Source organism: Populus euphratica, unplaced genomic scaffold, assembly GCF_000495115.2.
Source record: "Populus euphratica unplaced genomic scaffold, PopEup_1.0 scaffold2.1, whole genome shotgun sequence".
NCBI classification, from domain to species: Eukaryota; Viridiplantae; Streptophyta; class Magnoliopsida; order Malpighiales; family Salicaceae; genus Populus; species Populus euphratica.
Genome location: NW_011499846.1, coordinates 1,914,021 through 1,984,761, shown reverse-complemented (window position 1 = coordinate 1,984,761; position 70,741 = coordinate 1,914,021). Strand labels below are relative to the sequence as shown.

Genomic DNA, 70,741 nt, shown 5'->3' with positions numbered 1-70,741 from the left:
AAATTGTGACATATTACTACTATTGATGAAATCTATTATCATACTAAAAGCCCAGATCCAGAGATAATTCTTTCACGTACCGTCAGATTATTATTGACTCGTCAAATAGTGATCGGATAAACCGAGGTAAAATCACAAAATTCCTTAGCAATTACATATAGATCTCTGAAGTACATGGACAAGATGAACAAAGTACCTAGAAGGTGCAAAATATTTCCACGGATGGTTTTCACTTTCATTGACAAAATGGAGAGTTTGAACTAGTCCTTGAAAATCCAATACCATGAATAGTTGTTAGTGGTAAATGCTCTAATTGCGTGTCAATGAGCAGTCAGCAGAGTAGCTTCTGGGCCGCCTATCAAGATGGTAGAATCACGTGCGGGTAATTTTATTGAATTCTACTAACATGGTATAGGTTTTGGTCAATTGACTCAATTTACAAGTTATGTGTTATTTTCAGGATATTGTTTTCCCTAGTTTCTCCAAGTTGCCTGAATTGTCAACCTATCTTATTGAAAACTAAATTGACTAACTTTTAAGGTCTGCTCCATGGTACTTTTATTCACAGACCCACTTTATATGTCTTTTCACGATGAAGAATGGGGAGTTCCAGTTCATGATGACAGGAAGCTGTTTGAGTTACTTGTATTTTCACAAGCATTAGCAGAACTCAGCTGGCTAGCTATTCTTCACATGAGAGACATATTCAGGTATGCTGGTCTTCACTTTTTATGTTTATTGGTTTTGAAAAAATGGACTTCGTGAATTTTAGGTGATGCTTTTTTTGTATTTTATTGTCAGGAAGCTGTTTGATCAATTTGACCCATCATCCATTGCACAATTTACTGAGAAGAAGCTCCTATCATTGAAAGTTAATGGGAATCTGTTGCTATCTGAACCAAAGCTTCGTGCAATAGTGGAGAATGCTAAACAGATGCTCAAGGTAATTAAGTTATCAATCCAACAGCCTCCCAGTATAGTTGCAAATTGCTTGTGGGAGGCAGAGTTTAGTGGAGGTTGCAAGCATAGACAAGTTTAAAGGGCTCAATTCGTGGTTTATCTTAATTTAGTTTTCAAGATTTGGATTTCGCATCTTTCTAATGACAATAGAAATGCCAAAACAGAGGGGATCATCTTATCAGTTTCAACGAGATAACATTGAACTTTTCTTTTTGTTCGTTGGCTGATTTGGGGCAGGGGGCAATCCAAATCCAAGAGCAACTAAGTTTTAGACTTGGACCAATGCTGCATCAAGTTGAAATTCATTTGCACAAATGGCAGAAGCTAATGAGCTTCCTTTTGCTCTTAATTTGCAGATTCAGCAGGAATTTGGTTCCTTCAGCAACTATTGCTGGCGGTTTGTGAACCAGAAGCCATTAAGAAATGGTTTTCGCTATGGGCGCCAAGTACCTGCAAAGACCCCAAAAGCCGAACTGATTAGCAAGGATCTGATGCAAAGAGGGTTCCGCTGCGTTGGTCCCACTGTTGTTTATTCATTCATGCAAGTGGCAGGAATTGCTAATGATCATCTGATATCATGCTTCCGATACCAAGAATGCAATGCAGACGTAGAAAAGGATCTCAAACCCCCCAAGAATCAAGAGATAGAGATAGTTGCTAAAGCTTTGGGGAGCACAGGCTTTTCTCATAATTAATCCATCTGAACCATATATCCCCTTCCCTGACTAATCACACTCATAAAACTATAGCAAGACAAGTAGCAGAGCAGTTGTTCTTTTGTAATGTCAGTAATCTCGTCTGGATTTTCTAAGCACAGCATAGTTTCTTCTTCCACTTGTGTATCCTTTTCCTAACCAAACATTACTGTAATAAAAAAAATCATTGTTAACTGTAAGTTTGCATGAAGGCTCTTGCAAGGAGACCATGGCCATTGGTGCAGATGATGAATGAAATAGAAATTTAAATGAGGTTACTCTATATAAATCAGATTCCTCTTCTTAGTATGACCTGACGGGGTCATTGAGCCACAGGACAATTCATCGAGTCTTTTTTTATTCAAATTAAAACCTAACATGGATACTCAGTTAAGTTTCTTTCTCAAATCAAGGGTTTAATAATTATATTTTAAACCGGAAGAAACTAGTAAGTATATTTTTTTTTTTAAAAAAAGAAATCTCCCCTCTTGAATAAAAATGTAGCCTACTATGAAAACTATCCATAAACTTCATTTTATATAAGAAAAATAACTCAGCATGTACCCTCTAATTCCTTCAAAATCCAGCACCAAATTAGATGGGAGGTTACAAAAAAAACCCTCATCATTCAGTCATCACCACTTTGTGGTCCTCGAGTTCTACCATCTATGAATATTTATTTAGTTATAATTATTATTTTGGCTAACTTTTTAAAACCTGTTCATCAAGAAGAATAAATAGATTTATTTTGATTATTAATGAATCTCTAATAAATAATCAGAACCTTAGCCCTCCTTCCAGGCAGTGAGATGACTTGATTCACAACAACTAATCATATAATCATATCTATATCTATCCCCTCTCATCTATATTCCTCTCTTTCTATGCCCTTTTTTCGTTATGAAATGTCTGAACGTGGGTGTTGTCTGGCCATCCCTTCAAAGCCAGCCTCGTAAAGCTCCTCGTTCTTGACCAAAATCATCTCACGATATCTATAATCTACTAACAAATTCAATTGGAAAATGTGTGTGTTATGTTCATGGTTGTCGGATTGAAGGATTAACCTTGGTAAAAGGTTTGCATAACTTCTCAACCTAAATCAATTATTTATTCATTTGAAAGAAAAAAAATCCTCATTGACTTGAGAGTGGATTGAGCTAGATCTACTGACTTTATCAAGTTAATATTTGGTATTTTTCCATTAAAAACTCAACGTGGATAAAACTTTTTTCTTATTTCAGATCAATTTATCATCTATCAGGTTGAGTTATCAATCAATTTGAACGACTATAGTTATGTTATTGTAGAATAATGTTTGGTATTATGATGTAGGGTGTTTTTTACTTAAAAATAAATTAAAATAATTTTTTGTTTTTAATATTAACATATTAAAACTGAAAAAATAATAAAAAATAATAATTTAATATTTTATCAAGTAAAATATACTTTTAAAACGCATCAAAAATAAAAATTTGGCATTCTCAAACACTAAAACTATGAAGCTTTTGTTGCATCTAGCAACACATTACCATCTGTTTCTATTGTTATGAGAAAATAAAAAATCTCTCTCTAATGATTAATGATTTATATAGTTACAAACCTTCATCTCCATGATTCTTTTAAAATCTATCTTCGGGACTGGTAATTCATTTGAAGGGGAAAGCAAGGATTCATGCTTTGAGTTCCTTAGCTGATTAATTCACAAAACTAACCATGGTTTTTTTCCCACAAAATTACAGAATAAAAATTTTATTTAGATATTGAAGGATACAAATACACAAGTTGAAGAAGTTAATGAAAATATGGTGTTTGAAGCATTAGAAGGGAAGGACTACTATGAAATAAAAAATTAGCTTGAAAATAATTTATGAATTTTTTTTTTGATAAATTTGTTATCCCAATTTTATCAATCGGTTGTTAAAAGAAATTATTAAAATATTCTAATATCTATCAAATTTATGAAGTAACAACTATATTAGTTCAAAGAAAATGAATTAAATAAATGAGAATTTCATATTAAATTTTTGAATTAAAGAAAAAAACTATATAGCATTGCGACACTTTTGCTATTACCAATTGGCATTACATGTATAATAAAACTTGCAAGAGCTTTTAATAAATGTTGTTTTAAGTTTATAGCTGACAATGAGCAACCTTTTTGTGACACTTAACAAAGGCCGTAAGAGCCAGTTATAGTGACAGTTCAAATTGTCATTAAAAATATACGTTTGTAGTTTTATGTTTGTAGAGGGAGAAAAATACTGATAAACTAATTAAACTAAGAAAATTAAAAAAATTATACTAAGTTAATTGATTAAAAAATTATAAAAAATTTCAATTTAATTTAATTTTGGTTTTTAAAGTATAAAACTAATTGAATTAAATTAAATTGATTTAACTAGTCAACACTTAAAAAAACAAATATAAATAATATATTTTCTAACTTTGAAGTAACATCCAACCACCACTTCTCTCTTTACTCTTTGCATGTTTTTTTTTTTTAATTTTTCTTTTATTTTTTTATTTTTTATAAATCTAAAATTACAGGCTTTATAAGTTGCATACATAATGTTCCTCAATGATATTCTGATTCAAGCTATAAACAAAAGCTCATTCTTTTCTCTATTATACTCTCATCTGAGTGACGGGAAGGTATCGCCTTAACTCTCTTACCAGACCTACTCATCAAAAGATGCCCAAGCTCTTTGACAGAAGAAGCTTCAAATGCGCGGTCAGGACAAAAGACTGTTTGCAAGAATAGTTTCTAGTATTTTATCAAAGGGAATGATTGGACAAAGAGAAGTTTGCGGCCTCTAGTTTGACAACACCGTGAGATCTGTAATCATGCTTGTATAATGCTGATCTTTGAAAAGTGATGGTCGTGGGCTTGGCTCCTGTGGGTTGTGCTCCTCACTACTTGTAGCTACACAACAGCAGAAAGAAATGGAGATGATGAGAAAAATTGTAGGGATTCTTTTATGGCTGTGAACAAATTTTGTTTGTAACTGGAATAATTTTGGTTTGAATTGGTTTAAAAAAAAAATTAAATTAAAATTAATTAGTTTGAACTAGTTTTTGGTTTGGTTCAATTTAAATACTTAAAAAATTCAATTTAATTATTTATTTTAATTCAAAATCAGACCAAACAAAAAATATTCAATCCTAGTTTCCAGCAACGATGTCATGGCAGTACCTCATGTTGGCTGCAAACGTTAATATTGGTCTATAATGACAAATTTCTTCATATCATAACATTTTATAAATGTCATTATAGATCATTTTTGTAGTGACATAAATGATAATTAACAAAATCTGTCAATTATAAAAATTTTGCTGCAGGGAAGTTTGCAGTGATAGTAGTTGTTTTTTTAAATAATTTTTATTTATAAATATATTAAAATAATATATTTTATTTTATTTTAAATATTAACATATTAAAATGATATAAAAATATTTAAAAAATTTAATTTAAAAAAACTCTAGTTGCAGGGCCAAACACCCCTTTAAGGAAAAATCTGTTGGTGTTTTTTTACATTAAATTGCTTACACTAGGAGTTCTTGCATGCTCTACTTCCCTCGATATGTGTTAGTAATTTATATGAAGGCCCTGCAAGAAGATTAGTATTTTCTTAAATCACATCTATAATCATTTAGGGTTTTTTTTTTTTTTTTGAAGTGTGGTAGGTATAGTTGAAACTATATTTTATTTCAACTATAAATTTAAAAATATTTGATTAATTAATATATATTATAATTTTGTATATTTTTCACTAAAAACTCTCTTAGTTAAAAAAAATATAATTTATAATTTTTTTTAGATTTAATTTTTTAAACTACACCCGCCAAAAACTACTGCTCATCACAAATACACTTTAGTGACGTTATGAAGCAGGGTGGTTTGATGAAGGGCTCCATGGCAATGGGCCGGATGCAAGGCACAAACCTGGAAAACTTCCGTGCTAACAAATCATTGCACTCAGCTTGGAGGACAACACGAGCGGCGCAAATGACAAGCGACATAGAAATTTCCAGTAAAAATATACGGATGGCAACCAGACCCCTCTGGTTCGACAGACATTACTACATAACAACCATTCATATAATCATTATTTAAATTCCTTAATTCCCATTCCCCTGTTTTAGTGTCGAGTCTCTTCACGAGTGAACGTGGGATTTGTCGGGCAATGCCATTCAAAATCCAGCCTCGTTTGATGAGCATGCGATATGGTGCGAGGCTCATGAACACTATGACCATATACAGTAGCCGGGAGAACAGAATTGAAAGACAAAAGAAAGCAGCGTTGAAATACTGGTTCGAGAGCAGATGACATTGCTAAATAACAACCATTCACATAATCATTATTTAAATTCCTTAATTCCCATTCCCTTGTTTTAGTGTCGAGTCTCTTCATGAGTGAACGTGGGATTTGACGGGCAATGCCATTCAAAATCCAGCCTCATTTGATGAGCATGCGATATGTTGCGAGGATCATGAACACCATGACCATATACAGTAGCCGGGAGAACAGATTTGAAAGACAAAAGAAAGCAGCGTTGAAATACAAAGGTGTTAGTAGCAAGGAACATTCATTAACTTAGTGAAGTAAAACATCAACAAATGATTTAATGCTGTCAGCAGGTTCTTTCAAAGTCTGTAACAAATAGAAGAACTTCTCGAACACACTGAGAAATATCCCACACTATCTACATGTAATGCTTGTGAAACATTCCAAACAATTCAGCTGGTAAATGTTGTCGTCAAATGAGTAAAAGAAACAGAAACTAAATAAACATGAAAATTTACTTCCTTTCAAGAACCAATATTGATTCGGGAAATGTACTTCGCGCCAAAGAAACAAACTGCAAATGCTCTTCCAAACCAAGCTTGCGAAACACAAACCAGAAAAGGAAAACTTCTCTTATGTTCCTGCATTTCCTTGCCATGACTATTACTGATATATAGCATTAGTTCGCTCTAACTCTGAGCCTTGCCGCTTCCAAGTGTGAGCTCTAGATCATCTAATCCTACTTCATGAATCCTCTCTCCTTCCCATGGTTTCACCTGTTCACTGCCAAACTCAAAATCCATGGGCACTACACTCTCTTTGACCAAATTGCTAGACGAAATTTGCTGAGCCACAGGTATCACAAGATTATAGGTAGGAGAGGTTGGCATTGCTGCAGCCATAGAAGGCGCATACTTTTGAAAGCTTATCCACTGACCAGACTCAACAGTGGATGTATCAGACTCATCACATTCAGGTATAGTGGCTGGAGCATGAAACTGACGATGAGTTGGGCTAGCTGGAGCAGACACTGCATTGAATGGGTAACTGAAGGAGGCCATGGATTGTTTGGCAATAAAATCCCAGTTGGGAATTGGCTTGGGGTTTCTTGAGGTCGGGGACGAGGGAGGTGGGGTTACAGGCGCACTGTTTGAGATTCGAAGAGGAGGAAGGGACGATGGAATGGCATTTCTAAGGAATGGAAGGAGATTAGAAGAGGCACTGTTATCGCCACGAGTAGGGCTAGGAAACGAGGAGGAGGAGGGACTGACTTGATACGAAGGAATTGGACTAGGAAACAACGAAGATAGTGGACTAGGACTTTGGGATGAGTATGGGGTTACCCTCGTCGAAGTACCTACTATCTCCATAGGAGGTGGCCTGTGTCCCTGGAGATTAAAAATCAATCAAACAAAGCACTGCTATTATCAGAAAGCATTACCAATAACCATAAGGGTCATGAAGACATTAAAACATTGGTGAAGAAGTTTCAGGTTAAGCAACGAAAGGTGATTAGAATCAGATAAAAACAATTCAAGCTTAATTAATTGGATTTTAAGTGCTTTCAAACAGAAAAAGAACAGAGAACAGCCTATTTAATCGATTAGGCATAGCTAATGACACTTAATTCAATAAATTTCAAGTTTCCCTTTTTTATAAAAAAAGAACCCATCAGATTAAAGCCATTTTTATTAACATTTTAAGCATCAATTGACCGGATGTTAAATATTAGATTCCTCAATGCTCAAATCAAAACCTAGTAGAGTAGTAGTAGCAATTAAGCATGAAAAAAACCATATACGAAAGAGTATGTTGAGCTGAGATAGAAGCTTGATCTGGCTAAAAAAGGGAGGAAAACATGGCGAATGGAAAGCAATAAGTGCAGATCCATAAAAGGAAAAACAGGGCATATATATAGCATACCTTGCGATAAGTAGTTCCATCTTCTTCAACAACCCAACCAGCCTCAGCACAGAGAGCTTTCAATACCTCATTATTGTCGCAATATTTAGGCAAATTATAATTCCCTTGAGCCCTTAACCCAGTAAATATTTTTGCAGCTATAGCTCTCCTCCTCCTCTCTCTCCTCCTATTATTCTCCCTCTCCCTCCACGATGGCTTCCTCCTTGTAGCTGCCGCCATTGCAGCTGACGTCGAGGTTGTCCCATCTGACGTCATTTTCCGACAACAGCCCACCACAAACTCTCCCTCTCCCTCTCTGTAGATATAACTCCGTCGAGTAAAACGAAAAGACAGGGAAGAAGAGAAGAGAAGTTCACGAGGAAGACGGTTTTAATTGGCTGAAAGTATAATAGAAGGATCTCGCTCTGGGGATTTCTTTTAATAAAGCTTTATATAGTAAAACGAGAAAGAAAAAGAAGAGAAAAGGGAAAAGTCTGTTACTACCGCTAGAAATGGTAGGGTGCGTTTCATTACATGAAAAGGTTGTATGCTAGACTCAGTTTCTTGTCTGATCAAGTTGGTTATTAGATTAATTTGTGAGTCATTAAGTTAATTTGAATTGTTTATTTTTATTAAAAAAATATTTTATTTTATAAAAAAATATTAATGTTGACTTGGTCGGCATTGTTCAGGTTATTTAAATCATGGCATCTTAACTTATCCAAATCAATATCAAGACTGTTTAAATTTAAATTCAACCCTGATTAAATTTTAAATAATGGATTTTTGCAGATCTAATAATTCAAATTAATTATTTAAAAAAAAAATTAATATTAATTTAGCCTAACCATATTTTATCAGATCAATTAAATTACAGTTAATTTATAAAATAACTAAAATTGATCAAATAAATATTATGACTAAGATTTTGTGTGTTGAGTGACATGGTAAGTATTTTTATATTAAAATAATATTTTTTTAATTTTTTATTTTAATATCAAAACCACCAAAAATATCTAAAAAATATCAATTTGATATTTTCTCATGACAAAATATTTTGAAAAGCATAAACTAACAAATAAACAAATAAACACTTAAAATAAATAATTTTATCATGACAAAATATTTTTAAAAGCATAAACTAACAAATAAACACTTAAAATAAATAATTTTATCCAGTTAAGAAATGATATTTGAGAGAGAGAGAGAGAGAGAGAGAGAACAGTGGTAAAAGGACGAAAGCACGAAATCTGTAGGCTAATCCTCCATGCAGAAGCAACCATGGACTGGTGTGTGTCTGTTTGAGCACGCGAATTTGCTCTGGCGCTTGTTTTTGTTGAAAAAAATAAAAAGAGTGGGGGCGGGGAACTTGCCGCGTGTGTGGGTTTATGTCATGTTTACGGTACCTGTCATGTAATAACCTAATATTTCAAACATGGGGTCCAAGCCGTTGAGGGTGGGACCCAGCATTTGAGAGAGCGTGTCTCTTCTCCCAGTTGTTAGAAACTAATAAGACCAAAGACACTGAACTCATTAAAACCCTATAGACTTGTTCCGGCTTCCTTGGGACCCAATCCACCCCTTACCTTCCATGTACACTTTCCCTTTCACTATTTCTTCCTCTACTTGTTTGATTAAACATTCACCTTTTCTTTTCTTTTCTTTTCTTTTCTTTTATTTTATTTTTTCACTCAAATAATCAGAATTGTTTGAAATTATTTTTATAAAATACCATATAATCTTAATAAATTAGTATTTTTTTCACTCAAATAATCAGAATTGTTTTATATTTTACCATATAATCTTAATAAATTAGTATTTTTTTATTAAATAATATTCCTTTGGATCTGGATTTAAATTTGAAGTTTAAATAACACCTTAATTAAATAATATCTTGAATAATTAATAAATTTCCATGGTCATAAGAGTATTAATTCATAGAGTTTAGCGATTTCAGTTTTCTTATATAATTAGAAATTTTTTTTTAAGTTAGATGAATAAGTTTGTTCAAAATTAATTCATATTTTTATTTAAATAAAATTTATAATTTTTTTATATAACAAAGATTCGGGGAAGGTTTGAATCATTTAGCCATTAGATTTTACCAAACATACTTTTAATTTAACTCTTTTTTGTTATATTTTATTTAACAACTAGGTGAAATTCAGAATGGAAAGTTAGGTTAAATTATGCCAAACACACTTGATTGTGCGATGGCAAGGGAGAAAATTAAAATAGAATACAGTACAAAATCTTTGGAATCCTCTTGGCTTGATTGGAAAGATCAGTGGTTGCTATTCAACAAGGCTCTCTTCATCTAGGAAGTTTATGGGCGTGGACACATTCAAGATTGTGAATCAATAAAATGTCCGAATATTTTATCCATGCAAACAGCAAGGGCGGACTTTAGAACACAGAAAGCTTGCTAGAGAATTTGAATGCATTAATTTTTGATTAACCACCAAGAGATAACTATACTGCTACTTAAGTATGCCTTGGGATGCTAAGTTAGGCAGGAAGAGAAGTGAACATCTCCTACAGAACCACCACTCATTGCCCTCTTCACGTTCGATTTAAACTCATCCGGATCATCTCTCAACACATTAGCTGCATCAGAATTCAGAGGATCCTCATGATTTGGTTGCTGCACATTAAGACATTCAAGATTACAAGTCATCAAAGGGTCTTGTTTCTTGTGGGCTAAATGGTGAGATAAAGTTAGCTGTAAAGTAGATACCGTGAGCAGGTTAAACAATCCATAGATGATGATGTTTATATTTAGGATAGGTGTCCAGTCTTCTCGAAGAATATTTAGGCACACATTGCCTTCCAGATCAATATTAGGATGGTAGACCTGCAAACAGCAAAGAAGTTCCGTGTGATCACAATGCTTAGGCAAGTACTGTCGTTGAGAGAGATTGATGGCAGAACCAAACATCGCATCCATACCTTCGTCTTGCATTTGACCTTTGGCGCGTCATGAGGATAGTGAGGTGAAACTTGAAATGAGAACACAAATTTGCCACCCCTATGACAAGGTAAAAAGAGAGTTTTGAGGAAAAAGGCGATTCCATTGGTAAGGGAATGAGCCAGAGATTTTGAGCACAGGTGTAAGGGTTTTTCAAATTACTTGTAATATCCTTCATCAGGCTTAATGGTGACCTCAAAGTTCATCAGGCTGTCCTTTCCATCGGGGAAGGATATGCAACATGATTTCGGTAGGTTCAGCTCAGTTATATCTGCAAGCCAAGGGTAAACATACAGATATGAATTAAGAGGAAATAGAAATATTCATGTATAATCTCTCATATAGGAAACTTTCCTGCAGCCGTCCTGTACTTTCTAGCCAAAGATGGAACCAAGTGCCCATAAAATAGTGGACAGAAGAATGGGCTAAGGAAATAAGCACATTCCTTCAGTAGTTCCAGCCTTGATCTAGTAGATTGTATCGTGCACTTTGGTCCTGTTCTTGCATTTTCAGCTCCCTCAAACTCTTGTCAAAGTGTGTGAATTATGCCTAATTTTGTGTCATTCATGATGCTGTTATAACCGAGTATACCGAACCAAGAATTACCTTTCTGAAGACGTAATTCCCCAGAACTTTGCTTCTTGACTGGAGGCTTCCCATCTGCACTCTGAGTTTCCCTATGCTTTTCCTTTACCTTGAACAATTTAATCATTATGCCTGCCAGAAGAAAAGGAGCAGAAAATTTAGCAATGGATTGACATCTTGATTCATCGACTCTGTATCCTCGTGCACCAAGTTATTTCCAATGAAACTATACTAAATAATAATTTTAGTATTTTCTCTTTGAATAGTTGCTTCACTGCAGATAACATTTATTCAATTAAATTTTTGGTATATTTTACGAATATATGGATTATGTTAAAGATTCAAATTACTTTTTCAAATTTAGAAAAAAAATAGAAATATATGTCTATATTTAATATATGTTTTACATCTTCTATACAAAAACAGTCAATTTTCATAAGGTTTTCTTGATTGTTCTTCAAAAAGTTTCACAACTTTTATGTATTGAACCTTTTTAGACCCATATGAATCTTAGGAATCAGTTCTAATTGGTCAGTAAAAATATATTTCAATAAATGTTTTTTCCTTATTTGAGCCAATTTATCGTGAAAAGAAGATTAACATGATAGCATAACATAAATTCTTGGCTAAAATTTACCTATCCTAATCAACAAACACAACCAAAACACTTATTTCCTTGGGTAACAAAACATTCTTCGTGCTAATTAATAACAATAACCCAGAAAGGAAAATAACCTATGGATCTAAGAATCGGATCCATTGAGCCAGGACTTGGGAGGGTTTAGTGGCTTGAGTATAGCCTGAGTTGATCTTCAAACTCAAACAACCTGGCTTGATTAACTAATATCTGTTCTTGTATTGAGAGCTAAAGATTAGTAAACCCATGATTTTGTTTCCAAAATCTATTGATTATGCTTTGTCTAATCAACCTGATAAGTTTAAGCAAATTTCAAGACTAAGAATTACTCAAGTAACGAAAACAAGGGAATTGATTACAGATACATAGGACTCCGAAAATTACAATTAAGAACATTAAAAAAAAAAAAGGAATCAGACCTGCTCGAGCAAATTAAAATCAATGAGAATTTTAGACTTTGAAGAGGTAAACGAAGAGAGAGTTTGCAGAGGGGGTCTCTCTTTAGTGTGTTTTTCTCCTATTCTGCAGAGAAACTGCTTCGCCCTCGCATTTATAGTGCACGGCTCCGCAGTTTCTTGGCTTTCGCATGTTGAGTGCGAGAGTATGCGTCTTGCTTAGATGCCGTGCAGTCGGACGTGGTATACCGCCAGGTAGTAGGGGTATTATTGAGATTTTACAAGAAAAGAAAATAGGCCTAAGCAAGGTCTAAAAACAAAAGGGGGAAATATTTTTTCGTGGTGAGTTTAATGAGTTGATATTTCAAAAATTGCAGAATTATGTTTAATTAAAATGTAATAAAATCACAAAAATAAAATTAATAAGACACCGTGCTCACATATGATTGGATTGACGAGGCTGAAATCATATTTAAATTAAGTCTAAAAGTTCTTATTTTATATTTTTTAATTTTTCTAGTGATTTTTGAGTTTTTGAATTAGGTTTTAAAACTTTATTTTACTTGATTTTAATTAACTATCAATTTAACTACTATTTAAATAGTTTTATATGTTATTTTAAAAAATATATAAGAGCTATTATATTTTAAATTTCTCGAATTGGATGTCTTTTTATCGTTTAACTGTGATTTTATGATTTTAAAACCTTTACTGTGTCCAAAAATGCTTGCTTTCAACCATATTATCTGTTTATATCCGGATTTGAAAGCCATATTTTATTAGCCAAAATTATAATTATAGATTAAAGATGATATTACATGAGGCGTGCACTTGGAAAATTTTAATATAAGAAATTCAAATTCATTAGTTGGAAAATAATTTTTTATATATAAACTTTAGCATGTATTGTTATTCCATGACAATACTGTCAATTTGCTGGAAGAGCAATGCTTGTTTGCAAACACAATCTCGTGTTGGTATGGGATTGCTATTCAAATAGGGTTTAATTAAAAATTATTTTTTTATAATTTTAAATTTATTTTGATGTGTTTATGTCGAGAATAATTTTTAAAAAATAAAAAATATATTATTTTAATATTTTTTAAATAAAAAAATATTTTAAAAATTATTATTATTATATTTTTAAATACCCTTTAGAGATCTAGCTGTAGATATAAAAATAAATTGAAAGAGTAATGATTATGTTTTTTATAGTTACCTTGTTCGTTCTTTTTTCCAAAAGCAAAATATTCAACATTAAAAATCTCTATTGGCGGCATCGAACCAGGGCTGAGCGTTGACCTCTCGTGGACTCGGGTTGGTGGATCTCTCATGGATAACCCAAGGCCAAATTGCTTGAGTAATGAGCTCCGACAAGTTTCACTCTAAACCGCCAAGATCAAGTGGATTCAGGTTAGTAAGATCCAGGCCAAATCTTAAGTTCTCTCGGGCTCAAGTTGTTGTATGTCTAGGAGTTAATACTAGCCCAATCATATGAATGGTGGGCTCAGATAAGCTTAATCCGAACCCACCATTAAATGGTTTGGGCTCTCATGCCAATACTCATTCGAATTCTTATGGGTGGACAAACGGATACAACCTGTGTTCTTTGTAAAAGTTCGGATGAAGAGGGCGGTCATTTATGTATTTATTTATCAGAATGCCCTTTTTCTGAGGCCTGGCCGACTATCCAACAGAATTGTGGACTGAATAGATGGGCTGGCTGGTGAAATACTAAATACCTGAGGGATAGACCGAACTTGCAGGACAGATGTTTCTTGTTGTCTTAACGAGGTTGCATGGAAATGCTGCGACTTATTGTACATGGAAGAAAAGAAATGGACGAATTTACGGCGACATGTGTAACAGCTGCTGTTCTTTAGTTAAGTGGATTGAGCAAGAGATTCAGTACAACCACCACAACACGAAGCTTCTTCCGATACTTGTATTTCTAAGCCAGTTTTATGCTATTTGCAGGAGCTGTAAACTTTTCTAGTTGCGGTCCTTTTCCTTTGTTTTCCTTTTAAAGCTCTGCAGAATGGTAAGCTCCTCCTCCTGTAACCTTTTTTTTTTTTTTTTCTCGTTCATTACAGAAGAGAACATATTTCGTGAAATATTTGATAGAAAGCATTACAGACTTATCACATGAGAGACATACACCAGAACACATGGATATGATTGTTACCGCATGGATGATCACTTGCCCAGATAGGTCATGAGATAGTATAGTGGCAGGTGATTTTGTTATAGCAATCACAAACATCCCTCAGGTCAGCAAAGCGTGCACGATGTTAGACTCTCTGTAGGACCTTTTTCTCTAGACCTACCAAGTACATCCTTTACTGGGAAATTCTGAGATGCCTCACGGTCTCAAGTACAGAATTGAGAGAAGTGATACAAACAGAAGGAAGGGCTCAGGTTGTTTCAATCTACTCCAGATTGCCTAGTGAAACTTTTATGCATCTTTGAATATTAGGAAAAGCATTCCATGAATATCTCAGAACTTCCTCCTTCACTATCCTAATCTCGTGTGCCTGATCTGAATACTCATTGCGCATGTTAAAAATCATTTCCATTAGCTTGGACCGGGAAAGTGACCACAATAACACACACTACATAGACTCTTGTTCCGGAACTGGTTGGCTTTTGAACATGGTGACCAAACCAGTTCACCACCTGCTTGCTACCTGCACGAAAATGTAATCTGTGAAGTGAAGAGAGAATCCAGTCAAGGCTTCACAAAAGGAAAAATGAATTGTTAACGGCATGGGTAATACGTATACAGAAAGGAAAAAATCAAGGAAACCTGTTCAAGCGAAAATAACACTTGGAAGGCTAGTCCAAACCTCTCAATCTATAATGATACCACTTCAGAAGGACATGAGAAAGGAAAAATAATAGTAATAATAATAACAACTTACAAGGAGCATATATTTGGAAAAGAGAGATGCCAACAGCTCCAGGCTCCCTTGCAAGTTCACTACAAAAGTGCCTTCATCAGGATGTATCATCGATCTCATCCCTTACAAAAAATGTCGACTGTTGAAAATGAAGAGGTTCATTTCCCCAAGAAGTCCATCCAGCTGTCATTTCTCTAGCAAATAGTTCAATACATCGAGCAGGTTTAAAGTCTGGAACATCCTCCAGTAGCAACTCTATTGATATCAAGGGAAGAACAAGCATTAAGCATCTATGTTTAGTACAGAAAAAGTCACTTATTGAATAACCTTGACAGCAAGTGGTAAGAGGAGATGTGATTGCCAACTCCAATTTCTGATAGTGTGTGCATGTGAAAATGTTAATACCACGTCAGAACAAACTTGCCTCCAATTGGAGGCTTCCTCGAGTACTCCCCTGGGATGCTTATGATGATTTGATCATGTTTTATAGGTCTCAGCCTGGGCGGCTGTTTAGAATTTGTGCCCTGGAAAATAAATCAACAGGATGAGCTATGAACAAGTAATTTAGAGCTTAAAGAAACACCAGACAAAGAACATTCAGGTATTTTTACCAAATCCAAATCCATTGAAACTTCATACTCTCACCTGTCCATGAAAATAGCCCAATAGAAGGCATTCATAAGGTCTATGATGAAAGAGATCTAAATCACTAATCAGTGAGCCATCTGCTTTCACCTGTAGTATTTCAGTAAAACACAATCAATGGAATGATAACCATCAAATAGATAGATGGATTGGGCGACACACATACACACACTTATAGATAGATATAGAGGAAGGGAGGGAGCACCTTCAGCCAGTAATAAGTAGCTTCGTGACTGACTCCCCATGAAGGAAATAGCTCTTTCTGAACAAAATTATGCAATTTCTCTCTGTTGGTCATCCACAAGGCTACAAGTGCACCATCAGGATGAGCAAGTTGCTTAATAGGAAGGGATAAGAAATACCGGTTTGGCAGAGTTCGGTACCTACATGACAAGGAAAAGGACGAGGTTGACATAATTACTGATGTTCAAATTGGGGCAAAAGGTACTTGTTGAAGACAGCAATTGCAGCTCAAAATTACACCTACGTACAGAGTCAAGTGATATTTTTTTTCCCATCATTTATTCACGAGTCAGCTCATTTCCACATGCTGGAGTAATGTGCCAAAAACATACGTTGTTTGACAAATACTTCTATAACCGAAAATGCAATTACAGGAAAAAGAAACAACTATCACTAAAAGCTAACTTTTAACCAACCAGATGGAAATTAATGAAATCCTATATGGACGGAAATGTCTACCTAAGTTTTTGACGAGCACTTCCATTTTCCCATGGTGGATCGATCACTATAAGATTGAAGCCAACATTGCATTCTGCAACATTAAGAACAAAAATGAGTGACAAATAGAACATGTAAGAAATTTTATGCATAACTCATTTCTTAAACCACAAAGGATGCTCATTTCTTAAACTACAAAGGATGCTGGCAATGGAGCTGCCATTGATCAATAGAACAAGTAAGAAATTTTAGGCGTGAACGAGCACTCATTTCTTAAAACTACATAGGATGCTGGATATAGAGCTGCCATTGATCAAATCATATTGGCAGGACTAGCAATTGCCTGATAATACAAATGGATCCCGGGACTAGCAGACAAAGGATGTTCCTTGCTAGAATGGATTCAACACCCTATATCTTGATGCTTAACCTCCAAATCTCTGTATATTTTTCTTCTGATGCAACATGGAGTCAAATGATCAGGAAAAGAAATATGCAGAACAATGACTACTAGAAAGTAATTACCGTGAATAAGGTTGTGAACCTGCCCCAGATCAGACTTCCACGTGGTAGAAGGAGAAAAAAACATGCAAAAAAATAAGTAAGACAAACTCCACAGGAAAGCCAATCAACTGCTCCCCCAGAAAAAGAGGCAGCCTTAAAGAATCAAAAATCGAAAGATACCAAATTTTATAGACACATGAAGCTAAAGCTGGCTACTTTAAAAGAGGTGGACAAAATCAACAGAACATACCATGTAGAAGCAACTCTCTCTTGGCAGTATATATTTATTGTTTAGAAATTCTGCCTCCATATCATCACTTGTCTCGTTAACAACCAAATTGTTAAAAACAGGAACCACTCTTTCTAACCCCTTCCAAGCACCTTTAAGAATGATTTCATAGAAAGGAGCTTGCCAAACCTTTCCAAGCTCAATGAAAGAGTGTTGTTCACTCAATTCTGTTGAAGAACAGATATTACTGTCACCCCTTAAATCCTTCATAATCGCTAAGAGATCGGTAGCTTCCATCAAAAATACATGGGCCTTCAACAACATAGGCCTCACTTGCTGCCACAGGATCAGAATAGAAAATAAATGCACACACAATCAGAAACACCAAATAATAGTAAATGGGCAGCGAATTTATGGTTACCTGGTGACGCAGAGTAGCAGCTTGTTCTCTTTCGTTTAAGTCGTGGGGTTTCTTCTTCTCCTTTCGCTTTCGTTTCTTTGAATCTGAAGTTGCAATAGTTTCTTTGGAATCGAAGAAACGAGAATAGTAGGCAGATGGTGAAGACCTGAAGCGGGTATAGGACCGGTTTAACATTCGAACCGGGTCTATAAAAACAACATTTGAATTCTCGAATCTGTAAATTCCAGACTCTAAAAAGGCAGGCAGCTTGTCGCTTGTTTTCGAGTTCTCCATGGTTGGCACTTCAAGTGCTTCACTTTCTAGCTCTACTGCTAAAAGGTAAAAACTGCAGCTTCGGGTATCATATCAGGTCTGCGCTCATTAAGATGCAAGATTACTTCAGGCCCAACAACGTTTGCGTGGGCTTTCAATGAGGCGTTTGACTCGTGTGCCTAGTTAGATGACCTGACTCGGGGTTATCAACTTTGATCAATTATTCTAATTATATTTATATTGTTTTATTTTTTAAAAAAAAGTCCTTGAATTTAATTCATTGAACTGGACATTTAAAAATCCAAGTCGACCAGTTGAATTTTATCAAGTTAATATTATTTTTATTTAACTTAGAATGTAGAAGGTTTTGGATAGAAATGGCAATAAATAATTATTAATTAATATTTGCAATATTCATATTTGAACTCAAATTCAAACTATAAATAATTAATTAAACCTCGAATTGAACTGCGATGAATATAGAATTTTTATGCTCAAACTTGACCTGATAAAGTTTTGAATGTATGCAACTTAAAACTAAATACTATAATTTAGAATTATTTAGCATGTAATTGGCTCGATATGCATTTGATTTTTTTAAAATTTTAAGATTGTTAGTTTATTTATGAATTGGGTTTAGATCAAATTTTAATTTGGACAAACTAGTATCCATATCCAACCTGAAATTCAGTACAGATTGCAACATGGCTTGAGTTTTGTCTTTTGCTCTGTATGCAAGTGTTGTGTTTTTTCTTGGTTTCATTATATTTTTTTTTCATTATACATCGCATGAGTTCATTAATTGATCATTTATCTTTATATATGTAATATGAATTTTTTTAAAAAAAAAAAATTATTATTGCGAGGAAGTATTCAAGATATAGTGCTACAAATAAGAATTTTGACACCTCAAACTAGATCGAGCCATGATGTCCCTTATTTGGATGATATATTTATATACTTCCTATACTAATGAACCTCTCATACGAGAATTTCATGCTGGAGCTGCTTGCTAATATTTTATATGAAGTGACGAATTAACCATTAATTGCTTTCAGCAAATTGCAAACATTTTTATGTTGATCAACCAAATCGTGTATGCTAATGAATATTTTTGTTTTTATAAACATCATACTAGGATGATTAGATCGCTTTCATTACTTGTAGAAACACAACAAAGTGTTGATATTAATAACTATAAGTGGTTTGTATTTTCTAATTGCATGATCTATGTTCGTTTACCCCAGATGCAAGAGAATTCTTTCCTGTTATGCTTTATAATTATCACCATTTAGATTGAGAATATCACACGAGTTATAAGATAAATTAACAGGCTATAAAATTGCAAAAATAAAATTTAAACTACGTGTTTATGTTGGAATTAAGGAATAAATAAAATTTTATATTTTGCCAATGTAATTCATGCTAAAATTGAATGCAGTAACATAAAAATTACAAGTGAACTCAGTTTTTAATTCAAGCATGTTAGAGTATACTGTATGATAGAATTATCAAATTATATACTTAATTTATATTTTTGTGAGTATATATTAAGAGAATAGTTTGATATTTTATCCCAAACCTTATAATAAAATTATCAAATTATGTAATTAATATACAATTCTCGTGGGTATATTATAGAAATAATTTAATATTTTATTTTGATCAATTATATAAACATGGTGAAAAAATCACGTGGGATAGCATTTATTATATCCAGTGAAAATAACTATAATTAATGTCTATCATTATGTATGTAATATTAACATGGAATGGTATATAATTTTATTTAATTAAGTATGCCGTGGTTAATCCCTAACTATTTAAAGCTATATAGATCACTCGACATCAAGTTAATGTATAATTTTATATAACATAAAATAATGTGTTACCTTTAAAAAGTCACAAAAAAAAACTAAATAAAACAAAAATAAAGTCATGAAAATAAACAACACAAAAATCAAAGTGAGTCATGTGAATTAAAATCGCATTGCCTAAAGGAAAATAAAACGGATAACCCAGTCATTGAGTGATTATAAATAATAAATAAGTTTTTATAATGATTTATAGTCATACTAAATATCAAAACAACCCATGAAATAAAAACCCTAAAATATTCATTTATGACACAAATAGTTTTCAACATTTAGAGGTGAGAAAAAAACTAAAAATTTGAGAAAATTAGAAAAAAAAAATTGAAAAATCAAACCATAAAAAAATTAATTAAACTAATTAAAATTTTTAAAAAATCGACCAATTCAGTTTTATAAGTCTGGAATTGAAAAAAATAAACTTAGCCAAGCTCAAAAATACATAGTCAAAACCAAGCCAAACCAGAAAAAACAGAGCCAAAACAAAAAAAATTGAGTTAAAGTGGTTTAAATCGATTTTTATTCTAAAATAATCAAATCAAAACAGAGTCAAAACCAAGCCAAACAAAAAAAAACAGAGCCAAAACAAAAAAATTGAGTTAAAGTAGTTTAAATCAGTTTTTATTCTAAAATAATCAAATCAAAACCGGTCAATTTGAACTGATTCTAGTTTAGTTTGGGGTTTTTTTAAAAAAGAATAATTTGATTATTTTTTTTATAAAAATCAAAATAAACCAAAAATAATCAACTCTACCTAAACCATGTTAACAACAATTATTTTATTTGCTACTGGGTACTATATTCATGGCAATGATTGAAACTCATTCTACCACAAACCAAACTTTAAAGCCATAAATAAAATCAAGTTAATTATTAATTCAATTTGGAATCAGGTTGTTTTTGAGATTTTAAAAGCATATAAAATAAGATGGAAAAAAAATTAATTAACTACTAAAACTTTCATGACAAATATAATTAAGTAGATTAATTAATTAGTTTGAGCCAAATTTTTTTCATGTAAATATATCAATATGGATACCAAGAAAAGGGTATTATTATATACTATGATATTAATTATTAAATTTGATAAAATCAAACATGTTTCCAAAATAATTTATATTTAGATTTTACATGAGAAGATAAATAGATTAAAATATATTTCATGTCATTAATAAAAAACGCTCGCATATTTTTTGTTTTAAGATTTTGATGCTTCCAGGTTTTAACACATTCAAGATTTAAGGATATATTTTTATAGCTGAAAATCTACGGGAATTTAAAGACCAAAACCCTGTATTTATATAATAAAAATCTCATTAAACTCATAAATATATAATTTTATTGTCATTTAATATATAGAAATTAATTAAATAACATAAGAGTTAATTTACTGCAACAAATTAAAGAAACCAGGTCTCACAATAATATGGATAACTTGGACAGCGAAAACTAACCCCAGTACGCACGTAACACTATCGGGCAGTGCTCGACAGTTTGACTGATATTTTGGATTTCTCGAATCGCTTTAGGCTATAATTTCCCCTTCTCAGCCATCTCATCTCGAGGGAAGCAGGTGGCGGGCATACGACAACTAGCTAAATCTCCCTTTATTCTCCTCTTCTTTTATTGACCAACCCATATAAAACTAGCTAAAGAACAAGTCCCGCAGGTGCTTTGATTTGTTTGTTGATCCTTTCAAAGATCCCAAGAAAACATATTTAAAACACGATTTGTCTGAACACGAAGCTGGTTTGTGGAAAGTTTACGGGAGCTCGAAGGTGTAGTTTTTTAAAATATTTTCTGTTTGAATATAATTTTTTTTATTTTTTAAAAATTATTTTTTATATTTATATTAGAAAAAATCAAAAAAATATTAATTTAAATAAAAAAATTATTTTTTAAAAGACTTTTAAAATATAAAAAAACAAAAACAAGTTTTTTTTAACCATAAATGTTTGGATTAATTTATGTGTATATCTTTAAAATACTTTTAAAATATAAAAAAACAAGTTTTTTTTAATCATAAATGTTTGGATTAATTTATATGTAAATCAATTAATTTATTAAAACTTTAAAATTAAAAACTAGATAAGTTTTCTATAATTATAAGATTTATAATATTTAATTGATGATCTAAATAACAACTCGACAACATATCCAGTTTATCTACTTTGAAGTAAAACAACGTTTAACATTTCAACTTGGTGTTCCTTGTGCCCCCAGAACATGGGTCATGTTGTTCCAAGCTCCTAAATTTTCTCTTGTTTTGGACGAGGGCAGTGCCTAGTCAATGTATCGCGAGTTGAAGAATGAAGGATAAGCTATTTCTGTTAACGTTCCTAAAGATCAGAGTTTTTCAATATAGACTCTATAGTTTTCCAAAAGTCTCAATGTCACCCTTTTCTTATGTTTTCTTACAAGACAAAGTGGATTGATAGAAGACACGAGGTTGTCTTAAGTTAGTTTCTGTCCTGAAACAGAATAAATAAATAAATAAATATATTTTGGTTGCAGGGTTAGAGGTGAGTATATAGAAATAAATGTATCTAAGACAGTTGTAAAATAAATTTTTATAATTAAAAAAACATAAAAATATCATATTTCTCTGAACTATCTTTATATCTTGTACCCGTAATATAATAGTATCCAGACGTACGCTGCTAAACAAAAAGAAGCAAAAGCAAGCTCGTACAGAACACGAGGGCACTAGAAAAAGGCAAGCTTAAAAGGGAATAATAAGAAAATGGACATGAAGGATTGCATATCCAGTATGATTATTTTTTATTATTTATTTTCTTATTATCTCTTAAAACATCATACACGTGTGACAGTATTCTACGAAAAATAATACTATTTTACAAAAAAAAAATCGCATATTGGCATACTTTTTTGTGGCTAGAATATAGTTACAATACAAAATAGTTGAAAATATATAAAATCTCATTTACGTGTGACAGTATTCTACCAAAAAATAATTTTATTTTACAAAAAAGTATTATCACATTAAATGGGATTTTAGATATTTTCAATTATCTTATATTGTTGCTTTGTTTCTTGTCATATAAAAAGTATGCCTACATAAGATATGTAGCTGAAGAAATGATAACACTATTAAGAGTTATTTCAAGGGCAAAAGGGATGATTTTGGATTTTTTTTTTAGTTGTACAAGGCTTTTTTTAAATATTATTAGCATGTAATAATTTAAAGGAAGACATGTATCATAAACTTTAAACTATACCACGCTAAAATGAAATATAGTGAAATTACAGGGGGTAAGGTATAGTTTATCCAAGAAAGAAACTTCCAAGAAAGGACCACGGTAGGGTTTACAAATTAGAGGTGCATGAGCTAAGGCAATGACGAAATACCTTGTGGTTATTTCTTAGTGGCCAGATGACTCAAAAACCATAATATTAAGACAAAGAAACCAAAACCGCTAACTGTGTGCGCGGCAAGTAATTAACCATGGTTAACTAACAGTGTTACCACTTGTACTGGCCTACAAATACCCCACCACCACTCTGCTCGGTTGCTGGAACTGGTTGAGTAGCTAAGAAGGAACCGTGTAGTGACTCTGGTCCTAAAAGGTTAGAACTCTGATCATCCAAACGTATAGGTTTCTGTACTGTATCTTCATTGAATATCATAATTCTTGCTTATTCTGGTACTTTTTGTTATTTTTAAAGATTTAATTTATCGTTTTTTTGGTTGATGGGAAGTGGGGGAGAGAGAAAGGAAACGAAAAGAAACTTTGTTGCTTTAAAGCAAAAGGGTTTATGTTAACAAAGCGAATGGATTGAGTGGAAATGACATTTTTTGCTTTGGCTGATCCTTTTTTCTTCTTGGAAACTGAGACATGATTCTTGATTGTTTGTCGAGAACTTCGTTTTCTTTGAACGTGATCTTGGGTTTTTGATTTTGTGATTCAGATTCACCGCTGGATGCTCTTGCAAGCAATTCCAGGTAATTTTTTGACCCTTATTAATACTGTTGTTATTATTATTTCTGGCTCAGCTATGCTGATCGTTTCCTGTTGCAAATCTGGCAATTGCTTTAGCAAACCATTTGTTTGATTGATTAGAAAATAATGTAAAAGTTATGTAGCTCCTGCTGCTATGTGTCCTGGAATTCAAAAGTTTCACTGGTGCTGGGTGAAGGAGGCTCTGGTTTTCGTATGTTTTGAATAGAAAGTTTTGATAATCTTGCTTTTGCCAAGGAATAAATTTTCTTTAAATTTGGTTGTGAATTTCGATTCTATGAAAACGATTGAGTTGTTTCCATTTTTAAAATTATATCATATAAGAGCTTAGAAAGTTTTTGTTCCCTGTTATTCTGTTTCCTTTGTTTTTTCGTTTTATTGATCATGCTTCATATTTATTGTTATGGTGACCATATTTTTGTTTCGAGGGTTTATTTGGTCTTTCATGTTGATCAGATTAGGGTTAGAAAACCATGGTTATTTCTTAAATAACTTGGTACCTGGACTTATGGATGCATCTGTATAAAAAGAGTGATCAGATTCGGACTGGGATAGTAGGAGCAAAGAACATGGAAGTTAAATCACTGAGGTGTTTCCTCTTGTAAAGAAACAGGATTTAGTTCCATAACAACTCATAGAAAGTTTGGCTGGAACATGACTTATTGTAGGAAAAAGGACAATCTCACCTAGCTTGGAACTCATTTGTATGGTGGAATTGATCTCTGCCTCTGGCCTGTGTGGTTCTCGCATTTCAATGTTTATAATACAATTTCCTATTTTTCCTCGCATCACTGGTTTTGAAACACAAGCATCATGTAATATATTGTTGGTCCTTCTGCCAACATTCTTATCACCAATCCGACCAATGAAGATCTGAGAGTTCTGCTCATATTTCTACCCTTTATAAATGTTTATCCCACCTGAATCTTTGTGTATTCTTCTCCTTGTGAACTGAGAGTGTTAATTAGTTTTCTATTTGGCATTTGAGACTTCCTTTTCTGCCGGGGAGAGGGGGGGGGTATTTGGTTTTATTTGATCTTTTGCTGCTGCTCGTTTTAGCCTGTATCATTCTTGTCTAGTTGAATGATGATAAATAAAATGAACTATGTTAAAAGTTGATAGACATGCACTTCCATTAATGTGAATTGAACTTATGTACTGAATTATCATTGGGTTTCCTATTTGTGTGATTCATCCCTTTCATTCGTTGACTATGACTGATCTGCAACTTGATAGTTCATAACTCACTGCTTCCCTTCTTTTTTTTTTTTTTTGCTACTACAATAGGTGCAGAGAGGTATTTTGATCCCTGTGCTGTTTGCTTCCCTTTGGATTCAGCCACTATGTGCCCTCCAGCTTCTTCTCCGGTTGCAGATATTGATTTTCATTGTAGAGATGAGGAGCTCTTTATGTTTTTGTATAGACTTAATAGTGGATCCCCTCTCCCAGGAAATGTGATTACTGATGTCAATCCTTACATCTATTCACCATCAAATCTACCAGGTAAGAGTAATTATTCTTCAAAAAGGTGGTAGGATTTAATGGTTTGAATTATTCAACATTACTGTGCATTTTGCAATGTAGCATCATGGTCTGAACAATCCATCATCTTTGTCTTCCCTCTTGACAAATCATCATCCAATGTTGTGGCCTAATCAGACTTATGTTATCCTGATTGAATAGAATGTCTATTCCATTTTTAATCAAGGCTCATTTCTGTAGCCATGACTAATGGCTCCATGTATTGGATTTAATGATATGAAAAATGTCATTACAGTTATCTGCTAAACAAGCCACTGTATGTCACCGATTTGTGGTTTATGATCTCTTTTAATCGAGCATGTCAATTTTCATTCATTTACTGGATATTATGCATTATTGGGCATTGTCTACTGGATCTTGTGTATTAGCCATAACATGCTAGGTTTGCATGCCAAAAGTAACATGCTAGGGTGTGATTGACACTGCAATAGTATAGCTGATGAAGATGCTTATGCAGAAGACATTTGGTACTTGCTTCGTGTCAAGGAGAATGATGATACAGGACTTGGATTCTGGAAGGTCAAAGGGGAGGCCTGTAAGCTGTTCTCGAATTCTGCCATCACTGGCTGGAGAACTACACTCGAGTTTTTTGAAGGCCAAGTGCCTCATGAGCGTAAAACTGACTGGTTGATGCAGGAATACTGGATAACTCAGAAGGAACATAGTGAAAAAAGAAAGGCCAAGGTACTTAATAGAATATGCAACCCTCTCCTCTCATTAAATAACATTTGTATTTTATTCTCTCCTCCCAACCTGCCAGTCAACTGCCAGTTTGGTTGGACATTTTGCAGGAAGCCAGATCATTATGCAGAGTATTTCTGGGTGGTGAACAAGCTCTAGACCATGAAAATCAACTGATTGCTAGCCCCCACAGTGATACCCGCATTGACCTTACACAATCAATTGGTCCAGGGACTCTTGCTGATACAAGCCATGGTTCCTTGAGCAATCCTGAGGTGTGACCTTGATTGTGGCCTTTGTTTAACTTCTGCTTTGTGATTTTGATTTTCATGTTTCCTTTTAGACTGGTTGCTTGGACTTGTAACAGAGTCCTCGTTGAGGGATTGCTCTCTTATGGTTACATTGGATCGTAGAGCAAAATGTGTGAATGTCCATTCATGCTAGTGTTTCCTCCGTATACTGGTCTCCTCTTGTGCTGAATTCTAATGCTTTTTTAGGTGAACAAGGATGATGAAACTGAAAACATGGTTGCAACAGGAAGACCGCCAAATCTCCCGGTTGCAAATCTGCCTGAAATTGATTGTTTTTCCAGAGGTGACTACCTGGAACTGCTGGATCTTGATAATCCAGCATCACGCTCTTCTAGTTCAGATAATTCGAGTTGCATGACCATGTCATCGGATGAATACTTTGACTCAATTGCTTTGTTGCGAGACCTTGAGTCTGAAAGTAACCAGGCCCTGGCACAAAAGGATAAGGACTGCAAGCTTAGTGTCACTGCATCTCCCAGACCAGCTGAGGTGGTTGTGCTTCCAGCTTCTCAGGGTATGTCAATTATCAATTTCCCCGCTCCTGTGTACTCCTGCTGCTCGTCTCTGCACTATTCTGTGCTTTCATGGGAAATGCACATAATCTTCAAATTGAAAAATTCAATTGAAAAAAACAAACTAGTTCATGCATCTACCTTTTTAAGTTTTGAATGTGAGGAGGCTTAGACTGTTTTTATGGTTTATCAACAGGATCATATATCAGCATTGAAGGAGGCAAGCCACATGCTGTTGAAACTGATTCGTCCATGCATGGAAATGGTCATAGAGATTTAGATATTCAACCAGCAGTCAGCAATCAAGGTGCAAATCGCTGGGGTGAGGGTCCATCATCAAATTTTCATGCTGTAGGTGCATCATCAGGTGGCCATGTTGCATCTCCAGATGAAGAGGAGAAGGCTGCTAGGCGCAGAAGGAAAAAGTCCAAGAAGAAGTATCTGTGCTTCGTTCCATTTTACTTCTTCTTCTGATATCAGTTTTTCATTGAGCATTTGTATAAAATCAAATTATCTTAGCGCGTAAATTAACGATTCTTGTTTGCATAGTGCATCCTAAAATTACCAGGTCATCGACAGAAGCTGGTATAGTTAGGTCGTCAGGTATTTGTCTTTTCAAATGATCAATGGACTTTAGATTTTAAGGATAACAGGTATACATAGGTGGTGGTATTTGAGTCGGTCAGGATTTGCAAGCGGACACTGATGGAAAAAGATAGGAAACTGATTGTTCTGTTGCCTGCAAGGATCCAAGAATCCTGTGCATTTCCCTCATGTAAGCTTGTATTTGTGAATTATTCCTGTGATTTTTGTAATATAATAAAACTGCTGTTTTCAGCAATGGTAGCGTTGCGGAAGGCCTTGATTTTTTTATCAGAAATTATTTTTAATATTTTTTTAAAATTGTGTAAATGATTATGGTTTAAAATATATAAAAATAATATTTTTTTATTTTTTAAAAAAATAATTTTAAATTATATAAAAACTAATTTTTAATTAAAAAACTTAAAATTTTGTACCGTATTCTCGAAGAGTGATATAATGCAGTATGTATTATTCAATTATATATCTTGCAATTAATATACACATGTTTTATTTTAAATTTTTTTAAAAGATCTTGGTCAAAAAAATAGTAATAATTTATAGTTTTTATTGAATTTAATTTTTTAAATTGGAACCACAAAAGGCTATTGAGATAGAAGCCACATTTAATAACACTCATTTTTCTTCTTATTGATTTAACAAGACTGAATCAGACCTTGCTGTTGGTCCTAGTGCTGGGCCTTCCGCTACATGGATTTGGTAAGCTTTCATTACGTGTAGCTCTGTTCAGTCCACTGATGGGCCTTCCGCTGCATGGATTTTGTTAGCTATGCTCACTGTCTGATCCGAGAAGTCCTCTCATGAAACCATTTTTTTTAATTAATGTTGGTCTTCGAAATTAATTTATATATATCTTAATTAATTTTATAAGTTTCAAAGTTAATAATCATGTAAATTTCTAATATTCTTGAAATTTATGAAACTTAAACCAATAATTTTTAAAAAACAAATTTAAAACCTAACCAACTAAGTTATGTATTTATTAGACCCAATTGATGCAACTAACTGTGTGCTTGTCAGGTCTGGATTAATAGGTAAATTAAAGTTTATTTTAAAATAATATTGTTTAATTTTTTTAAAAAATTAAAAAAAATTATTTTGAACAAAATTTTATAAAATAAAAATAATATTATTTTAAATAAAAAATAAAAAAAAAAGTTCTTAGAGTTGAAATGGTTGGTTTTTATTAGTTAAATTCCAAAATTATTAGAAAAAAGTCAGTTAAAGGTCTGGATGAATATTTTTTTTTAACAGTGGATATCTAAATTAGTTTATATATATTTCAATTAATTATTCAAGATGTTGAAATTAATAATTAGATAAGCCTTTAATAACTCTAAAATTGATAATTTAAAAAAAATAAATGTAATGATACTAGGATTGTGGCTCTTTTAACTTATAAACTTAACAAGCTAAGCTATAATGATTTAATTTATTTTTGTTAGTTTTTTTTTTTTCCTTTTCTAGGAGCAAATTGTCCCCCCCGTGATTCAATTACCCTCATCCTCATGGTGCACGATGACAGTGGGCACAACAATTTATTACAGGAATCATTTGATTGGACCAAACTACGGTAATTTGGATAACTCTTTTGCCAGAAGTGATGATGGAAGGATGCGAGGTAATGGGACCAGCCAGCAACTTTATCCTAGTACATATTGCTGCCCGTAGCAAATCCTTCATGAATAAAGCCAGCTAACATCACCAAACAGAAAATATAAAAACTCAGGGGACCGAGCGTGTCGATGTGTGTTGTAGCCTTCTGATAAAAAATAAATAAATAAAAGGACCTAGAACAAGTAACTGTTGATCCGATTTATCCCCAGTCACATGCCTCCGCCTAACTCTTCGAACTGGCCTGAGTTGAAATCAAGTTGCCCGGGGGCGGGGGGGTTATCATCTAACATGTTCTCGAAGTGAAGGGCTCGTGGCTTCCCCTTGTCCTTTTTTTGTTTTGTTTTGTTCCGTGCACCGTTATGTAATGCGAGCTGATTTAGGGTGATGGGAAAATAGCATGTAACCGTATGTATCTCGAAGGCCAAAAATAGTAAAATACAGCAGGAACTGCAATTATATCAAACAAGCATGCCATGGGTCCAAGCCAGATGCACAAAGCAGGGCCTTTTTCCTTGCCTGGTCCCTCCTCAGGACTTCAGGAGCCAAAGCCACTCCTGTCCAGGCAAATGTGGGAGCAGGGGGCCGCGGTTCAGGTGTACAGTACCCCCTCGAAGAATATTGTGAAATGGGAAGCCGAGGGAATTGTCTTTTACGGTAATTACATGTACTCTCGGCGGAGGGATTTCACCCACTTACAAACCTGCCACTGCCATTTTCACCAGAAATGTTGTTGCTATTCAAATGGCTTCATCAGTGGATGACATTCTTTAAGATTTACGATGTGACGACAAACAGTGAAACACATGTCGCCTCTAATTCAATTCCATCTAGATGCATCTAAACCTCCCAGCAAGCTCGTAACCTCAGCCCTAGTCTCGAGCTAGCTAGCTAGCTAGCTGGACACTAGTGCCAGCGATTTAATGTCACCAAGCAAAAGGCTGGAAAACCGAAGATGTCACTTAATGCTAATGGCCTCGGTAGAGACTGGGATTAATTTGGAACTCTTGTTCTTTTTTTCATAGTAAAAAACATCATCAAGCCATCCATCGAGATCAATTATTCCTTCTCAATTCTAGCAACCAAACAATACACGACACGTGGTAAAAAATTTCACGAACTTTAGAATTACTTCAATTATAGACAGCATTCTAATTTGATAAGACTTAAATGTAAGTAATTGAATTTTAATAGCTTGAAGAATTATTTTAAATAATAAGCTAAACAGAAATCAAGCTAAATAAATATTTCAATCTAGCTAGATAACGAATTAAAAAAAAAATCATGAAACAACAACTTTCATCTAATAATCATGAAAAGAATCTCATAAAATCTTGTTCATTAAAATAATTAATTTAAGAATTATACATGTTTTTACTAACAAATTCATTTTATTTTACCAAACTTATCCTTAAATTAAGTGAATTTTTGTGAGTATAATATCCTTTCTTAATATATTTAAAACTAAAAAATATATTTAAAAAACATTGTACATAACCACACCATATATTTTTTTATTTTATTTGTTTTTATAATCCAACCGTGTTTTTGAGTTTTTTTATTATCTTAAATTTATTTTAATTGGTTAGTATTAAAAATAAATAAAAAATATTTTAAAAATGAAAACAAATACAGCCAGATCGAGAAACTTAGCAGCAGTTTCACCTCAGTGAAAGAAAAGGTTTACTACAATTACGGAATTACCACAACGGAGAGAGAAGACGGGGAAAGGAAAAGGTTAGTTACATGGTGGAGCCCAATGTCTTGTCTCCTTTAGCTATCACACCTTATCTGAGGGTTCCTACCTGCTGCCCGGTGCTACAGCTTTCACTCCTCCATTCTCTGGTATCTTCTAAATTTTTCGGTTCTCGCTCCCTGAGTTACTATCCTTTCAACCACTTCCTGTCGACACTTCAAGGCTACCGGGCACTGGGTTTTAATTTCCAAACCGATAGCTAATTCCGGTGAATTTAGCCGGATTGCATTCATTATTTGAGCATGTGTTTGCAAATCAAGAATGGATAAAAGTGATTATGTGCCCTGTGGTGCACTAAGTTATAATAATGCACTCCCTGGATTAAAGAATACATTGGGTATGGGACCCATAACTGGCGATTAACTGGTTTGATGAGCACGTAGGTCATGCGAGGCTGCATTTTTTTTTGGAAATGTATAAAAAAATATGTTTTTTATTTTTTAAATTTATATTTAAAATTAAGATATTAAAATGATCTGAAAAATATATATATAAAATAATTTTAAATAAAAAACTTAAAATTTAGTGAAACAATGATTACAGTGTCTGGCGAAACAATTAATCCAACTATTGATACGGTGCTGAAATAATAATGACCAAATACCTCTTTGTTTTTATAGTTAAAACTAGATTTTATAATTTTTTGATTTTTTTTGCTTGAAATTATTTTTTTTATTTTTATTTTTTTGATATGATGGTGTTAAAAATATTTTTTAAAAATAAAAAATATTATTTTTATATTTTTCAGAATAAAAAATACTTTTAAAAATAATTATCATTAAACTCTCAATTATTCAAATTATTGGTAAGGTAATCACTAAATAGTTTTATAATTTTTTTATTGTTTTGATGTGTTAGTATTAAAAATAATTTTTAAAAATAAAAAATATTATTTTTATATTTTTCAGAATAAAAAATACTTTTAAAAATAATTATTATTAAACTCTCAAACATTACCTAAACACTTGTTTAGTATTATAGTTTATTTATTTTTTAATTAAAAATATATCAAAATATTTTTAAAAATTTATTTTACACTCCCACATTAAAATTATAAAAAAATATTAATCTAATTTTTTTCAAATGAAGCACAATTTTAATACACACTTAAACGCAATTTCTAAGTGTAGTCCTAAACAGTCACTAGAATATTGACACCAGAAACGAACTGTTGATGGTGGTCAATTGTGGCGGGAAAACCTGGTGGGAAAATAAAGGCAAGATATATTTTTTAGTTATTTTAATTTTCAACACGGAGGCAAAGCAAATAAATTTGGTATTTCGTGGCTGATTGGACACCACCGACGGAAGGTAGCGCCTTCCCCGCTCGTGGGCCCCGCATATGAATTTCGGGTTTCCGTTACGTTTCCCTTCTGCCGTTTCCCTTTTCCTTTTTCCGTCCCGTTTGCTTTTGTAGTTTATTCTTAAAAGAAAAAAACTTTTGTTGTCTCTGCGATAGATAAAATTACCAAATACCATTTTTCCTTTGAGATTTTTTCATTTCCTTAAACAAAAAAAAAAAAACACAACTCTCCCTTGTTCTATTTCATTCATAGACGACTATAGAAAGAAACATGGACGGTGGTAAAATAGACCTGTTATTTTATAGTTTAGTTTTTTTCTTATTTATTTTTTTGTGTTTTTATTGTGCCTATAATAATTATTTTTTTTATAAATTACTATGTAACTTGGTCTATTTTATACTCATAAAAATATAAACTGTAATTTTTAAAAACATCAAAAATAAATATAAAACAACTAAACTATAAAAAAATAATTAATGGGAATTTCCCAACTATTTTTAAACTAGTTAAAGTCAATCTACTTACATTAGGAATCAATCATTATTAGTCATTGTAAATCAATCAAAATCAATTATGCTATAGTTTATTTATTTATTTTCGATTGCAGTTAGGGTTGGTTTCTATATAGCCATTATATGACAAGGTAATTTCCATATCCAATGTAAAATATTACTGTATCTATGCTAAAATCAAAACTTAAGATATATCTGTAGATGAAACTAATTGAATATAAACAGGCTCCTTCTCTCCGAAAAATCAAAGAAATTATTTTTCTCCTTGACACCTAATCGAATCATTAAAGGTTTGTTTTGCATAACTTTAATCATTTGAATCCATACCAGAGACGAATAACAAAGTATATATTAATTGCCACTCCACCTTATGTTTTTTTAAAATTCAATTCTTAACTAAATTGCATTGAATTATGTCTAGGAATCTCAACAGGACCTACACTTGATAAAGAAACATCTCGAAAATGAAAATCCCCGAGGCCAAGGAAGCGTTCCGAGCTTCTGTTTTTTAAAGTATTTCAAAAATATATTTAACTTGAAAAAAGTTTTAATTTTATTTGTTTAATAATTTTAACATGTTAATAAAAAGATAAAGATATTCTAATATATTTTTAAATAAAAGATATTAATGCAAAGCATCATGCACTAGAATATTAAATACATACTAAAAAAATAATTAAACAAAGTTATATTCTACCCAAAGAATTACTGAATAATTTTCTTCCGAGAATTATTTTTCTCGATCACATCATGATTCTTCAATTGAAAATAACAAGAATACAGGAAGGCACGTATCCCAATTCCTGCCTCACAAGAACCCCAATTTCTATATCTTCTTGTTCCATTCCTGTGTTTAGTCATTCGAAGATTAAAAAAAAACCAACTCCAAATTCAAAAACACCACAGCACTGGGAGGAAGGTCAATTCCGTCATTTCAAGTCGCACTCCCACTAGCCTCGCCTCTGGCAACAAGTCAAACAGTCAAACTCTCTTGAATAAACAATCCAATCCAAAACCGCTATTAAGGAAGTGCTTTTATGCATGATTAAAGACACTATCTTCTCTTTCTCACGTGTCGACCTCCTACTGGTCCATTCTCTCTCGTCGGGATTCATGGTTACACAACCAATAAACAAAGCCAGGAGTCACTCTCACTCTCTCTCTCTCTCTCCCATACAAACACAATACTCTCTCTCTCTAAAAACTGTGTTTTTTCTCCTACAAAAATCCCTAAATTTCACTACCACATCTCTCCCCTCGTCCCGCAAAACATTCACTGCCTTGCTCTGCAATGCACGATCTTCATTTCGAGTTTTGAAACTCGAATTCTGACTCACTGAGTTGTTTATAGATACAGTATTCATTATTAATAATGTTCGAGACAATGGAGAGTTCAGTCAATGGAGGAGGAGTTGGAGGAGGGTTTTCTCACTTACAGAGCTGTGGTGACAGCAGTGAAGAAGAGCTTTCTGTGCTGCCACGTCATACTAAAGTGGTAGTTACTGGAAATAACCGTACCAAGTCGGTGCTTGTGGGTCTTCAAGGTGTTGTCAAGAAGGCTGTTGGGCTTGGCGGGTGGCATTGGCTGGTAAATTTTTCGACTTTTTTTTTTTGGGTTTTAAGAATCCAGGAAAATGGGTTTTTTATGTACTGTCATCTGTGGTTTGGTTTGCTTTTGATTGGTAGTTTCTTTTGCAATGCAGGTCAATCTAATGGTTTTGGGTCTGGATTTTGTGTTAATGTGATACTATTTTATTGACCACTTGCTTTAATTTTTCATTTTCTTATTACAGAAGATAAAATTGTGGAGAATGAATGCTTAAATGTCAAACTTTGCAAGAATTAAGGCGTTTTATGGTAATTGGAAGCTATAACTAAGGGGTTCAGGAAATGGGTTGTCATTACATGTGGGTTTTTACTCATGGATCTGGTGTTTTGACGGGCCTTTTGTAATGTGGGACTTGAAATGTATGATTTTTGAGGTTTTTAGGTTTATTTTGATTGTTTTGGTGTTCTTTGTCTGCTTTGGATTGCTTCTTAACTTTGCATGATGGGGCTATGCCGGGGGATATTGTTTTGATTCATTTTTTAATGATACTCTTTTGGTTATGCAAAAAAAATAAATGAATAAAAAAATTCAGAAATTATCTGAATTCACTGGGACTAAATAATTTATTAGATTCCGTAAGTCTCTTGCATGCTTGTTTTTTCAGGCTTCTTTTAACATCTTCTGAAACTTGTTTTGCTTCCTGGGTTACTGATGGAATTCCCTAATTTTTCCTTCGAATACCCCTTCCATTTGTTTAACTAGTGTCTGTATTTGATATATACCTCTCAATTTTTGACTGCTGAAATTTGAAACATCTTTCGATGCGGGCGGAAGACAATAAAGCTGGTTTTTTAAAGAATGTTCCACTCCACTTTAGGTCATATCCTTCAAACGTTTTATCACTCTCTTTAACTGGTTTTTTTATTATTGGAAAAAAAAAGATTTGGTATTTGTTCCCATTTTCTGCTGTGGTTTGTTGTTTCTTTTTGCTTAGTGAAGCATTTTACCTTGGGTGAATTGCTTATCATGATATTTTTAGTATAATGATCAGGAAAGTCTAAAATATTTATCTTTGCCTAAACTCCAAAATGGAACTTATTTTATTTACTTCACTGCTTCATTTCAACCGCATCTTGACTTTTGCTCTCTGCTGATGTCTACCAACTTGTCTATGAATCAGTTTATCACCTGTATGGTGTCATTCCAGGCATTTGCTTTGTTCTGATATCTTTGATTCTCTCATCAATAAAAATACAGGTCCTGACAAATGGCATAGAAGTCAAGCTACAGAGGAATGCCCTTAGTGTGATTGAGGCTCCCACGGGCAATGAGGATGATGATGATCTGGAATTTGATAATGTGCAATGGAATGGATTGGATATGGGTGAGCTTGGTTAGTAAATCTCTCTTCATAAATAATGTCTTCTGATAAATTTTAGTGCGACTTGTTTTAGCAGAGCTCTGTTAAAAGTTGTGGAAACAATACCTAGTATTCAACAGAAAATAATCCATCAATCTCATGATTACCTTGCACTGCTGTGCTGGTTCATGCTATTTGCACCCATGTTTCTTCATAAACTTTCTTAATTGATACCTGTGTCCTTTCCAATCGTCTTGGTAAAAAACGTATGGCATTGGTTAGGGGAATCCTTAGTCTTTTCGGTGTAGTTAAATGTTTGCTTGGACTCTTACCATAGGTTCGTAATAGTATACGACTATATGCTATTATTAGTGAAAGGGGTAAAGTTTGGCACATAGGATCCATTCTGTCTCCCACCTTTTACTTTTTCACTATTGCTAAAAGCTCCCCTGTATCAGTTCTTTTTCTTTTGGTTGGGGCCACCTCCCTTTTAATTTTTGTTTTTTGTCACTCCTAATTTTCCAGCATCCTATGACACCCAAAAGTCCCATAGATCAAGGAATCGGACTCATAAATCAACAGGATCATCTCACAAGACTATGAGCAGGTCTCTTTCTTGTGACTCGCAGTCTAAGGGCTCTGTCTCCACACCTCGTGGGACCACGGTAAATAAAAGTTTACTTAGTACTTCTATTCACTTTTTTTTTTCTCCTTTCATGATCTGATTTTAACAAGAAATAACTACAGAAATGTATTAATATCTTTTTCTTATCGACTCTTCTCACTAAATAAGGTTGACCTCAGCAAGTTGGAGATGGCTGCTCTGTGGAGATATTGGCGGCATTTTAATCTTGTGAGTGTTTTTTTTTTTTAGAGGGAAACTTGAACAATTAACTCAATGCATTCTGTAGCATGCCCAACTTAATTAACATCATGAATTTTTCAAGGTGGATGCCATCCCCAACCCTTCTAAGGAGCAACTGATTGATGTTGTTCAGAGGCATTTTATGTCGCAGGTACTTGAATAGTTGGACAATTCATGCATGGTTTTCTGGTAGTTATTTCCTCGTGGTTTACTATCATATATATATATATATATTCATCGATTTAAATGTATTGTATGGGACTGAGAATTAGATGCTTTTAGGAAAAAAATAAAATTGGTAGGCAAGTATATTTGATAGACATTTTGCTCGTATTTTCGTAGTAGTTGCTGGCTGAACTGGAGATTTGAAAAGCTCTTGCTTCTCTGAAACACTAGTGTTCCTGGGTTCAATTATCAGGATTTATTTTCCCTTTTTTTGAAACACAAGGGTTTGTAATGGAAGGTTACTAATAGGTTTCGAGTTTTTATACAATCATAATCTGAACATTATGTCTTGTGTTGGTGCAGCAAATGGACGAGTTGCAGGTCATTGTGGGATTTGTTCAGGCTGCGAAAAGACTGAAGACCGTCTGCAAATGACCCTGAGACAGGGATATCTGAGTTTCTTTGTCCATGCTAACAGATACTTGGTACTTGAATACACCCCCCCGCCGTGTAACATATGTATCCCTGGCTTGCTTATCATCGTATCTATCACTAGGTTAGTATTTTACCCTGTCAGAGCTATAGAGGTTCCTTCTTTTTGTTAGTGTAGCCTATGTAGATATATGTAAAAACTGGTGAGGTGACTGGACCTCTAAGAAGGAAGTCCCTGTGCTGTCTTCTAAGCTTGGTTTAATTAATGTACTGCTGACTTTGAGGGAAATGGGTTTTCCGAAAGTGTATATATTCTTGGATCTTTGTTGGCCAATTTGATGTCCTCGTGTCAGGGGTCCTGTGCTTCATTAATGATAATCTGGTTAATATTGAAGATGAAATGGGAGCTGTCGCTTTAGATTTGGAAACTTTTAATTGGCCATGGAAAGCGGGGTCCACGGTGAATATTTTTTAAAGTGAAGAAAACCCTTAACAAATCTCCACTAGCTAGGTCAACAAAGAAGTAATTAGCTAATAATTAAAGGGGTAATTGCACTACAAGCATGTCTACTCTTCAAGTTTTTCTCGACGGATCACGTGGATTTTTATTTTTTTTCGAGACCACCAATCAAGTTCTTCTGTTGAGCTTCCGTCAATTTGCTTTTGTTATCCAGATTTCCATGTAACAATTTTGGAGCATACTTTCCCTCCCAAATGATGTACTGTTTCTAAGCATTTTAACAAATGGATTATTCATACTTCAAAAGAAGCATTTTGCATTAAATTGGCAGGGCTTCAGACCACTCTTAAGTCTTATCCATGACATGTTTTAATTTCATCTTCAAACATTATTCTCACTTCATTTATATACAAAATAGCTGCACTGAAGCATTTCTACAAGCATGTCATGTACATTGTTAGTTGTCTTAAACCCTATAACACATGTACGCAGATTGCCCCTAACACGATACTATGCCGATTACCCACAATACTTGTTGCTAGGTTTATCCAATCGTCATAACATGGAACTTACTGCACCTCCCTCCACAATAATCTGTTTCCATGATCGAAATCCGCGTCAACAGTATTTAAAAAAAGAAGATAAAGAAAGGCGATTCATAAACCCGTAACCAAATAGTTCTACTATTTCTCCTGCTCCTTTACAATTCGGCTTTAATCTGATCGATTTTCTCAACAAGCGAGGGATGATGACTCTGCTTCTTTCACATAATGGGGGGTCAATCCAAATGGAAATGTTACAGCCTCCATTTTTCTTCAAATGGGCACACAGCTTGAAATTGTTAATGGTCAACTTTTCATCCGTTCAATTGAAAGATTGGAAAATGAGGGATGGAAGGAATGGAAGCCTACTCGAAAACGCTCCAACTCATCTGGGAGGGAAAGTTCCCTCCAAAAAAGAAAAGGGTAAAATCATTATTCAGTATTTATTGGCAATACTGTATGAAATTGATGTATTCAGATGGAAAAAAAATATTAAAATCCATGTACTTAATTGAGAGAGAATGAAAAGTTAATGTCGTAACTATCCCAAACGTAGGGGGAAGGTACTGCCAAGCGCCATCCATTCCCTTGCCGAGGGCCAGAGGCAGTGAACGTCATTTTCAATTCGATTAAAATACATGGCTGTGGCTGTGCTAGCATGCTGTTGATTGGAGAAGGGTCCTTTTCTAGGCCTCGGAAGAAGTTCAGACATGATCTTACGTATCGGAACGGGACCCGTGTGGTTATTAGGACTATTTTATTGTCGGTATAGAGGACTGATCAAGGGATGAGATTTCCTGAACCCCTTGCTTTCGATGATTCCTGTGTGTGTTTAAATACACTGCTTTATCGTCTACAGGTCTACCCTCTCTCTTTCCAGAGCTCAGCTTCGTACCAATTTGCTTTGGGCCATGATCTGTGATAGATTTTGGTCACATTAACAGTGAGTTCGATGGAAAACTGTTGCCCTATTTGTATTTTCCGAAACTAAAATGATAAAAGTTCCAAGGATATAGCATGGGATAGAAAAATAATTGCAAAATGGCATATTTTTATTTAACCGCTAATAAAAACTGCGGTTCAGATGATGAAAACCACGGTTGAATTATCAAACCGCTGAAGAAAATAGCGGTTGCATCTTTCGTTTCCATGTCCATCATATTCGTAGATGTTCTTGCTTCCTCGCTGCTTTCTAACACAAGTTCCTAATTTTCTTGGACCCCGCGTTGATTGAAACACACATCATTTTTTTTTCTTTCCTTGATAAAAGGTAACATGGACGAGAGATGGAAAAGTAGCACTAACATGCATGTTGGATGAGCTCGAAAGCCGATGGTTCCACCTGATTTTCAAAGCAAGGCTTCAAAAATTCTACCCCGGCACACTAAGAAGCAAGACAATACCAGCAAATTCTTTCTTCTTCATCTTCTTCTTCATAGTCCTTATGATCAAACTTTATTCAACAGATTAAACCCCACAATACATTTCTTTTTCCCCTTTTGACAATTACATTTATTTCCACAGCATGGCAAGCTTAGTTTGATTATTGGAGCAACGGCTACACCAAACTGTTTTGACTGGTTTTTGCTATTATATTTTCAATCAGAGAAAATTATCTAGGTTGATCTTTGCCAATACATGCTCCAGGTAATAATCTTTCAGTGTTACGTCGACAAATCAAGCAAAAAAAAAAAAAAAACAAAAACTCTTGAGAAAACAAGAAAATAACATATATAGATACGAGAAAGAAAGGGGTTAAGAAATAAAAAGAGACGAGAGAAGAGGCAATCGCTAAGAGACTGAAAGCTTTACTGAACTTGAAGATTTGGTTATCGGTGAGGTGATTGATAATTTTTTTTAATTAATGTTAGATACTCAAATTAATTTATGTATATTTTAATTAATTTTATGAATTTTAAAATTAATAATTATATAAACGTTTATAGCATGAGACAACTCAAAGCTGATCGATCATTATTGTTCGGAGAGGAGGGAAATATCAAAGAGAAAGAGAGAGTAGAAAATGTGGTTATAATAAAAGGAGTCAATCTATGCGGGGTCCAAGAAGGTTATGAATTCTTACCGGAAAGGTGCAAGGATTAAGGATTAGGAAGAAAGCAAGAAAACTAAAAACACAACCGTAGTTTTTATCAGCAGTTTATTAATTTAATCATAATTTTTATTAACAATTTATTAATTCAAGCATGATTTCTATTAGTGATTATATAAAATTATATTATTTTTCAATTACTTTTTATATAGTATATCCTCGTAGCTTTAGTTTCGCCCGAAAAACCCTGCGGGGAAGGAAATGAATTAATGGTGTAATTAAACGCCTGAGGTTCATGTCAGGCAAACCCATGGAATAGAAGTTGACGACGACATGGCATAGATGCTAATTGCTGAAGGAAGTTTGATGCCGTAATGTTAAAGTTTCGGAACTCCCTTCATCTTTGGATTCCCTGCAGATTCTGGGCGTATATTTGACACAACTGAAGCCTCAAATTTCACACCTAGTCTCGTAATCAGCTATCTATTTTTTTAAATAAAAAAATAGCATTTTTTTTCTTTATAAAAAAAATGAAGAGCTAGATTTTAAAATGTGGCTAAATTTGATAAAAATTAAAATAACATCTTTGGAAAGCATGGTATCTAATTTTTCAGGGAGAGGAAAGGGCAAAAAATAAAAAAATAAAAAAAGAAATCATAAATACATTAAAACCTCGATGATAATAATTTCAATATTTTTAGTAACTAGACCACTCATTATCTTTAAATAATTTACTTTATTTATGTTTATTATTATTAATGACTTTATTTGATGTTTAATTTATCTAGTTATAATTTTTTTAAATGATACTAAAAGTGTCATCATCAAATCTTACATGTGACTATAATTTCTCATTTTTTTTTTAATTTTCCTATTCTCTCTCCTCTTTCTTCTGTCTTACGATTAAACTAAGATTTTTAGCAAACTATTTTATTTTACTTTCTTATTTATTATCTATGCCAGTTTACCGAAACATTTTTTAAAATTATGATAGAGAGGAAAACAAAGCTCGCCATGATTGTTTTCAATAAAGGACTATAAATAACAGACTCGAACAGGTTAACCCTCCCAACTCACAACCGGATCTTGAGCCGGGAGGACCTTATAAATATGGATTAATGCATTCCACCTACAAAATTGTCAAATGGACATCGTTATGTTCCTTTTATTCAAGTTTTTCCCTTTCCCCGTCGATTATTGATTTTTAACTGGGCTAGAGGGTTAGAGCGTAACTAGAGGAAGCCTTTGATTCATGACCTCAGGCCTCAACATCTTCTATATCTTTCACTGGGCTGACCAGAGCACTGGCGACAAGCAGGCTCTCGAGCATTGTCCATTAAGAACCCTTAAGCAGAATGAAGTCCTCATGGTATTCTCGGAAGGGTTTTGTGTTAGTTTTCTTATTTTCCATGGGAGAACAATGTGAAGTGAGTTTTTCTTTGCTCGACAATGGAGACTATCAGCACGGTATGCGTTAGCGCAAGTAATTAAGAGCCGAGAATACTAGGGTATCCCGGACACGATTCTTGTCTCTAGATGGCTTGCAAATTCCTAACCCTTGCAACCATCATGTAGTCCTTCCAAAAAAAAGCGAGCAAATTGGGCCCTCAATGATCAAGTAATGGCATCACCGATCACAAACAGTTCCAAGCAATGGGGATCTGTGTGTCCAATCTATATAGTTTCAGATGGGCTAGAAGTTGTTTGATAGAGGGGTTAGCCTAGGCCTAAAATCGAAGTAGGTTAGTTGGACTAACTCTGGGAATAAGGCCCATTTGTCCCAGATCATGTCAAAGTTTAGTTTGTCCCTTCTTTTAGTTTTTAAAGGAGGTGGTGCTGGGCAAGTTGGCCCAATGTATGGAAGGCCTGGTTGTAAAAAGCTTCCTAACTTTAATTAGAAAACAAACACCATCCAGAAAAAAAAATCCTTGATTTTCTATCCTAAACAAAATGATTTTTTAAATTTATTCCAAACAATAAGGATTTATGAAAAATTCCATGAAAATAATCTAAATCCATCTCTTTCTCTATAACTCTTAATAATAATAATTATATAAAAAACCCATCTTCATTGTATTGTTGGTTTAGTTTGAATTTTGATTTGAGTGGTGGTTGTTAATGATGAAGTTTAATTAGAAAGATACATGAATATTTCTTTTCATATTTATCTCTTTTTTTCTCATTAGAAGAGAAAAGGGGAGGAATCAGAAAGATTTTTAAAGGTTTTTTCCAATCAATTTCTCGATAAAACCGAAAAGATAGATACTTTCAAAAAACCATATTATTTAGGATGAAAAATGAAAGAATTTTTGGTGTTTTTGCCAAAACTGGGGGGATTTTTCGTTTTTACAATTCAGCATAAATGGGACATAACACATCGTTTTCTTTTGTTCTTCACGTCCTCGCCTGTCTTTTATGTTTATAGCGATGATGAATCCAGTTCCCATCACAGTAATATGATACTCTTAACTAATTATGAAGTGCAAGCGCCTATATCGAGAATGCAAGAATGGAGAGTTTCATCAGCGGCATTTTCACCGTGGAAGGAGGAAATTCCGACCATAAAAAACAGGAACAATTGTTGTAATTTCTTTACCTTTCAATCAGTCTTCAAAGTCGTAGTAGTTTTGGTCACGACAGTCGATTATTTTTGCATATATCCAGGCTACATGGCGCTGTCAAACATTTTCCGCCCCGAGAACAAGGGTTCTTCCTATCATTTATTGCCGTTAGTTTCCACAATTCCATCGTCTCTACTCTTGGAAAAGTCCCCATGATTGAGTTTTCCACGACATCACTCACTATTGCGATCAAGAACACTACAAAAGATTCCAACCCTTTTTGGTCAAAGATTCAATTTGATCCCACAACGTGGAAGTTCTTTGTTATCAATCAATCAGCCACGATGAGGGACTTTTCTTTTACAGCTTTTCTCCAACTCAAATTAAGTAACTTTTGTTTTCATGTAATGACTGGATGTAATTTGGTCAAAAGATTTAAATAAAAACATTTCTTTTTGGCTGCCTTTTCCTCAAACATTGGTCAATGGAATATTTATCATGGTATTTTAATATAAAAAAACATTATTATTAAACACAGCCTCACCTAGAGAGTAAAGCAGGTGATTTGACGACTTGACACTGTAAGTTAATTCAATAATTCTCTATCCCAAACATCTAAGTTGGATTTCATATTGAATTAGAAGAGAATTAACTTGACGGGTCAATACATTGATTAAGATATGATTTGATTTGATTTTTTTAAACAGTATTATTTTGGATTGAGAAGGATTATAAAGCGGGTCAAATTTTATAACTATAATGGAAAGCGCTGTTGTCGGCAAGCTCTACTGAGAAAAAACAAAAGTGGGGAAAATTTGAAAGGATCGGCCATTTCAACTCAATAATACTCACTCTCTGTTCTCCATCACTTAATTTAAAGCAAATACATGGATTGTGCAGCTAATATTCCTGGTTCAAATATTGAGTTTTCAATTATCTTCAATGGAATTGCTGAGGTCTCAAAGATGGTGAGGTCCTAGTAACTTGTTTCAGTGAACGTTCCGATTGTTTTCGGCTGAGTTTGCAGTCAAAATTGGAGGAGCAAGTTACACGAACCTATCGATTTCAGGCAATTTGTATTTGACCGTAGCTACGCTCTCATAGGATTTATGACCCCTTGATTTATGCAAGAGCTAGTCTTAGGACTTCTGTGGCTGCAAAATGCCAAAATGTTTTCTCGAGTATTTCGGGAGATAATGAGAGGAATCCCCTTGATTATCTCTGTTCTTTTTTACCATTAAAATAATATTTATTTAAAATACTTCTTTTAGAAAATAATTAACTAATCTCTTTAGTTTTAAATCCTTAATATTGGATCGCTATATATTAGTATTCCTTTAAAATTTACTTTTTTTGTGAGTTATTTTCTATAATTTAATTGTTTTTTAGTCTTTCAACAAAACTAACTCATGATTTTAAAATTGATAAGCACACAAATTATAAAAAACACAATGATCAAGTAAAACTTATTTTATTTATCTAATTTTTAAGTTTTGAAAAAACCACAAAAAAATATCTTCCGTTAATTGTTAATCAGTGTTTTTTAAATATGAAATTTGCAAAAAAATAAAATAGAAACTCAATCTCAAAATAAACATTTCACACTAGCTTCTCAAGAATTCAAACTTCAATTTTTTCTCTTTCAACCAACAATACATACTATCACTGAGAGAGAAATAAATATTATAAAAAAAACCTTTCAAAACAACTTTTTTTTTTCTACCATACATCTATTTGCAATATTACACATATCTCTTAAAAATTTTCTCATTAGATTTGTCTGAAATACTTATTTATCTTTTTTTATGGTTCAGAAATCACATATTTGTTAAAGAATGCATTAATTAATTACCAAATTCTAGTAAAACCTCGTTTATCCCTTTAACTCTCCTCCTTTTCACACTATGAAATGACACATATTTATCACTCTAAAACTCTCCTTTAAACCCCACAATTTATCTTATTCTCCCTTTAAAACCCCTTTATTTTTTTCTCTTCATAACATAAGACTTCTCATTTACTATAAATCCAGATGAAAAATTCTACTAAAACACAAAAGATAGCCAAAAACTATATTAATAATCCAATCTATAATATTTTAACTCAAAAACTATAAAATTAATACATGTATTTTCAGGTCATTTTATTTTCAAAATCACTTTAAAATAAAATTTTAACTAAACACTCTTAAACTTTTTTTTTTTTTTATCATCAATTTTAATTATAATTTTAATTAAATATATATTTTATCAAACTAACTATAATTAAAAAAAATTAATTTTTTTTTTCAAATCATAACTATAAAAGTTACCATAATATAAAAAATACTCGTACTCACTTAAAAGTTTTTCTCATGATAGAAAAAGTATTACTCGAGTGTAGATTACAATACTAACTCTTTTGAATTTGCTGTAAAATCCATCAAGCCAAGATTATTAACCCTGATCAGATTGTTGTGTTGATTACATGACTTAGTCAACAATCTCTGCTAAAGTGTCAAAAAAAATTATCTTATAATAATGTTATTTGACCCGATTAATTTAATGGGTTAAGTTATGGTACGTCAATTAAATTTAAACTTAATTTGATATTTTTAATTTTTTTAAAAAAAATTATTTATTAATCTGAATCAACTTATTTAATCAATAATCCAAACCCCGCACAAAGTTGACCCTAGATCGAAATTAATAGCTATGTATTTAGAAAAGAGGAATATCCCTTCCTGCAACAAGAATGATATGTTTCAAAGCTCATGGAATATTCATCCAAGTAGCATGCATGTGAAAACGCATCTATCTTGAAGCTTAATATAAATGGAATTTACATTGAAATTTAAGCATCATGATGTCATCATATCAAATTACAATGACGACTGTGAGAGAATATGAATAAATTCCACAGCAAAGTTCATATCTGTTCACAGCTAGATATGAATCTATTAAAGTAACAATAGCATCTTTTTATAAAATTAAAGATTTAATCTCAAAGGGTTGATATGAGAATAAATTTATTATTATTATTATTATTATTATTATTATTATTATTATTATTATTATTTTATGAAACTGGTATGAAAATTTATTTTTAAAATCATATAAAGAAATATTTGATTTTAATAAACAAGCAAACTAATTTGTTTTTTTCTTAGAAAGAGAGAACAAAAAAACTCAGCCAAAGCAAAGGAAGTTGCCTCCATATATTGGCACAGAATATCAACTATCCTAGATATGCCTAGGTGTGCGTATACTAACAGCATCTACCCAGTGGCATTTCGAACAACGAGAGGTTCCCCAGTGAAATTACACCCTTTGTATAAACCCTAATTTGCCAAATAATTGCGAAGTATATATTTTTCAATAAGACCGTTGACAAACCTTCTCTCTCTCTATATATATATATAGACATGTATTCCTTTTTTTTATATATAAATTATTTAATATAATCCTATTTTTTTTGTTTTTGAAAAACGCTTTTAAAAATATTAAATTTTTTTATTTTTTACTTTAAATTAATATTTTTTATATTTTCAAATTATTTTGATATATTAATATAAAAAATTAAAAAATATTATTTTAATATATTTTTAAATAAAAAATATTTTAAAAAATAACCACATCTATTCTACCGAACATAATGATTCCCCAAATGTCAAGCCGTTCTACCCAACATAATGATTCCCCAAATGTCAAGCCGGCATTTGTCTAGCTAGTAGCTCCTGGTTGAAAGAAATAGCATGCATGGATTCTGAAGGATGGCTGCTTTTATACCCAATTTGATAATTTCAAACCACCTCCAAAGAATATATATATACATGTAACTTTCAAGAATATATATTTGTCAAATGTCAATTGTTCTCTCTCTGTTCTTTTTCTCGTCGAAAGAAGCAAGAAAATAGTTAGTGTAAATGGCAAATTTATAGCCGTCACAGGTAAAGTTAATCACTATTAAAACTGCTGTTATTAACTCGGCATGGCTAGACGGCCAATATAAAATGTAGTTAATATGCTCCTGATCTAGATTGGATTTTAAAAAAAAATCAACTTGAAATGGATTTCTTTAATTTAGTTGATCTCATTGAAAATCATTGATTTTTTTTAAAATTAATTTAAAAATAATATTATTTTAATTTTAATTTTTTTAAAATAGATGAATCTGAATTAACTCTCATAACCCGTGCTTTGCACTAAATTTTCTTAAATAACTGTGGCTGCAACTGACTTCGAATGAATCAATCGCAGGTGTGCACTTGTTAGAGGTATCCAAACTGATACACATTTAGCCACGAAAAGGGGACACCTTGCGATTAATGAATCCGAAGCTGATTCTTGGAGTGCTGAAACCGACTCAAGCCCTGTTTGTTCATCCTATATAATTTAATATACTCTGCATATCATATATACTTCATCGCTCTCACTCCTGTCAATTTCTTTCGAATAATGTGTTTTAGTGCTTCAGATTCGGACCGCATTGCACCCACAAAGGACGTGGTTAAAGTTTTTGCAAGCATTCTTTCGAGGCCTAACAGCATGAACCTAATCAGTGCACCTGCTTTATGATCAATTTAATTAGTTACAAGTCACCATTAACGCTGATGTGGTTTTAAATTAATTAAGTTGAAAACGTGAAAGCTATTAGTTGGAGCAGGTAACTTTTTTCTGGAACAAAAATGAGTCGACATTGAGTTAATTATCTCACTCTAATCCGATATGCAACATTTATACAAGTTGCTGCATTACCATCTTTTACGAGTTCCTTTCACCCATTTCTTTCTTATAGTTTTATAATTCTCCTTTTCTTGCACCAAGAATTCCTGTTGTCTTCTTCATTTTCTTTTGGGAAAGTGTAATCCAAGAAGAACGAAGTAATTAAAGTTAAAACAGGAAACCGAGAGGACAACAGCACATGGGATTGAGAATAATCAATGGTATATAACACCATTAGCATTAAAAAAATTAATAATCAACCTATTAATGCTGGTTGGCACTAAGGAAAGCTCATCTTTTCTATTGAAGTTGATGGAAGAGGATTTTTATAGTTTGGTTATTTCATTTTAGAATTTTTTTTCCAGCTTTTATGTGTTTATTCTGTTTGTATATAAATATGGATACAAACTCCAGTTTCACCTTACTTTTTTAATTAAAAATATTATTTTAATTATTTTTTATGAAACATACGTTACGATAATTACAATAATGTAGCCATGCTCGCATTTCTAAATGGAGCGTTAATATGTTTATATTTTACTTTTCAATCACCAGAAATTAAATAGACTTCCATGTTCTTTGGAGATTAGTATTCAGCAACCTTTATATCTATGTTAATGCAGGTTTTCAAATCTGGGCTTCTCTCTCTCTCTCTCTCTCTCTCTTTCTCTCTCTCTTTTTATCTTGCCAGCCCCATTTTCTGGGAACCGGAATGCCATGGCGTCACTCTCTCCTCTTCCTTTGGGCTAATTAATTTTAGATGGCCCTTCTTTCGGCATGGGATCATGAATAATTATAGACCGTCTTGCTTAATCATTTTTGGATGTGATTAACCTATGATTGTAATAACGTAAAGATCCAGCATAAATAAATTAAACATGTAAGGAACATTATATGTGATGTCATTGACAAAAATATAATCACAGAGGAATAGTGGTGCATTTCTCATATGTGGCAGATCATCAAGTGGTTGGAGGAGTTTTTTCGTATTTATATTGTAATTCTCCAAGCTCATGAATCCCATAATTCAAATAATGTCTAGCTAGTGGCTAAGTGGACCTCGTCGGAAAAAAGCTTGTTTTTGTCACCAAAATGCTATCATAATTTCTATGAGGTCAGTCTCCATAGTTTCAAAAGCCAACACTAGTAAAATTCAGTGGGCTTACGCAGAAACAATACATTCCTAAAGCAAAGATCTCATCAAGCTTTTATGGCATGATGTTGCAATATTAATTGAAAATCACAGGCATTTCACTAATTATTGTTGTGTCTAGTAAAGGAAGTTGAGCGTTGCCATGGCGGATTCCAACAACGGGGACACCTTAGGTTTGGGAAGTCATGGTGTTGGTGTTTCCACGCCAAGTGCGCCAACAATTCTTACATGGGATTCTGTCTGTTTTAGTGTAAGGCAGGGGGGGGACCCGAGAAGCCATGATTTATGGACTAATGTGATGATGATTCAAACGCGCATTCCGCCATTTTTACTGTAGAGGTGAATTGGAAGGTGGCTTACATCTACTGTGCTCGTGGGAAGATGGGGGTAGTAGACTTCCCACTAGCTTGTAAAGAATCTCTTACACGCACGCACAAATGGAATCGACTGCCTAACATGATTCCCAGCCCCCAATTTGTTGGGATTCTTTAATTCTCTTTCAGTTAATAAACAAGGATTATTGGAGTGTAGATTTCTCATTCTTTGATGGATTCTTCTAGTGTTTTCTTCGTTACTTGTCACTCATCGTTACTGGATAAAAATCTCTCTACTTTTTTTTATAGCTCCATGGATTGCTGCCCCCACTTGATTTATTTAAGAATCCCAAAATCCGTCGGCACCATTATCCTTTAATTAGATCCAATTTCTTTTACCTAAAACAGAATCGATATCTTTATGTTCTATAAAAACATGTGAGGCATTATTTAGGTTAACACCACTGTCAATAAGCTTTCTTTATCGAGCTCAGATCCGACTGTTCAAAACGAATAACGTGGCACGATTTTAGCGATGAAGAGTCACCCATCAAGTATGAGGGGACTTTTGCTTACCATCGGCATTTTGCTAACAAAATTCTCTCACATCTCTTCCATTCTCACACCATATTTATAATTCTTATAATTTCATCTGTTCTTAACTTACGCCTTGTACCTTAGTGTCTGCTCTTTCTTCCATGTTGCTCACTACTTACATCCATTTCACATAATTGATACACCGTTGCTTTCACGAATCATAATACTAGATCTTGATATCTTAATTATACCGATGCACCAACTTGACGTTGTTTACGAATTCTCAAGAATCAACCCCCACAGGTTTTACTTTTGGCAGCCAAATAATGAATCGCATGCATTTACGAGGCAGTAGGTTTCTAAAACTTTTCGTCATTTTCTCGACTCGACTGTGTTAAGTGTTATAGTATTATAGTATTATTTGGACAATAAATTAATGAGAAAGGGATATATATTTATCAACGATCATGTTTTGCTCAACTAGCTTCACCATTAAAACCTTTGAAAATCTGTAAAGTAATTATTTTAATAAATGAGATTTGAAAATATAATTTATATTATTTTATAATGCAGTTATTAATTAGATTTTAATTAGAAAAGAAATTAAAATAATGAGATTCAAATTTATATTAAAGCATCATTTAAAACCTAAAATTTAAAATATAATTTATATTATTTTTTAACATGAATTTAAATTATATAGTCATAAGAAAATTAATCAGGTCCTTAATGGGAACTGTCCAATAGATTAGTGATCAAATAGGAGTTTTATCCGTCTCAGAACTCAAATAGGGAAAAATATGGCCGATCCCTCAATTAATTAAATACTTTTTTTACGGTCTTTGACTTTATGGTTCTATGGAGTCCCTTCTCCATTGTCGACGGCCAACTGGGTGCTTTAGTTTGCAAGATATTTTTCAAGTCTTACATTTATATAATCTTGGACTAGATGATGCGTACCGCGTGAAGTACCTCAATATATTATTTGTCCCTCCTTCGGTGCGTACATGCTAGAAGTAAAACTACATAGACTAGATGATGCGTACCGCGTGAAGTATCCCTCCTTTGGTGCGTACATGCTAGAAGTAAAACTACACATAAAGTTAAAGTTGTTTATGAATTTTAGAAATCCCTCTTTGCTTTTAGTTTCCGTGAATCTTCTACATCTTGATTTGCAAGTGAAACGATGAAGTAGTTCCGTAAAGAATTCTAAAAGCAAAGGCATTTTCCATCTTAGCATCCCTATAATAACGAAAGCTAGAAATCGAAAAACACAACCCAACTACAACCAGGAACTCACGTCTCGAAAAAATTAGAAGAATTCAATGTTTATTGTGGTAGTAAACGCATGCGTACATGGAAGCAAGGCATGGGGAATTCAGTAGAGAAATTAAGAGAAATGACTTGTGACGTAAGGACATGCAAAAGAAATGAAAATAAAATCCATCTCTATCGCAGACAGGAGAAGATTATTGCTACGCTTAGATCATGAGAATATACTTCCAAGGGATAGAGAGATGCTTACACAACCCACAATTATTTGAAATTTATGGAGGTTCGGTGGGGAAATTAGGAAGCTAAATACAGTTCTTTTTTGTTCTCTCTATATAATTATTCTAGTGGGAAGATATTGTGAACAGATCATAATTCGTTTGGGACCAAAGGTCCTAAAATGGATTTGTGAGTCATGACTAGGGATGCAAGCTTTCGATTATGGAACAATTTGCATCCATATATATAAAATACGTGGATCTTTGGTTGAAATGAATGACAAATGAGTCCATCAAGGTTGGATTGTATGGAGAGGATGTGACATTGATGGAAACAAGATCTTGGAATCATCTTTTAGTAAAATTTTAATTCATTTTAATAGTAGGATTGAAAACTATCTCCATTGATGATATAAAGTTGTGAGTTAAAAAAATATTTCGTGCATTGATTTTTTTTGGGGGGGTTACAGAGAACTTGTCTTTAAAATTAAATTGTTTTTACCTTAATTCCCTAGATATACAATTAAGACTCTCTAACCAACAAATTCAAAATCATTTCCATTATAGAAAAAAAAAATGATGTTAAAACTTTGGATAAAGATTTTGTGATGACCTCAACTCCACTACAATCCGTTTCGCTTGACTATTTGGCAAAGCAAAAGCTTGCTAATTGTCCACAAATTAAAGTCAGAACCACCACCACACGTTGCTTCCGGTGTGCATTGAAGACATAAGGTTATGTTTATTTTTGTATTTTAAAAATATATTTTAAAAATATTTTTTAATTTTAAATTAATATTTTTAAATATTTTTAAATTATTTTGATGTGTTGATATCAAAAATAATTTTTAAAAAATAAAAAATATTTTTTTAATATATTTCAAAATAAAAAACACTTAAAAAAAAAAAAGTCCCACACCTCCCCCCATCCCTGCTAATTTCTGGCCTGACCTTGCGCACGTCTCTCTTACAAATTGCATCAATTGGAAACACTCACGAATATCTGCAGTTTTCAAACAGGCATTTTTTTTTTTTTGAACCAGGTGGAAGATTTTGTTTCCTATGACTTCAACTCGGAATGGAGAAGTTAGTACACGAGTACTGGAGTCATGCAGATCAAAATTGTTTAAGTATAAAGAAAAGGGGTTATTGTAATAAGTTCTTAAACCCTTCGGTAAGTTTATCCGAGTAATATAATGTTCGGAACCTAACTCAGATCGGATTTTTAATAGAATCAAATAAAAAATTAATTTAGCAAATTAAAATTGTACAATTTAATTAGTAGTATGATTGATACATCTGAACTTGATACGTGTAGACTTGATCAGTCGACAATCAAGAATATTATTTTAGAAAAAACAACTTATAGTATAATTCACAAGTTAATATATATAATAACTTAATGGTGGATGCTTTTTTCAACCTACTCTCAAAATTAAATCTAAGAATTTTACAACTATTATATGACTAATGGTTGCCGTCAACGTCAGTCCACATATATACACACATTTCTATCAGACTTTTCATCAACTTTTTTATTTTTTAAAACCTTTGCCACCATAAAATATCTGCATCAATTTTTTGTTTGGCGAGTATCATCTTCACGCAACAGGCTTAGCTAACTTTCTGTAATGAAACGAGATTCAAGTCTTAATGATTACTATTGTTTGATTACAATTACGTTAATTACGTACTAGGAAATATTATTTTTTATTATATAACTCAACGCCCGTTAGACCTTCTAAGAAAATATGTTATTAGTACTTGAAAATATTCCAAAATGATGATGACTGGAAATTGAATTGAACATTGAGGAGTTGTTACTAATCAGAATGCAATTTCAAAACTTGTTTGGTTAGGCTGAAATTTGTCTTTGAAGCAATCGATTTTATCTCAAAAGGTTGCTAAATTGTCATTTAGAGAAGTGGATTTTATCTTAGAAATTGAAATTAAAACTCCTTTTTTTATGAAAATGCATATATATATATATATCTATATATATATAAGTTGACAACTCTAAGATTCTACCGTTTACCAAAAAAAAAAACCTAAATAACTGGAAATGTTATTTTTCAACTCTTTTTCATGATATGGACAAATAATAAAAGTTTTTTATCATTCAAAATAATTAATTTTCGGACAAAAAAATTGGGGCTTTAACTTAATACAATTTGAATGTAATTGATGAAGAGGACACTGAAGTCCCTAGCAACACAGCTTTAGCGAGTAACAAGTACTGTTTTCTTTTCTGAAACTACTCCTTTTGCCTTGTAAGAGAAAAATCTCATAGATAAATGTTGAGTTTCCCAGGATTGCACTCCATCCACTCGAAATATCTTTCATTTTTTTTCCTTTAATGCTATTCAATCTGTTTTTTAAAATATTTTAATTAAAAAATATTTTAAAAAAACTATGCACCGCATTATTAAAGAAACTATATTATATAAGAAAAATAATATCAGAAAAGTTAATTATTAGGTGGACTTCCACATTTCATGGCTACAACTGATGATATTATAGTGGACTATACAGCACTGGATATTGTACAGGAATTGTTACATGGTTGTTGTTTTTTGTTTGTATATATAACAACACTGCGTCATGTATTTTATAAAGTTATGCTACTTCTATATTTATAACATTTTTCCCGTTTCATTTCCCTTTTTAATTACTTTTTTATTGCAATAATTCTGGAAAGAGACGATTGTGATTTCATATGAAAGCTTACTCATCCGTCTATTCATCGTCATTTGCAATATTAAATTAGTGTTATTAAAACCAAACCGGTGTAGGTAAAGATTTTCTTAAAAAGTTGATTGGTGTTTGCCTTGTTAAACTTTAATGAATCGATAAAAAATAGTTTATAACTTGATTGAGTATTTTTTAAAAATAAAATTAAAACTATATCATTTTAATTTTCTTTAAATATTGAAATAATGTTATTTTGAATTAAATAGTTTTTGAATTTTATATTATATAACATGAGTAGTTCTTCATCAATATATAATAAATAAATAAATTGAAATAATTGAAACTCGGCCTACTTTATCGAAGAAACTTACCGAATATATAAATATTAAACGTGCCTTCTTAATTATGTAAAATTATGTATTTGCATACCAAGTCAAAGCCCTTTCTTTTTTAATTTCCAAAATAATGCAATCGTTAAGGCCCAAAAGCACTATATTTCCCCAAATAGAAATAAAATTAAATGATAATTAGTTTTGATAAGTTATAGAAGAATAAAAAATTATAATCTATTTTGAGAGTTATCGTACGGATTGAAACATTCAAATTTATATATATATTTGAAGTTTGTTTGAGCGGAAGCATCAGTTAAAAGGAAGAAGGCTAGGATTAGAGAAAAAATAAAATTGTTTTTGAAATTTTATTTAATAACTTAAATTTTTAATTAAAATAAGTTATTTTTAACATAATATTAGTTTATATCAATATAATCAATGATATACATTGAAAAATGGAAATATATCATTTTAATTTATTTTTTTTTAAAGTAGATCCTACAACAAGCACGTGTGATTTAATTAAAATTAGGGATACCGTACTTTGTTTAGAAAATAAAACAATTTTTTTTTTATCTTCAAAAAGAAAAGAAAACACATTGTTATGTGATTTCATCATCTCCTCTGTTATTTGGCTGTGGGTAATACATAGCTAATTTATTTTTATTTTTTAATGGACCGGTGGTGAACGGACGCATTATACTTTTTTCAGTGTTAGTTATCATGCATCTAAAGCATGTATTAATTTTTTTGGCACCGATAAGTAATGATCCTAAAGGTTGATTTGGAAAAGTTGAGCCTGTGATTTTAAAGTATTTAAAAATAATACATGGAAAGGATCGTAATATTAACCTTTAAAGTATTTAAAAGTTATAGTTATAGTTAAAAGCTCACTAAGTATTATTAATTTCTTCTTAGGCAAACATGTATCATTGGATCATTTTTTGAAAACATTTCCCATTTCCTGACAAAAAAAATTTCCCATTAAATTGAAAAGATTTTCTTTCTATGAAGATAAAACATCTGACCGGCATGTAACTGAATTAATATCTTTACTTTTTACGAGCACGAGTTTCCATACATTGCATCTTGATAAATAAAAAAAATAAATTTTTATTAGTATATCTTTATTAAAAATTAATATATTAAAAAAATTACACATATAAAGTTTTAAAAAAACAAATATATTTCAATGAAGGCGCATTAGGTTTGACAATGCTAAGCCTCGAGATGCTAGGCTTGGTAGAGCGTCATGCCCTAAGCATGCTTGGTCTTGCACTAGCCACACCCATACATGGTAGAGTTTGGTAGTGTGTCAAACTCTGAAAATGCTAAATATAACGCTAACCAGATTCTAACATGATTGAGTTTAGCAATGTGCCTAGTCCTAAAAACACAGGATATGGCGCTAGCTAGACCGTAACGTGATTTGGCTTAGCAATGTGCCAAACTTGGGCACGTCTAATGGAATGACCACATCCTCTTTTGTCATGTCCAAGAAAATAATCATTCTTTCTTGACACATCTAAGAGAATAAAGTAATATGAGTCTAGCGATCAATTCAAACTCAAGGTATTTAGACTTGACATTTAGCCAAATCTAAGATTACGTGGGTTTGGCAAACATGTCAGATCTAAAGCAATTAGAAATGGTAGTTCGCCGAGTCCAAGGTAACGTAAGTTTGTCAAACATGTCAAACTCAAGTACATAGGCTTGGCAGTTAGCCAAGTTCAAGGTAAAGTGGGTCTAACAAACATGTCAGACGCAAGACACTTCCTTGACAAGCCGGTAAATTCAAGATAATAATCATCCTCTCACACATACTTTATGGGACACATCTAAAGGAATGATCATTCTCCCTTGACACATCTAAAGAAATGATCATTCTCCATTTGCACACCCAATAAAATGATGTAATGTGAGCCTAGCAAACATGTCAGACCTAAAATATTTGAAATTGGTCATCAATCAAATCTAAGATAACATAGGTCTAGTAAGCATGTTAGATCAAGGCATTTGGACTTGACAGTCAGCCAAATTCGAGATAATATGGATTTATCAAACATATCAAACTTAAGGTACTTAGACTTAGCCCTCCTCAAAGTCTAAGGTAACGTGGGTTTGGTAAGCATGTCAAAGCCAAAGCACTTGAACTTGAAAGTCTGGAAAGTTTAAGGTAACGATCATCATCCATTGACACTTCCAAAAAAATGTTCATCCTCCCTAAGCATGCCCAAAAGAATGAGACAATGTGGATTTTGTGAGCAAATCAAACTCAAGATACTTGGACTTGATATTTATTCAAGTTCGAGGTAACATGAATTTAACAAGCATGCCTAACTTATAGCAATTGAACTTGGCAGATAATCAAGTCCATTGCACTTGGACTTGACAATTTGTCAAGACCAAGATAACATGGGTCTAGAAAATATTTCAAACTTAAGATATTTAGATTTGACAGTTAGCTAAATTTAAGGTAATATAAGTTTAGAAAACATGTCAGATCCAAGGCGCTTAAACTTGGCAATCCAACAAAAAAAATATTTCAAACTTGAGATATTTAGACTTGACAGTTAGCCAAATTTAAAGTAACATAAGTCTAGAAAACATGTCAGATTCAAGGCGCTTAAACTTGGCAATCCAACAAATCCAAAGTAACGACCATCTTTTCCTAGGCATATCTAAGAGAATGACCACATCCTTCCTATAGCACACCCAAGTTGACCATCCTTTATTAACACATCCAAGAAAATATGGATCTATCGAATATATTAAATTTAAAGTATTTAGATTTGATCATTCACCAAATCTAAGGTAACTCAAGAGCCTTATTTCTTTGCCACTTAAAATTTTTCAGACTTTATCAATAAATATTATAATCTTTTTAGAGCTTGAGATCTCTTGATAGAAAAATTCTTAAAATTTTATAAGTACACTAACTGTTATTTAATTTGCATAAAATATTTTATATGTGATATGCAAAAAAAAAAAAACATCTTCCAAGGCCCATAGGAAATGATGTAAAATTATTAATATCAGCATATTTTCTCTTGCTATTAGATTATTGGACTGAAATAAAATAATTAATTGACATTAGATGGTCATTGAAGGCATTGCACTACAAGTTTACAAATAGGAGCTGTCAGGACGACGAGTAGTAACAATGGAATTCAACTTAGCGTCATAAACCCTTGTTAAAGTCACAAATATATAAAATATAAAATAAAACAAGGTTTCTTTTATAAAAATAGTTGATACAATTTGATCTAATAATATTGTTACAATCTCAAGTAGATAAAAACTTTGAAGCTATAAATATATTTGGTTGGAGAAAAAAAATATAATATTTTAAAAATAAATTTATATATTTTAAAAATATAAATTAAAAAAACCCTTCCTCTTCAAAAATGTTTTAAAAAATAATATAAAATGTTTATTATTATAAATTTTCATTTAAAAATATATTAAAATATTTTTTTATATATATTTAATTTTTATATCAGTACATTAAAATTATTATAAAATACTAAAATACATTAATTTTATATATTTAAAAGATAAAAATATTTTTAAAAAGCCCGTTTGAAATTAAGATTTTTAAATATTTAAAATTAATTTTTTTTAAAATATTATTTTAATATATTTTTAAATAAAAACACAAAATAAAAAATAATCCCGGCAACATTACCGCACTCTCTCAGGCGGTAGGATGGCGGTAGGATATCTATACCTATAAATGGTAAAAACTGATTCCGTGCAGAAAGGGAAACAAAAAGATTCCATCCGATATATCGCCATTTTCATTTCCGGATTCTCCTCCATCTTTGGTCCCTATATATATACCTTCTCATTCTCCCCCAGCACACCTCAACCTTCCTCATTCAAGAGCTCGAAAACCCTCAAATCTTATCAAATATGGCTTTTCGAAAATTATTTTCGAAGGGTACCATCACCAGCGGTTGTCGAGTTCCATCACCTGCAGCAACTCTAGACCACTCATCATCACCCATTAAAACCCTTACAACGCCACAAAATAATGCCTCATCAAAAATCAACCTACACAAAGAGCTTCTAACAGGAGATTCAGTCGATAAAGGATTTTTCCGGAGATTCCTTCACCGTAGAGCTGTTAACCAGTTACCAGAGTTCATCTCCATTCCGATTGGAGAGAAGTTAAGAGAAAAGCTCAAAGGGTTCAACATTTCCAGTGACCGGCTCCACCTTGATGGTCTGACCCCACCGGAACTGGTCGCCGGAGAGGCGAATACTTTCGGAATTTCTGTTGAGAATGCGAAGAAGATCCTGAGGGTTTCTCTGATGGAGAAGTTGAAGGCGAGACTTAGAGAGATCCCAAAAGTATCGATTATGTATTCGGAGTTTGTTAAAGTCTGTGTTGATGAGTGTGGAAATGAAGATCTAGGTGTTGAGTTTGCAAGGTGGATTGACCAGTCTGGAAACGTCATCGTTTTAGGGAACATTGTGTATCTCAGGCCTGAGCAGGTATTAATTACTTTTATTTGATTAATTAACTAACTGGTAGTTTTTGTCTATGTGTAGCATATTTTTATTCGATAAAATTTTAAGAAAATCAAAACATATTATTTTCTTAAAGTTTTTTTCTAATAATTCATTCTGAATCGACATGTCACCGAATTATTTATTGGGCTGTTCCGAGTCAAATAACAGCGATACATACTACTTATGATCGAAGTGGTTTGTGTGTGCCTGTCCTATGTCGACTTGTTTTCCTGGACTTGGCATTTGCTAAGGGACAACCAAAGAAATATTATCATAATAATGATATTCTGAATATTATCATAATAATGATACTCTGATTAAGTCTAATTTAGACAATTCTGTTTATCACGCTAAACACCAACACATCTAAATTTCTTTTTTGTGTACCAGGTGGCGAAATCAATGGAGCACATGATATCACAGACTATGGCAAGTCCGAATGATCCAAGAAGAAAACAGCTTGAGCATATGGAGAAACTAAAGGCAATAATTGATAAAAAGGCTAGAACCCAGGTACGAGGGGAGCTTTATTGTGGGCTGGGCTTTATAATGATCCAGACACTTGGGTTCATGAGGCTCACCTTCTGGGAACTTAACTGGGATGTCATGGAGCCGATATGCTTCTTCGTGACCTCCCTTCACTTTGCAATAGCCTATGGTTTCTTCCTTAGAACATCCACCGAGCCTTCTTTTGAAGGGTACTTCCAGCGCCGATTCAAGACCAAACAAAAGAAACTCATGGTACTTCATGACTTTGATGTCCAAAAATATAACCAACTTCGCAGAGTTTTTTATCCTAACCTCGGTTATGGTTTACCACAATCCGAATATTACAAACCAGGGCACCCCGAAGACGGGGCCTTGATTTCTTAGCCAATCCATGCATAGGAATGAGTTCGAGCATGTTCCTGCTAATAACGTAGGGCGTAAAGAATGAATAGAGAACTTTTTGTTACAATGCCAGAAACTTTTTCTCAAGCATCGAATGATCCGACCTTGTTAGAGTTTACTAATTGAAGGCTTCGACAAGATGGTGAAAATTTGAAGATCCATCATAGCATAGCAGCTGGAGTCAAGCTAGCAAAAAGGAACCGGAGTTTGCTGTTCTTATTTTCCGTTCTCTTTTTTTCCTTGTGAGCTGTAAATTATGAAATACAATGCCTCAGTAGAGCGATCCAAATCTTCTTTATTGTTAGTAGTGTTTTCATGCCTCTCATCCTTTATAAATCATGCATAAAGATGACAGTTGCATTTCCTTCGAACGATACCTGGTGACCCGGGATTTTAGGATTCTTATATCAAATCAATCGAGGCAGCGATTCCTAGCCCTATAAAAGAAGGTAGAGACTTCTATCCCGAAACGATGAGTGTCTTGTAACGAAGAAAACATCAGAAGAATCCATCAAAGAATGAGAAAATTTCACTCCAAGAATCCTTGTTTGTTAACTGAATAAGAATTAAAGAATCCCAACAAATTGGGGGCTAGGAATCATGTTAGGCAGTCGATTCCATTAGCACCATTTTCCCTCGTGCATGGTAGATGTTGGCCACCATCAAATTCTTAATTCTACAGGACAACGGGTGGAATCTGCACTCGAATCAACATCACATTAATCCATAAATTGATGTTTTCTCGGTTCCCCCTCTTTCCTTGCACTGAAACGGACAGGAAACACCGGCCGGCACCATTACCTTAACTTCCCAAACCACGGGAACTCCCTTAGTTGGAATCCGCCATGGCACGGATCCATTTCCTTTATTAGACGCATCAATAATTGGTGAATGCTTATGATTATCAATACTGCAACTTCATTTTCTTGATAATTACTATCACGTCATAAAGTTCGGCAAGATCCAAACATAGCCCATCAATAAACATTAGAATCCTTTCAGAGCTTGAGATGCCCTTAACAACGGAATTCTCGTATTCTTACGGGCACATTAACACTTGTTTATTTTGCAGAAAATATTTTACATATGAAAAATGTAAAATATATTCTCTGTGATACAAAAAGGAACATGCTTGCATATAAATATTTATTTTATAATTATTATTTATTATTAAAAAATAGTAATATATATATTTCAAATGTGTGTGTGTGTGGCTTTTGATGGATCTAATTTTTTATTTCATTATCTCTTTAAAATGAATTCGTCGTAATTATTGGTTATTATTTTTTCAAAAATAGAAATTTTCCTCTTTCCCTTTATTAAAAAATCCCTAGAATTTTGCTGAGGATTAAAATATTTCATATGCTCCTCCATATATCCCTCCCCTTTTTCCCCCTGCAGGCCTGCACCGCCAGCCTCCCTCATTAAACTGCTTCATATAGCGTTTCGGAAATTATTTTCAAGGCGTGCCATCATCAACGGTTATAGAGTTCCATCACCAGCAGGCGCAGCAACTCTAGACCATTCATCATCACCCATGAGATACAACAGTACCAAAAAAATAATGCAACGTACAGAACCAACCGGAGATTCCATCGATAAAGGATTTTTCAGGCGATTCCTTCACCGTAGAGCCGTTGACCAGATATCAGAGTTCCTCTCCATTCCGGTTGGAGAGAAGTTAGAGAAAAGCTCAAAGATATCAGGCGCCCTTTTGGAATTTATGTTGAGAATGCGAAGAATATTTTGAATCTTCTCTGGTAAACGGAACAATCAAGGTATAACAGTTCCATTGGCTTTGAACGATAACGGGTGACCAGGCTAACGAAAGCAGCAGGAAACGAAACGGAACTGCGTCTGTATAGAAGGAACTCAACTCCTCGGCTATTAGAGGTCCTAATAGGACTCTAAGATAACAGTTCCGTTGGCTTTGAACGATAACGGGTGACCAGGGATTTTAGGATTCTTAAATCAATCGTTCAAGGCAGCGATTCCTAGCCCTCTAAAAAAGGTTAAGACTTCTATCCCGAAACGATGAGTGTCTTGTAACGAAGAAAACATCAGAAGAATCCATCAAAGAATGAGAAAATTTCACTCCAAGAATCCTTGTTTGTTAACTGAATAAGAATTAAAGAATCCCAACAAATTGGGGGCTAGGAATCATGTTAGGCAGTCGATTCCATTTGCGTGTGCGCGCAAGAGATTCTTTACAACCTAGTGAGAAGTCTACTTGCACCTTTTTCCCTCGTGCATGGTAGATGTTGGCCACCATCAAATTCTTAATTCTACAGGGCAACAGGTGGAATCTGCATCACATCAATCCATAAATCGATGTTTTCTCGGTCCCCCCTCTTTCCTTGCACTGAAACAGATAGGATCCCGTGCAAGAATTGTTGGCGCAGTTGGCGTGGAAACACCGGCACCATTACCATAACTTCCCAAACCAAGGGGTCTCCCTTAGTTGGAATCCGCCATGGCACGGATCCATTTCCTTCATTTGACACATCAATAATTGGTGAGTGCTTATGATTTTCAATCCTCCAACTTCATTTTCTTGATAATTACTATATATCACGTCATAAAGTCTTACAAAATCTTCTTTACTAATGAATTGTTTCTGCGTATGTCCACTGATCAGTAGTGTTTGCTTTTGAAACTATGGAGCCTGACCTAGTTGATATCGTGACGGCATTCTGCTGACAAAAATAAGCATTCTTCCTACGAGGTCCACTTAGCCACTAGACATTATTTGAATTACGGAATTCACGGGTTTGGAGAATTAGAATATGAACAGGGAAAAGCACCTCCAATCACTTCAGGATCTGCTTGACGAGAAATGCACCAATATTTCTATGCGGTTATAATCTCTTCACATCACATCTAATTTGTTAAACTTGATTCGTCTAAAACTCTAAAGCTATATTTAAACAAATTATTTTGAATAAAATTATTTTTAAAAAATCAAAGCACTATCATTTTATAATTAAAAAATAAAGAAATGAAATTTTGAATGGTTTAACCCAAAACCATCAGATCATGAATTAACTACATTTTTAACCATGTAAATTTCTCCATAAACTCTGACTATACCAGGATTTATGTAGACGCCAGGATGATCCAAATTTAATAGCCAAGCTTATAATTGTCGGTCCATGTTTGTTTATGATAATTCTTTGATTTATATATATATGAACACCGTACGTATGCATTTTAATCACATCGTAAATGATTAAGCAAGATGACTTATGACACTTCATGCTAAAGGTGGGCCATCTAAAATTGATTATTCCAAAGGAAGAGGAGAGGGCGACGCCGGAACATTCCGGTCGCTAGAAAAATCTCAAGCTAATCTCCTAATGCTAAAAGAAAAGGAAAAGGAAAGCCGAAATTTGAAAAACGACATGAATTTAGATTTAAAAATAATAAATATAAATTTCCAAAGGACATGGAAGTCTATTAATCTCTAGTGCTTCAAAAGTAAAAGCAAGCTTCCTAAAAGTAAAAGCAGGGAAAAGACATAAAAGCAAAATAATTAAAGGGGAATTGCTCTTGGCACGGATCTGAACAGTTTTTATGCTTAAATGACCAAAATATCCACTACACCTCGGTAAGGAGGATAAAAATCATCCAGCATTGATAGGGTGATTAATTTTGTTTTAATGCTAATAGCTAGTGTTATATAGCATTGGTTACTCTCAACTTTTAACTTTAATTACTTTATTCTTAATTGTAGTATGGCCAAACTCTGTATCATGACTTAGATGAGTGGTCATTGAATTATTGGGTAAAATAATCTTTAATAAAAATATAAAATTAATCTAAGTTTTAACAAAATAGTTTGATTTATGAGTCGAGACCATGTAGATTTAAAAATTACACACTTATAATTAATTAATTTCAAATTGATTTTTTTTAAATTAGTATAGGTATTTGAGTTAATTTGCGTATATCTTAACTCGAATTCTAAAGTTAACGACCATATAAATATTCAATGATTCTAAAATTTTGGAGACTTGAATTGATAACTTTTAAAAAATAAATATAAAGACTGACTAGTTAACTGTATCTCTTAAAATTAATTCCAAGTTGATTTTAATATAATTTAATTGGACTATTTCTTTCATTTTTCTAAATATTTAAAATAAAATAAAAATAAAACAATTTACATTTGACCAATTGATTATTAATGAAAGTTGCACATAGACAATTTACATTTGACAAATTGATTATTAATGAAAGTTGCACATAGATTCTTGGAGGTGGTTTGACATTTTCCCCATACATGAAAAGCAGCCATCCTCGAGAATCCATGCATGTTATTTCACTCAACAAGTGGCGATAAAATGATGCCGGCCTGAGATTTGGGGAATCCTAATCTCGCTGTAGCTTCTTGTACCAGCAATGTTTTCAGATTCAATTAATTCGAAGGACACTAGCTTAGGTTTGCTTGTGATTTAGCATTCACTCTCAAGCAGTGTCAGTGAATTTATTTTTTTTATTTTTTATCTCCGATATGAATTATTCAAGGAGACATTGAAAAATAAAACGTGAAGGCACTGCTTCATAAGTATGGATGACTTGTCTAGAATGCAATTACAGAGAGACTCGGTTGTGTTTACACTAAAACCAGCTCAAAAATATTATTTTTTTGAAAAACAAATACCCCTTTAACGGATATATTGTGTAGTTTCATGGAGTATATAAGTTCTAAATTAGTAGCTTTATTTTTATAAAATAAATTAAATAATTCTTTTAGTTTCAAAGTTTAATCAATTAACCCCTTGATCATTGTTATTTATGTTAAAAACAAGAGGGACTAATTTATATTTTACTCCAATTTTATGAGGGAATGAGAGAATCTTTCTATCATTCATAGAAATGCAATTGGGTAGATGCTATAGGTATACACATGCTTTCATATCCATGGTGGTTATTGGGTGGAGTAAATTATAAAGTAGTCCCTCCCTCTAATCTTGAGAAATAAATTAATTAGTCCCCCTTGTTTCATCTGTTATTTCTATTTATAACTTATTTTATTTTTTAATAAAAAATAAATAGATATTATGAATAGATTGATGAAAAAGGAAGAAAGCATAGTCAACACTAGTCAATAAAACAAATAATTAGATTCTTACAACCAATTCTTTATATAAGAAAACTAATTAATTTATTTCTTGAAACCAAATGGAATAATTTATAATTTACTTTTATTCTATGCTTATATATGGAGGCATCTCCACATGGCCGGTTGAATTTGCAGTTCTAAGCAGAGTTCTTGTTACTTTAATATATTCATGTATCAAGCTCATTACACATTTAGGCTTAATTCTCTTGTGTAAAATAAAAAAAAAATGAAGGTCTCGAGAGGTTAAAGCGTGCACGTAATTTTAATTAGAGATATTGATGCATTCAACTTCGATTTTTTTCTGATGGCGACGAGGGTTCGCTGGTTTTCATATGCCTACACGAAAATGTTTATTCACGTGGAAAGCATGTGCTCCGAGTTGTGTAAGGGAAACTTAATTTTGTTCGCATGCTCTTCTTTTCTTCCGAACGAAACTGTAGTCATCCACTGTACTGGAGAAGGAGAAGTGCAATTTTGAAATTAAGATCCGTTGCTGAGTCCTTGTCACTGTTAATAAGATCAAACCAGCTCAGGAGGTCGATTCAGGACTTGATAAATTCAGGTCGAACAAAAACAAATAAAAAATAAAGGAATTGACATGCTCAACTCGATCAAAAATTTAAATTGATTTATTATCAGGCTAGCATGTTACATGACAAAACCTGATTAAATTAAAAGTAATTGATTTTTAAATAAAAAATAATCAAAATAAAATTGTTTTATTTTTTTAAAAAATAAGTTAATTTATATTAACTCCCTCAACTACTGACTCGGGTCTGCACCAGATTTTCATACTATAATACTTACTGTTTTATAGAGATATCCTCTTTTTTTTTTAATTAAACTGCCATGGCTAATGGATCTGTAAGCAGGATTAGTTTTATACTCCACTAGCCCTCTTTTGATGTCACGAAAATGAGAAAACTACAAGCATGGTCAAGTGGAAATTACAGTAGACCACGCATGTTATTTTTTAATTTCTAGACCAGGCCCCCCTAGGCTAGGATAGCTTGCCTTCTACTTTCTTCTCTTTTATTTATTTATTTATTTATGAATATCCTAAAATTAATTTATCTTGAAATCAAACAATTAAAATAATGTTTTTTCATAGATAATGACAATAATATATTTTGAAAAAATGATTTCAGGAGAAATTATTTTTTTGACTTTCATTTAATTAAGAAAAATAATTATCTCATATAATATTGCAGGAACCGATATCATATTTGAATGCATGGTCTCACGCTCCGAGATAGGAGAAAAGATTTTCCTTGATGATTTGATTTTGTGACAAAACGGGTCCTCATGCCCTCGTAAATAGCCCATGTCAAGAATTGGCGGAGGCTTCAGTGATGGGTTGTTGGGTAACAAGCACTCAAACTAGCTTGGGCCAGTACAAAAGGGCTGCTGGGTTCTGCCCAGTCAGACTCTTTATTTATAACAAGAACGTTCGAGCAAACGTTGGTCCGTGAACGTGGAGGACAAAACAAGCAGGAGGGCCAGAAAACATCAACGAAAACGAAAACCAGCATGTTCGAGACCACTTTTTGTAGTGTTTATTTTTTTAATTTTTTTTATTTAACACATATTAAAATAATATTTTTATTTTTAAAAATTTATTTTGATATAATAAATTAAAAAAATACAAAAATATAAAAAAAATAATTTAGAGTATCAAAAAAATAAAATAAATATTTTTAAAATACAAAAACAAATATCAATATGCACTGACTTTAATTGGATAGGTAGACTCTCACGCTTCTCTAGTGTAGTAGGAAAAAGGCCTACCATATTAGCCCACGGTTTCATTACACAAAAATAGGACGGTGAAGATTATCCAGTGGGCTAAAAAACACAAAGAAAGCCCAGTTAGTCGACAAATCTCCTCGAGCCACCTTTCATTTTCCGTCATTAGAACGATGCCTCTTTAAGCAGAATTTCACTGAGAGTTTTCAACAACTTTCCCGGTGCTTCTTTTCGAAGAGAAATGCAAATGATGCTCCAGCTCAATTCGAGGGGAAAAGGAATATCATTAAAAGGAAGGCTTCCCATTCCACTTCGCTCTGAAAGGATACACAACGACAAACAATGACCCACCGAACAAGGATTGCTGTGTATAGTTTTGGTACCAAACTAGCAATGGATTATATCTTTTAATTTCCCATGATGAGTTGAACAAATCTGCACTCGGCTACCTAAAAAAGTTGCTAAAGGGGCACAGCACGTCTCAATCAGCTCACTTGCATAACCACTTACAACACAGGGGACTGGATGTGCAGTTCTTGTAGGCGAAACAACCACTAAATTAAGTTGCTTTGCTTCTTTTCATTTCTTTTTCTGATTTTATTTGAACGTGGGGCGCGCATTAAATTTCAAATGATTTTTTATTTAAAAATATATTTTTTTATTTTTTAAAAAATATTTTTGATATAATATATCAAAACAATCTTAAAAATAAAATTAAATGAAAAAATAATATTGTAAAAAATATTGTTGAGATTATGTTGCTGATACTTACATAATGTAATAGGAATTATTTTTTAAAATATTTTTTACTTATAAGTATATTAAAATAATATTTTTTAATAACTGCATAACAAAATAATTTAAAAACATTTAAAAAATAAAAATTTTAAAAAATACTTTTAAAATATAAAAATAAACATAACCTAATCATGTTTAAAAAATATATATAATCACCTCGTCATTGGTGCAACTGCAGGGGCGTGGGTAGCCTACATCCAAGTTGAAATTGGCCCAACCACTCGCCGAACCACTACCCTCTCTCTCCCTCCCTCTCTAGTGTATCTTCGGGTGGGTATTAAACAAAGCACCTGTTATACTCCCTCCTCCAGCCCAATAGCCATGGACCCCTTCCTGTAAGAGGACAAGTCAAGGGAGGAGAAAGGGTAAGAAAAGGAAGTTTTATTATTTTCCGTACAAAATATAATGGAATAATTAGATAAAAGAATTTATTTAGAAAGGCCCCGTGAGGACGCCTGCTAACTATTCTAATTAGATTGGTATAGTAATTGATAATCGATGTTGATGTTGATGTTGATTCACAAATGAAAACTCTATGGAAGGCTGTTATTGAATCTAATTTGGTTTAGCGAACTAATTTATATATATATATATATATGTATAATTTGAGCCTCCGTCGTTAAGTTAATTAATGTTTATGATCAGGTCCGCTAATTTTTTTTAATCAGCAAAACTAGATTGTTTCAATAAAAATAATTAACTAATCATCGGATTTTTTTAAGACAATCCCGTTTGAGATATCTCATAGATGTCAGGCTCTGGCATGTCCATGTTTATTATTTTTTTAATTAGGTTGTTTTTCAAAATGTTTGTTGTTCTGAGATATATTATAATAATATTTTTTTTATTTTTAAAATTTATTTTTAACATTAAAAACTTATAAAATTAATTTTAAACTAGAGAACTGAAAAAATTTCAATTTTTTTAACACATAATCCAACCACAGTACTAAAATCCCTCTTAAAATATTAGAACATTTTCTCTTGTTGTTGCTGTATTTATTACAGATCTCTTTGAACTGCCGTACCACGAGAAGACAGAGATGAGCAGGTTTAATTAAAAATCTAGGATTTATGAAATTACTATATTACGGGCTTCTTGATTAATGGCTGTCCGATCACCAACTCACTGAGATTCCCACATGATTAGCAATTTGCTTCTTTAACTTGAACTGTTAAAAATAGATAGCTGTAATCACGTGATTGTTGGCTGGCTACCACTGGCTTTTTCAAGCCCTAATATTTTAAAAATAGGAAGTGGCTCGAGAAATCATTCCCAGGTGGAAGATGGAATATTATTAAATTAATATTTTTCTTTTTATTTAAGGTGTTAATTTTAAAAATAAAATTTTATTTAAATATATTTTAAAAAATATCCACCGCAATCTTAATCAAGTTTTAATTTATTATAGGCTTGGTTTCTTAAAGGGAAAACATGCTAGGGAATGCATAGCTTGTATTTATTTTTAAAATTATTAAATTAATTTTTTAAATGATTTTAATATGTTATTATTAAAAATAAATAAAAAATAATATATTTTTATAAAATTTATTTTCAGCCACGTATATATTAAAAAATTATTTCAAATCAATAACTTGAATTGTTAGATAAAATATCAATTATTAAATTATAACTTATATTATTTTTTGACACATCCTTTAAATGAAAGTCTATTGGATTTGAAATTTATATAGTCTTATATTATATTATGTTTATTTTTTATAAATAAAAATAATAAAATTAAAACTAATAACAACTTAATCATTAAAAATTTAATAACATATTAAAAAACCATCTTAATTTAATAATTTAAATTATTAAATAAAATATTAAAATATAATTTATATTATTCTATAATAATATACAAACCTACCTCAGCCTCGTGATAGACTACGGTCTTTTGACTGTCAAGATAAATAAACTAAGAAACCGATGTTTCACTGTGTTTAGTGGCAGAAACCATTAGTTAATGTCCATCTTATAATGTTTCACGTCTTTTGTCAGGAAAAAACAAGGTTGTAGTGCTCCATGAACCGTGATAAATGATGTCGGCATGCAGCGTAGGCGGGACTTACAGTAGTACTAATCACTCCTTTGCCCTGCGAGACGGAGGAAAGGAAAGGCTGGAGTTTCACTCGTTATAAATTTTGATTTCGAGAGAAAGGCCTTGATCGTGTTTTGTTAGAGCGGGGAACCCGTGAATATTAATTTTCGTTTTCCATTTTTTAACTTTGGCTTTCCCCGTAACAAGCTTGATCAAAACAGTCAAGTATATTAATTGCCACGAGAAAACTTCCCACGTTGATCAGTGCTAGTGGGGGACAGCATGCACGGGTCGCTTCCGCTTGAATTTTTCACGTGCCTAGACGTGACCATGCTTGACCCTATAGAGATAACGAAGGGTGGAAGCCGTCCATGCATTGAGGACACCATCTATCCAAATAGATTAGTCAGGACCTCCATCGGCAAGCAATGGTATCATTGTTCTCACGTGAATGGACCAGCCTCGGCAAGCAATGGTAAAATAATTCTCACGTGAATGGACCAGCCTCGGCAAGCAATGGTATCATTGTTCTCTTGAAAAATCTCTCACGTAATTTTGATGTTTTGGGTTGGCGCACGGAACAGAAACCCACACTGTTACATGATTTTATTTTTTGATGACATTTATTGAACATTGATTGGATTCCAAAAATATTTTTGTATTATTTTTAATTGATGAAATTTAAAATCTTATTCCGTTGATGCATTAAAAAGTTATATCAACCGGAAAACCAGATGATTAAAGAGCCTAGATAAATCATAAAGGAATTTTGAATTGATGTCAAACCCTGCTGCTCAGATGTCAAACCCTACTGCTCAAATGGACAGGGGCATGGGGGGTGACGATGATTAGTCGGAAGGTCAAGGCTGTGAAATTAATTATTTCCCTGGCACGAACTAACCTTTACCGTCCCCGCTAAAACACAGCATAATCATATTCAAATCAAAGTTATGACCTAACCTTTTTCGAGAAAGCGACCGGGCAGAAGTGGTGGTTGTATGCCAACATGCAACCAAACCATATCCAGGCAAAAATCAAAGGGCAAGATAAAACAGTGGTTATATATATATAATGGATATATTTTGGACGCCATCCACCGGTATGTGGCTATTTTTCGAGAGCTAAATTATAGAAAAAAGATTATCAACTCGAAATTCTCAATTGATGGTATATTAACATGCCAATTGAGAAATGCAAATAATAAAATATGATATGAAAATATCTTTTTTTTTCTAAACAATTCTTTGTCACTCGTCTATTTTTAGTTAAACAAATAATTAATTTGTAAAATTCTGTTCAATTGAAAAGAGAGAGAGAGAGAGAGATGTAACAATCAATTCAGTGCTCTCGAGTTTAAATTACTTATCAAACTATAAAGATGACGGCAATGGATGCTGATAATACCACTTTACGTTGATATAGTAGCACTCCATTATTAACTCATTTAAACATAGTTTTCATAGATCCCTGTATCCATTGACTTTTCGGTTTGTAGTCAACTTCACATCACATGTTAATAATATAGATTAATCTTAAAATAACATTTTTTTACTATAAAAATATTTTTTTTGTAAATTAATTATATTAAGTTTAATCAAATAAACATTTAAGACAATTTAAAAACAAATCATATTTTAAATTGAGAAGTCACTGGTTAATTTACTGAAAT

At 32.9% G+C, this 70,741-nt stretch overlaps 7 protein-coding genes and 1 long non-coding RNA gene across 14 annotated transcripts in view; 4 read left to right on the top strand and 4 right to left on the bottom strand.

Moving 5' to 3' along the window:
* LOC105130615 (uncharacterized) overlaps positions 1-1,849 on the top strand; it is a 3,281-nt gene extending 1,432 nt beyond the window's left edge. Inside the window, exons 2-4 of the mRNA XM_011033190.1 lie at positions 569-710; positions 802-943; positions 1,317-1,849. Of these exons, the coding sequence (XP_011031492.1) occupies positions 569-710; positions 802-943; positions 1,317-1,655 (623 nt within the window). The 3' untranslated portion in view covers positions 1,656-1,849. The remainder of the gene's footprint in view (positions 1-568; positions 711-801; positions 944-1,316) is intronic.
* Positions 1,850-6,228: 4,379 nt separating this feature from the next.
* Positions 6,229-8,374, bottom strand: LOC105130604 (protein BRASSINAZOLE-RESISTANT 1). Its single transcript, XM_011033180.1, has 2 exons — positions 7,865-8,374; positions 6,229-7,329 (listed from the first exon to the last, which is right to left on the bottom strand). The coding sequence occupies exons 1-2, from the start codon at positions 8,117-8,119 to the stop codon at positions 6,631-6,633; spliced, it is 954 nt and encodes a 317-aa protein (XP_011031482.1). The 5' UTR covers positions 8,120-8,374; the 3' UTR covers positions 6,229-6,630.
* Positions 8,375-10,131: 1,757 nt separating this feature from the next.
* On the bottom strand, positions 10,132-12,636 carry LOC105130593 (probable NEDD8-conjugating enzyme Ubc12-like). The gene is made up of 6 exons (XM_011033171.1): positions 12,453-12,636; positions 11,418-11,528; positions 10,974-11,082; positions 10,793-10,871; positions 10,581-10,697; positions 10,132-10,487 (listed from the first exon to the last, which is right to left on the bottom strand). The coding sequence occupies exons 2-6, from the start codon at positions 11,521-11,523 to the stop codon at positions 10,347-10,349; spliced, it is 552 nt and encodes a 183-aa protein (XP_011031473.1). The 5' UTR covers positions 11,524-11,528; positions 12,453-12,636; the 3' UTR covers positions 10,132-10,346.
* Positions 12,637-14,291: 1,655 nt separating this feature from the next.
* Positions 14,292-18,136, bottom strand: LOC105130581 (Methyltransferase MT-A70 family protein). 2 transcript variants are annotated; one of them, XM_011033161.1, is made up of 9 exons: positions 17,809-18,136; positions 17,409-17,723; positions 17,180-17,213; positions 16,676-16,748; positions 16,179-16,356; positions 15,974-16,063; positions 15,753-15,852; positions 15,350-15,583; positions 14,292-15,132 (listed from the first exon to the last, which is right to left on the bottom strand). In XM_011033161.1, the coding sequence occupies exons 1-8, from the start codon at positions 18,079-18,081 to the stop codon at positions 15,426-15,428; spliced, it is 1,221 nt and encodes a 406-aa protein (XP_011031463.1). In that variant the 5' UTR covers positions 18,082-18,136; the 3' UTR covers positions 14,292-15,132; positions 15,350-15,425. The 2 variants fall into 2 exon arrangements, with proteins under 2 accessions (XP_011031463.1, XP_011031456.1); XM_011033154.1 differs by having other exon boundaries at positions 14,292-15,115.
* A 5,305-nt stretch (positions 18,137-23,441) lies between these two features.
* LOC105130563 (NAC domain-containing protein 7-like) lies at positions 23,442-27,798 on the top strand. 3 transcript variants are annotated; one of them, XM_011033136.1, is made up of 7 exons: positions 23,442-23,519; positions 23,862-23,893; positions 25,185-25,414; positions 25,914-26,137; positions 26,245-26,409; positions 26,632-26,959; positions 27,154-27,798. In XM_011033136.1, the coding sequence occupies exons 2-7, from the start codon at positions 23,874-23,876 to the stop codon at positions 27,429-27,431; spliced, it is 1,245 nt and encodes a 414-aa protein (XP_011031438.1). In that variant the 5' UTR covers positions 23,442-23,519; positions 23,862-23,873; the 3' UTR covers positions 27,432-27,798. The 3 variants fall into 3 exon arrangements, with proteins under 3 accessions (XP_011031438.1, XP_011031430.1, XP_011031445.1); XM_011033128.1 differs by having other exon boundaries at positions 23,443-23,519; positions 25,911-26,137; XM_011033143.1 differs by having other exon boundaries at positions 23,443-23,519; positions 23,862-23,895; positions 25,199-25,414; positions 25,911-26,137.
* A 6,088-nt stretch (positions 27,799-33,886) lies between these two features.
* On the top strand, positions 33,887-37,457 carry LOC105130536 (histone deacetylase complex subunit). 4 transcript variants are annotated; one of them, XM_011033108.1, is made up of 6 exons: positions 33,887-34,334; positions 35,553-35,679; positions 36,181-36,320; positions 36,446-36,508; positions 36,603-36,671; positions 37,049-37,457. In XM_011033108.1, exons 1-6 carry the CDS (start codon positions 34,119-34,121, stop codon positions 37,118-37,120), a joined length of 687 nt encoding a protein of 228 aa, XP_011031410.1. In that variant the 5' UTR covers positions 33,887-34,118; the 3' UTR covers positions 37,121-37,457. The 4 variants fall into 4 exon arrangements, with proteins under 4 accessions (XP_011031410.1, XP_011031418.1, XP_011031402.1 ...); XM_011033116.1 differs by having other exon boundaries at positions 33,888-34,334; positions 36,449-36,508; XM_011033100.1 differs by having other exon boundaries at positions 33,889-34,334; positions 35,553-35,688; positions 36,449-36,508.
* Positions 36,165-36,553, bottom strand: LOC105130530 (uncharacterized). Its single transcript, XR_843253.1, has 2 exons — positions 36,446-36,553; positions 36,165-36,320 (listed from the first exon to the last, which is right to left on the bottom strand). It is a non-coding gene; the product is annotated as an uncharacterized LOC105130530 (long non-coding RNA).
* A 20,307-nt stretch (positions 37,458-57,764) lies between the features above and the next one.
* Positions 57,765-59,657, top strand: LOC105130520 (calcium uniporter protein 4, mitochondrial-like). The gene is made up of 2 exons (XM_011033077.1): positions 57,765-58,450; positions 58,859-59,657. The coding sequence occupies exons 1-2, from the start codon at positions 57,866-57,868 to the stop codon at positions 59,339-59,341; spliced, it is 1,068 nt and encodes a 355-aa protein (XP_011031379.1). The 5' UTR covers positions 57,765-57,865; the 3' UTR covers positions 59,342-59,657.
* The last annotated feature ends 11,084 nt before the right edge of the window (positions 59,658-70,741 follow it).

What these genes read in the sequence shown, in the direction of transcription:
- LOC105130520 (XM_011033077.1), top strand. Translation starts at nt 57,866, where the DNA reads ATGGCTTTTCGAAAATTATTTTCGAAGGGTACCATCACCAGCGGTTGT. An exon ending in TGTATCTCAGGCCTGAGCAG is followed by an intron (nt 58,451 to 58,858) that starts GTATTAATTACT and finishes TTTGTGTACCAG; the next exon opens with GTGGCGAAATCAATGGAGCA.
- LOC105130581 (XM_011033161.1), bottom strand. Translation starts at nt 18,081, where the DNA reads ATGGAGAACTCGAAAACAAGCGACAAGCTGCCTGCCTTTTTAGAGTCT. An exon ending in CTGCTACTCTGCGTCACCAG is followed by an intron (nt 17,724 to 17,808) that starts GTAACCATAAAT and finishes ATCCTGTGGCAG; the next exon opens with CAAGTGAGGCCTATGTTGTT. An exon ending in GGTTCACAACCTTATTCACG is followed by an intron (nt 16,749 to 17,179) that starts GTAATTACTTTC and finishes TTAATGTTGCAG; the next exon opens with AATGCAATGTTGGCTTCAAT.
- LOC105130593 (XM_011033171.1), bottom strand. Translation starts at nt 11,523, where the DNA reads ATGATTAAATTGTTCAAGGTAAAGGAAAAGCATAGGGAAACTCAGAGT. An exon ending in CCTGATGAAGGATATTACAA is followed by an intron (nt 10,872 to 10,973) that starts GTAATTTGAAAA and finishes ACCTTGTCATAG; the next exon opens with GGGTGGCAAATTTGTGTTCT. An exon ending in AGGTCAAATGCAAGACGAAG is followed by an intron (nt 10,698 to 10,792) that starts GTATGGATGCGA and finishes TGCTGTTTGCAG; the next exon opens with GTCTACCATCCTAATATTGA.
- LOC105130563 (XM_011033128.1), top strand. Translation starts at nt 23,874, where the DNA reads ATGCTCTTGCAAGCAATTCC. An exon ending in GTGAAAAAAGAAAGGCCAAG is followed by an intron (nt 26,138 to 26,244) that starts GTACTTAATAGA and finishes GACATTTTGCAG; the next exon opens with GAAGCCAGATCATTATGCAG. An exon ending in GTTCCTTGAGCAATCCTGAG is followed by an intron (nt 26,410 to 26,631) that starts GTGTGACCTTGA and finishes ATGCTTTTTTAG; the next exon opens with GTGAACAAGGATGATGAAAC.
- LOC105130536 (XM_011033094.1), top strand. Translation starts at nt 34,119, where the DNA reads ATGTTCGAGACAATGGAGAGTTCAGTCAATGGAGGAGGAGTTGGAGGA. An exon ending in TTGGCGGGTGGCATTGGCTG is followed by an intron (nt 34,335 to 35,552) that starts GTAAATTTTTCG and finishes ATAAAAATACAG; the next exon opens with GTCCTGACAAATGGCATAGA. An exon ending in ATTGGATATGGGTGAGCTTG is followed by an intron (nt 35,689 to 36,180) that starts GTTAGTAAATCT and finishes CTAATTTTCCAG; the next exon opens with CATCCTATGACACCCAAAAG.
- LOC105130604 (XM_011033180.1), bottom strand. Translation starts at nt 8,119, where the DNA reads ATGACGTCAGATGGGACAACCTCGACGTCAGCTGCAATGGCGGCAGCT. An exon ending in ATGGAACTACTTATCGCAAG is followed by an intron (nt 7,330 to 7,864) that starts GTATGCTATATA and finishes TTTAATCTCCAG; the next exon opens with GGACACAGGCCACCTCCTAT.